This window comes from Carya illinoinensis, chromosome 6 (genome assembly GCF_018687715.1).
Source record: "Carya illinoinensis cultivar Pawnee chromosome 6, C.illinoinensisPawnee_v1, whole genome shotgun sequence".
Lineage (NCBI taxonomy): Eukaryota > Viridiplantae > Streptophyta > Magnoliopsida > Fagales > Juglandaceae > Carya > Carya illinoinensis.
The window spans coordinates 35384447-35456162 of record NC_056757.1 but is presented as its reverse complement, the minus strand read 5'-3'; the positions used below and the strand labels follow the sequence as shown (position 1 = coordinate 35456162).

At 37.2% G+C, this 71716-nt stretch overlaps 7 protein-coding genes across 9 annotated transcripts; 6 read left to right on the top strand and 1 right to left on the bottom strand.

Annotated features, from left to right (window-relative positions):
- Nucleotides 1–7710: 7710 nt before the first annotated feature.
- Nucleotides 7711–8967, bottom strand: LOC122312816 (uncharacterized mitochondrial protein AtMg00810-like). The gene has a single exon (XM_043127466.1). The coding sequence runs from the start codon at nt 8965–8967 to the stop codon at nt 7711–7713; it is 1257 nt and encodes a 418-aa protein (XP_042983400.1).
- Nucleotides 8968–22458: 13491 nt separating this feature from the next.
- LOC122312435 (L-type lectin-domain containing receptor kinase IX.1-like) lies at nt 22459–24914 on the top strand. 2 transcript variants are annotated; one of them, XM_043127042.1, is made up of 2 exons: nt 22728–23083; nt 23134–24914. In XM_043127042.1, exons 1-2 carry the CDS (start codon nt 22868–22870, stop codon nt 24778–24780), a joined length of 1863 nt encoding a protein of 620 aa, XP_042982976.1. In that variant the 5' UTR covers nt 22728–22867; the 3' UTR covers nt 24781–24914. The 2 variants fall into 2 exon arrangements, with proteins under 2 accessions (XP_042982975.1, XP_042982976.1); XM_043127041.1 differs by having other exon boundaries at nt 22459–24914.
- A 12865-nt stretch (nt 24915–37779) lies between these two features.
- On the top strand, nt 37780–40183 carry LOC122313037 (L-type lectin-domain containing receptor kinase IX.1-like). The gene has a single exon (XM_043127736.1). The coding sequence runs from the start codon at nt 37915–37917 to the stop codon at nt 40051–40053; it is 2139 nt and encodes a 712-aa protein (XP_042983670.1). The 5' UTR covers nt 37780–37914; the 3' UTR covers nt 40054–40183.
- Nucleotides 40184–48509: 8326 nt separating this feature from the next.
- Nucleotides 48510–50010, top strand: LOC122313322 (protein FLOURY 1-like). Its single transcript, XM_043128203.1, has 2 exons — nt 48510–48681; nt 48862–50010. The coding sequence occupies exon 2, from the start codon at nt 48952–48954 to the stop codon at nt 49816–49818; it is 867 nt and encodes a 288-aa protein (XP_042984137.1). The 5' UTR covers nt 48510–48681; nt 48862–48951; the 3' UTR covers nt 49819–50010.
- A 2843-nt stretch (nt 50011–52853) lies between these two features.
- On the top strand, nt 52854–61230 carry LOC122313321 (methylmalonate-semialdehyde dehydrogenase [acylating], mitochondrial). Its single transcript, XM_043128202.1, has 19 exons — nt 52854–53017; nt 53148–53251; nt 54285–54356; nt 54480–54641; nt 54901–54979; nt 55093–55247; nt 55980–56043; nt 56635–56714; nt 56984–57049; nt 57382–57432; nt 57546–57697; nt 58715–58805; nt 59008–59088; nt 59841–59918; nt 60075–60110; nt 60218–60261; nt 60340–60418; nt 60757–60847; nt 60962–61230. The coding sequence occupies exons 1-19, from the start codon at nt 52993–52995 to the stop codon at nt 61072–61074; spliced, it is 1623 nt and encodes a 540-aa protein (XP_042984136.1). The 5' UTR covers nt 52854–52992; the 3' UTR covers nt 61075–61230.
- Nucleotides 61231–62374: 1144 nt separating this feature from the next.
- LOC122312432 (dehydration-responsive element-binding protein 2C-like) lies at nt 62375–64652 on the top strand. Of its 2 annotated transcripts, none has more exons than XM_043127037.1 (2): nt 62375–62574; nt 63440–64652. In XM_043127037.1, the coding sequence occupies exons 1-2, from the start codon at nt 62543–62545 to the stop codon at nt 64341–64343; spliced, it is 936 nt and encodes a 311-aa protein (XP_042982971.1). In that variant the 5' UTR covers nt 62375–62542; the 3' UTR covers nt 64344–64652. The 2 variants fall into 2 exon arrangements, with proteins under 2 accessions (XP_042982971.1, XP_042982972.1); XM_043127038.1 differs by having other exon boundaries at nt 62380–62574; nt 63296–64652.
- A 2515-nt stretch (nt 64653–67167) lies between these two features.
- LOC122312815 (protein FAR1-RELATED SEQUENCE 5-like) lies at nt 67168–71267 on the top strand. Its single transcript, XM_043127465.1, has 5 exons — nt 67168–67279; nt 68622–68704; nt 68799–69798; nt 69907–70277; nt 70371–71267. Exons 1-5 carry the CDS (start codon nt 67168–67170, stop codon nt 71265–71267), a joined length of 2463 nt encoding a protein of 820 aa, XP_042983399.1.
- Nucleotides 71268–71716: the final 449 nt, after the last annotated feature.

The window sequence follows — 71716 nt, the reverse complement described above, 5'->3', positions numbered from 1 at the left end:
TTATGGTAAATGAACAAAAGAACTATAACGTGTATTCTGCACATTGGATGCAGAGTGAGCCTGCATATCAGGATCCTTGAATTGTCCACGATCATCATGTTCTTCATGATCTGAGCCTTGAGTAGTATGCTGTGTATGCTGCTCTAATACCCCCCGCACAAGATGGAAAATAGATGTTAACTATTCCCAACTTGGAGAGATGTGAATAAAGCAAATAAGAAGGCAAAGACTTGGCGAAAATGTCGGCCAGTTGTGAAGTGGTGAAGACATGAGCAGTTGTTATTGTGCCCTCTAAGATTTTGTCTCGGATTAAGTGACAATCTACTTCAATATATTTGGTCATCTCGTGAAATACAGGGTTGGTTGCTATCATGTACAATGCAGCTTGGTTATCACATAATAAGTGGGCAGCTTGAGGATGAGAAATAGAGGTCGGCAAACAATTGTCTTAACCAAACTAATTTAGTTGTAATGGAAGCCATAGCTCTATATTCTGCCTCAGCAGAGGACTTGGAAACCACGGTTTTCTTCTTGGATTTCCAAGAAATGAGGGACTATCCAAGAAAAATGCAGAAGCCAGTTACTAATTTTCGAGTATCAGGGCATGTGGCCCAATCTGAATCACAATATCCTTGAAGCTGAATGTCTGAAGTAGATGAAAGAAGAATTCCTTGTCCAGGTGAATTTTTAAGGTACCTTAGAACCTTATAGGCTGCAGCAAGGTGGGAACTTGAGGGGTGGTCCATGAACTAGCTAAGGACTTGGGTGGGATAGCTAATGTCAGGTCTTGTGATGGTCAAGTAAATGAGTAGACCAATGAGTTGTCTGTAGGGGGTAGGATCAGGTAATGGAGTGCCACTGGATTTACTAAGTTTGTGATTCTGGTCCATTGGAAATTTTAGTGGCTTAGAGGCAAGCATGCCCAAGTCAGCAAGGAATTCTAATGTGTATTTTCTCTGACAAAGGTTGATACCAGTAGGATTTCGAGCAGCCTCAATACCCAAAAAATATCTCAAAGTTCCCAAGTCCTTAATTCTAAAATGTTTGTTCAAAAAATTCTTGAGGGAAGAAATGGATTCAAGTTTATTACTAGCAACTACTATGTCATCAACATAAACAATTAGTGCTGTAAAAGAATTGACAGTATGACAAGTGAAAAGACTATAGTCAGATTTGGACTGAGTGAAACCAAATTGAATGATAGAGAATGAGAACTTGTCATACCACTGTCTCAAGGCCTGTTTGAGGCCATAAATGCTTCTGAGCAGTTTGCACACTTGGTCGGGCTGTCCCTTGTGATATCCAGGTGGTTTTCTCATGTATATTTCTTCTTGAAACTCTCTATTAAGGAAATCATTGTTGACATCGAATTGGTGAAGATGCCAGCCCTTAATGGAGGCTAAGGCTAAAATAGTTCTCACGGTGACAATTTTTACCACAGGGGAAAAGGTTTCATGGTAATCCACTCCTGATTGCTGAGTAAATAATTTGGCAACCAGTCTGGCTTTCTTTCTTTCAACTGTGCCATTGGAATGATATTTGGTTTTAAAGACAAATTTGTAGTCAATGGGAACTTTGCCAGGAGGTAGATAAGTAATGATCCAAGTGTGATTGAGCTCTAAAGCTTCAAGTTCAACCTCAATTGCTTTACACCAATCAGGGTCCTTAATGGCTTTGTTTAAAGGTGTGAGGGTCAATGTTTGAAGAGATGGTAGCAAAAAAAAAAAAGCTAAGGCAGGTGATAAATGAATAAAAGAACTATAACGTGTATTCTGCACATTGGATGCAGAGTGAGCCTGCATATCAGAATCCTTGAATTGTCCACGATCATCATGTTCTTCATGATCTGAGCCTTGAGTAGTATGTTGTATATGCTACTCTAATAGCATGAGCGAGCTTCTGGACTGTTGTACGTCCTAAGAGACTTAGTATACAATATACATGATGTCGATCGCCTAAAATGACTAAACTACAAGAAATGTGGCTATTTCGACGATTTAATATTTGTCCCAAAAGAAATCGCTACTAAAAGTGAGTAATTGCAACGATTTTCTTTTCGTCGAGGAGTTCCAGCGTTGGCATTCAATATTTGACCCATGCAATAATAAATTGAGTTTTCGCCGAAGAGTTCCTCAATTTCATCTCCATCTTCTCCCATTTGCTAAAACTGTAAAATACACATATTTAATCTTGCAACGCCTCCGTTTCCAGATCAAAGAAGACCCTTTTCCTCAACCCATATTTTCCCAACTCACCTCCTCCTCCTCCTCCTCTACTCTCCATTCCCGATTTCCCCTCTTCCATTTCCGATCCAAATCCAGATGCCAAGGGACTGGCGGGCCGGCTGTCCAGTGTCGAACCAGGACATTGTCAATCAACCAGGATATGTAGACTCTCTTTCATGCACTACATGTACCTCTGCATCTCTATATTTATCTCTCCCACTTCACCTTGGTTGCTTTCGAAGAATTGTGTGGAACTTCTATCAATTTTCTACTTTGCTTGAAACTTCTATCAATTTTCTGGTTTGAGTGAAACTTTGGCTTGTCCTTCTGAAATCTGTTTAGATCTCTACCTTTTATTTGGTGTTCTAAGGTGTGGGTATTACATCTCGGGAATGTTTCCCATTATTCACACAACACAATTTTGATTAGGAAATTATATTGGCAAAAACTCATATCACATCAGCATCCATCCCACTTGTAAGTGTCTGACATATGTAGAAACACACACTAATTTTCTAGAAGACTTGTTTTCTGCATTTCCCATAATCGATTGTTTTATGGAACATTAAGTTATGGTAATTAAACAAATGATTACCATTATTGTGTGTTATAGTATATAATACAATTACGTCAGTCTAAAAGACCAAATTTGCACTAAGTACTAAATCATTTATAGACATAAGAACACCAAAAAGTTATAGATGAGTTTTTACAAACAGGAAGTATAACCCCAAATGCAACATTAAAGTACTTTTGGGGAATCATTGCAAAAACACATTAGCCACAATAAATTAGCCTATTACGGCGAAATGTATAAGCTGGGAAAATTACTGGCCATTCGGCAATTTAGGTTGTTAGTCGAGAAAAGGATCCACTATTTGCATCAAATAGGTAACCTAGTGAGACGAACATTTCTACCGCAATTAACTGTTTTCAATGATGTAATATGAGATCTAAACAGCCAATAGCGGCGATTACAGATTTGCTAGTGTCAACCATAAATCTTCAGAAAAAGGTAACTAATTGTAAGGATATTTCCGCTTTGCTAATTTTGCACAAAAATAAGCAAATAATTCTAACCAACATGCGGCGATGGAAATATCAAAGATAAAGTACATTTCCAACGATTTCCTATAGTATTAGCAACGAAATGGGTCGCTTTTTCCTTGTAGTGAAATTCAGGAAGATTTTATTCATTTTTGTCAATGTAGCTAGCTAATAAATGACTAAGCATGGTCTATTAGTAGTAATTAGTATATATAATTTTAATTACATAAAATATTGTGATGAGATAAAAATACATCACGTCGTCTATATTTAGTAAACACCTAATAACTTTTCTTTTTCCTCAACAACTTATATCTATGTACGTAGAAGTCCAACTTTACCAATTTCAAGGTATTGGTGAGAATAAATAAATACCAATTTCAACGTATTGGCTAGGGCTATACATAAATAAAACTACTTGAAAAATCGCTCGAGATCAATTTGTTTTACCTCAATTCGTTTATTAAATGAGTTGTTCGTAAACATAAAATTATGATCGAATACTAGATAATACAACTCGTTAAAAATTCGGTTAGTCTTGTATAAGCTCAAATAAACTCAATTATTACGTGTTTATTATTTTTTATGGTATTATTCATATCATTATACTTTAAATATTTACAGAGATTTAGAGAAATACCACCCATATTTCTAAGATCGGTTAGCCTTGCATGCACAGCTATTGACTTTGGGCCAGTGGGGATTCATGACGTAGTACTCACGGTGTATTCCTTGAAACTTTGCCAAGAGAGAAATATATAATTTATTAATTATATAAAAATAAATTTATAAATTGACATAATTTAATACAAGACGTCAAATTATAAAATTATTTTTAATATAAAATAAATCTAATACATCATATAAAATTATATCAATTTATAAATTTATTTTTATACAACCTCTTTTTAGTAGTATAATAGTTCTCTCGGCATAATAATTTATGGCTATATTCAACGAAGTTGGTAATAAAGTCACGACGTACCAATTACCAATCAATCGACGTCGTTTGATTAAACACACTCACGAAAGTCCTGTCAGGTTAAAAGCTGTATTTCTCTTGAAAAAGATAGAGTGCTTCAGTTACCACGATCATCTACTCGAATAACACGTCATATGGGGATATGAGTCTGTGTCTCGTTTACAAACATGCATTTTATATGTATCCAAGAAGAAATTTCAGATCAAAAGATGATCTTTTAGTTAAAGTTCGACTTCAATCTATAAGAGTTTATACACAGTATGGAAAATGGTTACTGCAGTATATTATTCATGACATGTTTGTACATTATATAAGCTATACAAAGACGTAAATGAAGGAGATAATAACGCTAGGCATTAAGCTGACAGATACGTAAAGAATATTTACATTCCATACAAGATACAAGTCCTAGAATTAAGGAGATTATTTTGGATGATTTCCTTGATCCATTACACGCCCCCGCAAGATGGTGGTGCCGTCAACAACGCCAATCTTGGAACGTAAAGTGTGAAATTGAGACCGTGCGAGAGGTTTGGTGAGAGCATCTGCTAAATGATCATAAGTAGACACATGGTTAACGGTGAGGAGGCCTTTGTTCACATAATCTCGGACAAAATGTAGATCAATGGCAATGTGTTTCATGCGACTGTGATGCACGGGATTTATGCTGAGCTGCGTGGCACCAATGTTGTCACAGAAAATTTTTGGAAGAGTTGGTGGTTGAAGACCCAGCTCTTTGAAGAGCCCCATGAGCCATGCAAGCTCGGAAGTGGTGGTGGCGAGTGCACGGTATTCTGCTTCGGTGGAGGAACGAGCAACGGCACGTTGCTTTTTGGTGCACCAGGAGATAGGGTTGTTGCCGAGGAAGATTACATAGGCACTGGTTGAAGTGCGATCATCAGCATTGCGTGCCCAATCGGCATCAGCGAAGGCAGAGACTTGGAGATCGGAGTTTCGATGAAACTGCAACCCAAAATTGATTGTCCCTTTCAGATACCGCAGGAGACGTTTGAGAGCAGTCCAGTGCGTTTGAGTGGGTTTATGTATAAACTGAGCTAGCTTATTCACCGGATAAGCCACATCTGGTCTGGTAAATGAAAGGTATTGGAGAGCGCCGATTAGTTGTCGATAGATGGTACTGTCCACGGCTGGAGTGCCATCATTCAGCTGGAGTGTTTCCGAAGTGGAGAGTGGCGTCTGCACAGCTTTTGCTCCATCAAGGTGATGCTTGGTTAAGAGATCCCGAATGTATTTTTGTTGAGTAAGAAATAGACCAGTTGTTGTGGGGATGACTTCAACACCCAGAAAGTAATGAAGGGAGCCAAGATCTTTGAGTGAAAAATGTTGGCCGAGTTGATGAATAACCTGCTTATCAAACAAAGAAGAGTTGCTGGTTAAGATAAGATCATCAACGTAGATCAGTAAATATGCCTGAACCGAATCTTTGTGGTAGATAAACAGAGAGGGATCGGCTTTAGATTGAGAGAAGCCCAGTCGAGTGAGATAAGTGCTGAGGGCCGTGTACCATGCACGAGGAGCCTGTTTTAAACCATATAGAGACTGTCGAAGCTTGCAAATATGTGCTGGAAACTGAGGATCAACAAAACCAAGGGGTTGTTTCATGTAGACGTCTTCCGTGAGGGTGCCGTGGAGAAACGCATTATTAACGTCAAGTTGCCGTAGAGACCACCCTTTGGTTAAGGCTTGTGAAAGAATTGTATGGTTTTAGCCAAGGAAAACACAAGCAACCGAAGGTCCGTAATTTAAGATAATTGGGCGAGGTGCCAAATAATTTCTCAAAGGGGGATTGATGTTGTAAAATGGGAGTGGGAAGCCGATTCATAAGGTACACGGCTGTTTGAAATGCAAGATGCCAATATTTTGTGGGCATATGGGATTGAGTGAGTAGAGTCATGCCGGTTTCGACGATTTGACGATGTCTTCGTTCAGAAAGTCCATTTGATTGTGGAGTGTGAGGAGGAGTGGTAAGATGGCCGATGCCATGAGAGGTGAGATATGATCGAAGTTTAACGTATTCGCCTCCATTGTCAGTGTATAAAGTTTTTATGGGACAGCCAAATTGTTTTTCTAAAAGAGAACAAAGTTGAGGAAAAATGGCGGATACATCAGATTTGTTATGCATGGGAAACAACCAGCAATATCGTGTGAAATGGTCGATAAAAATGACATAGTAGCGATGGCCATCAGCGGAGGAAATTTGCGTGGGACCCCAAACATCAGAAAAAATATATTCAAGGGGTGAGTTGCTTGTAATAGAGGTGGTACCAAATGGAAGTTGATGACTTTTATTAGAATGACAAGAAGAACAAATGGAGACTGATCGTGAGCTAGAAACAGGTAAATGAAATTTGGAAATAATATGCGACACAATTTTATTGCTGGGATGGCCAAGCCGACTGTGCCAAATAGATCCAGTGGTACGTTCACCAACATTTGCAACAATGGAGTGAGAGGTGGGGGATGCGGAAGGAAGAGGATAGACCCCGTTTTCACATCGTCCTCGAAGAAGCAGCGCCCCCGTTGTCCGATCCTTCACAAGATAAAAAGTTGGGTGAAATTCAAGTATCACATTGTTCTGTTTTGTAAAATGATGGACAGAGACTAAATTCTTATGTATGGCAGGAACACATAAAGTATCATGCATGTTAAAGACACGATGCAGCGAGTGAAAAGTGAAGGAGCCGATGTGTGTAACCGGCAAACCTGTGCCATCGCCAATAACGACTTCATCAGTTCCATCATACTCTGAGTTGATGGTCAAGTTGGAAAAATCGGAAGTGATATGGTGAGACGCCCCAGAGTCGACAAGCCATTTGGAGGACTGAGGTTGATTGGAGCCGACACAATTTGCAGCAGCAGTTTTGGGTTGAACAGAGTGTTTGGGGCAGAAGCGAGCTGAGTGACCAACTTCACCACACAACTGACATTTTCCTTTGTATTTGGAGCGGAACCCATTGGGTTTGTGGTGTGGAGCAGGCCGAATTTTGACCAAATTTTGTTAACAAAATGATAATTAGCTAGCTATCCTACATTCAATTTGATAATCATCATCAAGCTAGCTTCTCTCGACCGCAACCATGTTTTTCCTTTTCCACACTACAAACCTCCTCCTTCCGTACTTGACAATCATAACCATTTTCATCTTCCTCGCAATCCCCTGTGCAGCTCAGTTATCATTCAACTACACCGATTTCAGTAAAACTGACGATAAATCAACTTTAAATGTTTCAGGAAATGCTACTTTCTTAGGTTTTGTAAAATTTGTAAATGAAAAACAGAGGATTTGATCAAAGTAGAACTGAATTCATTCTCATTATCAAAAATGCTTGATTGATGTATCTGTACAAATGGCTATTTATAGACTTGTGAAGGACTGTAATGACTATGCAATTCTTGATATCTGACTAACTTTACTTGGCTACCCTTGTAACTAACTTAACTAACTTTCTTTAGATAAAGCCTTTGTTTGGCTTCTCGGGACTTCAATTCTAATTCCTCTATATAATTCTGTACATTCCAACACCCCCTCTCAAGATGAGAATGGATGTTAATCATTCCCATCTTGCAAAGAAGATGATGAAAGTTAAGAGATCCGAGAGGTTTGGTTAAGATGTCTGCTAGCTGATGCTTGGAAGGAATATGGATGATCTTGATGAGGCCTTCTTGTAGTTTTTCTCGAACCAAATGGCAATCCAATTGGATATGTTTTGTTCTTTCATGATGAACAGGATTTGAGGCAATATCAGAGGCAGGTTTGCTGTCAGTGTAAAGTAGTACAGCTTGAGAATGAACTATGTTGAAGTCAGCCAAAAGATAAACCAGCCATTGAAGTTCACAAGTTGTAGAAGCTAGGGCTCTATATTCAGATTCTGCTAAGGATCTACTAACAGTAGATTGTTTCTTTGACTTCCAAGATATAAGAGAGTCACCTATGAAAACTGTAAATCCAGTGACACTTCTTCTAGTGTCTAGACAACCCCCCCAGTCACTATCTGAATAGGCCTTTAGGTGCAAGATAGATGCTGCAGATAGAAAAATGCCTTGACCTGGTGTAGCTTTTACGTATCTCAGAACCGTTTCAGCAGCTTGAAGGTGCATGGTGCTAGGATTAGACATAAACTGACTGAGTGCTTGCACTGAATAAGCCAGATCAGGTCTTGTGATTGTGAGGTAAAGTAGTCTGCCAATTAGTCTTCTGTAAGAGGCAGGATCAGATAAAGGAGGAGTAGAGTCATTTGCAGTGAGCTTTAAAGTTGATTCCATAGGAAAGGCCACGGGTTTGCAACCAGATAAGCCACTGTCTTGGAGGATATCTAGAGCATACTTTCTTTGACAGAGAGTGATGCCCTTGGCTGATCTAGCCACCTCAATACCCAAGAAATATTTCAACTTACCCAAGTCTTTGTTGGTAAAGGAATCATGTAAAAATTTCTTTACAGTAGCTATTTGCTCAAGATTATCAGAGGCAATTATAACATCATCCACATATATCAATAAGGCCATGAAACTAGTTGAAGTTTGTTTTATGAAAAGGCTTGAATCTGACTTGCCTTGAGTAAAACCAAACTGAAGTAAGGATGAAGATAGTTTAGAAAACCACTGTCTTGAGGCCTGTTTCAGACCATATAAGCTCTTTCTGAGTTTACAAACTCGAGGATCATTAGGGGCTGAAAAACCTGGTGGTAATTGCATGTACACTTCTTCATTCAATTCACCATGCAAGAAGGCATTATTTACATCAAGTTAATGTAAATGCCATTGTTTGATGGCAGCAACAGCAAGTAAGACACGCACAGTTGTCATTTTTGCAACAGGAGAGTAAGTGTCAAAAAAATATAGGCCTTCTTGTTGAGTATACCCCTTTGCTACTAATCTAGCTTTGTATCTCTCAATTGTACCATTAGCTTTAAATTTCACACGATATACCCATTTGCAACCTATTGCAGTTTTATTTGGAGGTAGAATGGCAAGATCCCAAGTTTTATTAAGTTCAAGAGCTTTTATTTCATCTGCCATAGCAGCTTGCCATTGAGGGTGTGGAATGGCTTGTTTGAAGGTTTTGGGCTCAAAGATAAAAGAAACAGCAGAGACAAAAGCTTTGTGTTTAGGAGATAATTTGGAAGTAGAAAGAAAAGAGAGAATAGAATGAGGCTTACCAGGAGAACAGCTGGGAGATACTTGAGCTGCTGAAGCAATCTTAGTCATGTTACCACAATAGTAATTCTGCAGATATGTAGGTGGATGCTTAACTCTTTCAGATCTTCTAAGAGCATTAGTCTCAGTATTAGCAGAAGTATTGGAGGAAGTATTTGAGGGAATTGATATAGAAGAAGTATTTGGGACTGTTGAGTCATAGATTTGAGGAAAATCAAGAAAAACAAAAGATGTATGGATGGTGTTTGGAATAGAAGGAAAAATTGACTCATGGAAGACCACATTTCTAGATACAAAGGTTTTGAGGGTGAGTAGATCATGAACTTTGTATCCTTTTATGTGAGGTGGGTAGCCAAGGAATATACATTTGGAAGCTCTTGGTTGAAACTTGTCTCGATTGTTTGTAATTGTGCTTGCAAAACACAAGCATCCAAAAACTTTGAGATGCTTATAATCTGGTAGTTTTTGAAATAAGAGGTAATATGGGGTCTGGTTATTGAGTATAGAGGAAGGAGTACGATTAATAAGATGTGTGGCAGTTAAGACACAATCTGTCCAGTAAGGCAAAGGTAGTTTTGACTGAAACAAAAGAGCTCTAGCTACATTCAATAGATGTTGGTGTTTTCTTTCAACCCTACCATTTTGCTGAAGTGTTTCAACACATGATAATTGATGTATAATGCCATGCTCTTGATAAAAAGTAGGCATATTAAACTCTTGACCATTATCTGTTCTAAGAGTTTGAATGTTTGTGTTGAATTGAGTATGAACATAGGTAATATAGCTATTGAGTAGAAACCGAGTGTCTGTTTTTGCTTTCATAAGAAACAACCAAGTAAACCTTGTGTAATCATCTATGATGGTTAGAAAGTATTTATAACCAGAATATGATGTAGTGGAGAAGGGACCCCAAATATCACAATGAACTAATTGAAAAGCTTTATTGGAATAACTGTTTGATACAGGAAATGATAGCTTCTTTTGTCTAGCTAAGGGGCAAATCTCACAGACATGATTGTGAGCAGCTTTTATAGAAGAATCAAATGAACTAATGATTTGCATTCTTGCAGATGGAATGTGTCCAAATCGAAAATGCCATACATCAGAATTGGTATTACAAGTTTCAGCTAAAGAAGTAGAAGAAATAACAGAATTAGGCATTGTATTGTTTGTTTCAGCAGTGAAGTTTTGTAGATGGTATAGACCAGATTTCTCTTCAGCAAGCCCAATCATCTTCCATTTGCTGAGATCCTGCAGAATACATTTGAATTGAAGAAAGAACAATCCAATTGAATTATCTTTAGTCAATCTTGAAGCTGAAATAAGATTGATATTGAAAGCAGGAACATAAAGGGCATTATGCAGAATTATGTTGGGTGAAAATTTCACATTTCCAGTAAAGATAATAGGAACAGATTGACCATTAGATAAATGAACTGTGGAAGGTGTACTGGGAATAGTAATGGAATCAAAAAGATGAGGGGAGCAGATCATATGATCTGTTGCCCCAGTATCAAGAATCCAAGTGGAATGATTCTTTGATGATGAAACTGTGTTACAAGAGAAAAAATTACCTGAGGTAGAGGCAACATTAGTTGTTGCAGTAGGATTAATATTTGAGTTTGATAGGCTATTGGCAAGTGTAAGTAAATTTTGAATTTACTCTTGAGAAAAAATCATGTTGGAAATACAAGAAACATTGTTAGCAATGGGCAATCTTGGAACAGCACCTCCAGATGATGTAAGAAAAGATCTTTTGCCTCGTGGACCCTTCCATCCAGGTGGATAACCAATTAGCTGAAAACATTTGTCTGCAAAGTGGCCAGAATAGCCACAATGAGAGCATATCACATCTGTTTTTCCTTTTGGCTTTGTGAATCTAACTCCATTTGTTGAAGCTTGTCTTGATGATTGTGCAGCAATCATAGCATGGGAGTCAAGATTGATGCCAACTGCATTAGTCAATGATCTTTGGCTTTCTTCTTGAAGCAACAAAGAAAAAACCTTGCTCATGGAAGGTAATGGGGATTGAAGCAATAATTGACTTCTCATGGCTGAGTAAGAATCATGTAAGCCAACTAAGAACTTCATTACATAATCAGATTGTTGACGGTCAGTGAGATTCTTTAAAATGTTACATGAACATCTAACCAGATTTCCACACTTGCATGATGGAATAGGTCGAAAGCTTATATACTCATCCCATAAAGCCTTGAATTCACTGAAATATTCAGTAACAGATTTTGAGCCTTGAGAAATGGAACTGAGAGACTTTTCTAAAGTGAAAACTCTTGGACCATCACTTCTAAGATATCGGGTTTTGAGTTCTTCCCATATATCAAATGCACTTGTGAAGTAGAGGAGACTACCACGAAGCTCTTTGGCAATTGAGTTCATCAACCAGGATAACACCAGATTATTAGCTCTCAGCCAAGCCACTTGAAGGCTAGGATTATCAGGATTAGGTTGAGCCAAGCTTCCATCAATGAAGGCTATCTTGTTCTTCACAGTGAGAGCAATGGAAATAGCTCTACTCCATGCAATGTAGTTCTCACCCGAGAAGATTTTACAGACAAGAAGAGCGCCAGGATTGTCAGATGGATGCAGATAATAGTGACTCGATGAATCATCAGAAGGATTTGTCACAGTAGGAGAAGAATTTGCCATAGAAGCAGAGGAATTTTCCATAGAAGAAAGCAAGAAAAGATCAAGAAAAGATCAAGAAGAGCAGCGGAAAACTCTTTATTTTCTGGCTCTGATACCATGTAAAATTTGTAAATGAAAAACAGAGGATTTGATCAAAGTAGAACTGAATTCATTCTCATTATCAAAAATGCTTGATTGATGTATCTGTACAAATGGCTATTTATAGACTTGTGAAGGACTGTAATGACTATGCAATTCTTGATATCTGACTAACTTTACTTGGCTACCCTTGTAACTAACTTAACTAACTTTCTTTAGATAAAGCCTTTTGTTAGGCTTCTCGGGACTTCAATTCTAATTCCTCTATATAATTCTGTACATTCCAACAGGTTTAGTCTTTCGGCTCACACCAAATGCAATGGATAACTGAGGTCGAGCCACGTATTCACAACTGATGCATCTTTGGGATAAAGAGTCAGGAAAACTCGCCGACTTCAACACCAACTTCTCCTTTATCATCTATTCGGAAGGCAGAGACAGCTATTCAGATGGACTCACTTTCTTCCTCGCAAGCCCCGATCTTCCTCCACCTTCTCCAACAGATGGCGTTGGCATTGGCCTTGCGAGCCGTGAACAAGTGAGAGGCCCGAATTTCTTGGCTGCATATAAATTCGTTGCAGTGGAGTTTGATACTTATCGGAATAGAAGATGGGATCCGGTTGAGCCCGTTCGTGAACATGTTGGTATCAATGTCAACAATCTAACATCTCATAACTCAACACCATGGTATAGTGTCATTAAAGAGAACGGAACATATAGTGCTAGTATTAGCTATCGTTCTAGCACGCAGAATTTGAATGTCGCCTTCACTGGATTCAATAATGTCAATGGCACCATGCCAGTTCAACAACACCTTTCTGCTATAGTTGGTTTGGAAGATCAGTTACCAGAATGGGTTGAATTTGGCTTCTCTTCCTCAATAGGATTAGCGACCGAGTTGCATGTTCTTCGATCGTGGTCCTTCGAATCGATGCCACCTTTTTTCATTCGGGAATCACGAGAACCTAACAAGAATGGAGATGACAGCAAGAGAAGAGGACGGTACCCTAATTTTTATTAAAAACTCTCACTAATAGCGGAGGAAAATCATAATTACTATCAGATACCTTGGGATGCAAATAAACTTGAAAAACCAAAACCCAGGTGTCAAAAAAGAAACTTTCAAATACAAGAAAGACCAAGAAAAGTATAACAAGCCAACCCAAGGCAAACAAGAAACCTGCAAGAAAAATCCAAGCACATAAGGATAATAAAATAATTAAACCAAATAAATCAACTTACCAAGCATAACATTACGAGACCCACAAAGAAGGAAGGCCAATTTTGTCCATGCAAAGAAGGCCTCTTAAAGTACTTCGCAACACAGACCAATCTGAGTTCAAACCCTCAGCTTCATGCTTGGCAACTTGGCAAGAAAATCAACCACAATATTTTCTTCACGAAAAACATAATTCACAGTATATTCCATGCAATTAAAATAATCATGTAATTCATTCCAGAAATATTCTAAATACCAAATATCGCATTGACCCTTTGAGATCCTATTAACATTATTAATAAAAAGATTTGGACCATTGAAGTGATTTCAACATTATTAAAGATGATTCAGAACGTTGAGGTGCTCATCCCAGTCCTTTTGCAACGATGGAAGATTTCAACCAGTGTATTCAAAGGGCAAAATATGACTTGATGTAATGGCAAAGGAGGTTTGGCCCGCAACTTTTTCGTTTTATTGACTCTAATTTTCTTAATTATTTTTCTAATATTTTTACCTGGTACTGGCGCCTACAACATCGGATCATTCTCCTTTGGTTATTCAAATGGGTGAGGATCCTTTTCTGTATGGTCCTAGTCCTTTTCATTTTTAGTTTATGTGGACTAACCATATGGATTTTTATCGTCTTGTGGAGGGAGTGTGGAAGTAAGTGGATGTTGGTTCTGGGCTCATTAAGTTATCCTTTAAATTGAAAAGGGTTAAGGTGGCTTTAAGAGAGTGGAATAAGAGTGTCTTTGATAAGATGAATGTTATCATCAAAGATTGAGAGAATCGTATTGATAGTCTTCAAAACCGTCTCCAAGTCTCTTTTAATGCTGAGGATGATAATGACCACTTGGCCCCAAAGTTGGAATTATTAACCTGGATGGGTAGAGGGGATACTAGGCTATCTCAAATGGCTAAGAAAAGCTGAAAGATGGGGATCAAAACTCTAAATTCTATTATGCTTATATGAATGCCAAGCATCATAAGAGGGTTAAGGAGATGTGCTTAACTAATGGTACTATTTTACATACTCCTTCTGATATTCATGGCAGCTATTGATTATTTTCAACAATTTTTAGGTCAAAGTACTTCTCATGTTTTGCCGAATTTAAGTGGATCAATCATGTTATCAATGATGGGGAGAATTTGGCGCTTGGTAGAGCACCTTCCCTTGAGGAAGTTAAGGATGCTCTTTTTAGTATCCTCATTGATAGCAGTCTTGGGCCGGATGATTTTGGATCAAGCTTCTTTAGAGTTTGTTGGGATTTTGTTAAATATGATATTGTTGAAGCCATTGCTGAATTTTTTTCATAATCGCTTGCTTCCTAGATTTTACACTACTTATTCTATTGTTTTAATTCCTAAGATGGATAAACTTTCTAGTTTTGACAAATTCAAGCCTATTAGCCTTTGCTCGGTGGTTTATAAGATTTGTACTAAGATTATAGTGGGCCAGATGACTAGTTTGCTTCCTAAAATGATTTCTCAAGAATAGGGGGCATTTATCCCAAGTCGTATTATTTTTTAGAATATTAGTTTAACTCAGGAGATGGTTCACTCTATTAATAGGAATTCTAATTGGGGCAATGTCTTGGTTAAGCTTGACATGTTTAAAGTTTATGATAGAGTGGATTAGAATTTTCTTCCTCATGTTTTGGCTAATTTTGGGTTCTCTTCTCATGTTTGTGATCTGATTAAATCGTGTATTTCCTCACCTTGGTACGCCATCATGATGAATGGTACTTCTTTGGGGTTCTTCAGAGGGGAGAGGGGTTTAAGGTAAGGTGACCCCATCTCTCCCTATTTATTCATTATTATACAAGAGGTGCTCTTTCTCTCGTCTTCTTAAGCATTACTTTGAGATTAAAAAATTGGTCATTTCACTCAAACTAGAGGTATCCCTTTTATTTCTCATCTTTTGTATGCTCACGATATTGTTATTTTCGCTAATGGTGCTAAGAGGTCTATGAGAGATTTGATGGAGGTTTTGAATAGTTATCAGGATTGGACGAGTCAAGTTCTTAATAAAGATAAAAGTACTCTTTTTTTTCTAAAAGAATTCCTCTTTCCAGAAAAATTTACCTCCAGATCCTCCCAAAGAGCTTTTCTTTCTAGTTGACTATACTTCACATACACAATGGATAGAAGGAAGACATGCCCATTATCCTCAACTTTCACAATAACAAACTAGTTAGAACCTGCCATTCATTGAACTGAAATAGCCAAATTCCATAACAACCAAATTTTTCCACCTTGCCCCTCATTAGTGACAAAAAACTCATAACTAAACCGACTCAAATAATTCGAAATTTTATCCTCCAATAAAAAAGACTTAGCCAAAGCTATAATATTTAGTCTATACTTTTTTTTATAATATTTATCAACCTCAACTGAGAGGTGCCAACTCCCCTAATATTCCAAAAAATAACAGGACTAATCATGGATTAAGTTTGGAAAGATGAATTATCGTTCGAATAGAGCTCCTTGTCTGAATTTTATCAACTGGATTGCTAGGACCTTTTGAATCAGTACAATAATCCTTGTGCATATCGTCCTTTAATTTATCTCTCTCAATTTCATGGTTAGATTGAGAAACATATGGAAATTCCTCATCTCCTTCAATTTCTGCAATCATTAGCCGCACCCCTCGAACAGGCAGGTTGGGCCCATCCACAACACTGTCCTTCCAATAACCAAAAGCCCTGAGCCAATATCACAAGCCCTCTCAATCTCAAGCTCAATTTCTGCAAACTGGTGCCTAGTGGGTGCCATTGTCTCACTCGGTTGTTCCATTTGATCCACGAGCAATACCTGCAGGTAAGGCTATGCAAATGTCCGATTATTCTGATTATGTCCAATCTCCACTCCTTTTCGACTTCGACAAAGTCCAAGTGTTTGAAAATCAGAGTTAGAATTGGAATAGTTTCGAAAATATTTTCAAAGTTTGGAGTCAGAGTCGGAGTTCAAAGTCACTCTGAATTCCAAACTCTGATAGATATACTTAATATATTTAATATTACAATATATATAAAGGATGTTTCATTGGCCTAATGGTCATTACCATTTTAATAAAACTCCATTACTGGAGTTCGAGGCCCCCCCAACCCAAGTGAACAAATGGTTTTTGAGAATAAAATCAATACAAAGTAAAACCATTATTGGAGTTGGAGAAGTCCTATGAACAAATGTTCTCTAGACTAAAATTAATAAAATATTAAAAAGTAAAACCATTAGTGGAGTAGTCCCCCACGTGACCTTTGAAAGTGAAAAGGCAGTGGTTCTATACAACACTACACCTAGAGGGGGGGTGAATAGGTGTAATCCAATTTTTATGGCCTTTTGAAAATTAGACAAACAAGCAGTTAATAAATGAATCAAATAACACAAATAATCAACACATGATTTTGATCATGGAGTGGAAACTCATTTGAAGAACATCTTCAAAATCTAAAACCACTCTGGGTGTAAGACACCACCTCAAATCCACTATAGAAATTTTAGTCTGTTACAACCAATTTAGAGACACTCACAAAACTTTTGTAGTAGCTAAACTTGGCTTGCAACACCATGAGTGACCCACTCGATCTCTACACGCATGTAGTGTCAGAACTCCGACCTTCCTATAATTTCAGACGAGAACCTCTCGATCTCTGCATCAACAGCAACTCCAGACTCTTCCGGCCAACAAAAATGTCCACTTCAATGGACTCAAGTAAGAGTTGATTTTGAGTGTGTTGTGATGGAGAAGTGTTTATCCAAGAGAGAATCAACCAAATGGGGGAGAGGTTGCTCTAAGAAGTTCTTGGAGGCCCTTAGGGTTTTTGCACTGATTCTCCACATTTAGAACAGAAGTTAAGCTATTCTATTTATAGTTCCCATCAAATAAGGCGCTTCAAAACCCTACATAGTAAGAGATCTGGAATATTGGCTCGAGCGAAGTGTCGAGCGAAGGTCGAGCGCCACAATCTGCCTGAGTTCGCTCGAGCTCAGCGTTGAACGAGTGTCGAGCGACACACTCTGCCTGGGTTCGCTCGAGCTCAGTGTCGAGCGAGGGTAGAGCGGTTGACTCTGCCTGAGTTCACTCGAACTATATGTCAAGCGAGGGTTGAGCGGTCCAATCTGCCCAAGTTCGCTCGAGCGCCCTGTTAAGCGAGGATCGAGCGAAGTCACGTGTTTTGACCAATAACAGGCACACTTCAAGCCTTTCCGCAACAACACTTGTTACAACATTATTTTACACAGGTTTTCACAAGAATATGCCAATACGCTCATTTTTCCCTCAACAATCTCCCCCTTTGGCATTTCTGTGACAAAACCTCTAACCTATACATATGACTTAATCCTAGCACACCCAACTAGATCCATATTCTTGAACATGTTGAAATATTTCTGCACAGGCTTAGAAAACGGTTAAACATACCCATTCACATATGCACAAAAATGTGTTTGCAATTCTCAAATCATAATTCATGTATAGTCATGTCAAGTATAGGTTTTAGAAAAGAAATATTTCATTAAGCAACAAATCAGAGATTGAGTTCAAGAAACATTAGTCAAACAACAGTAGCTAACATAAGATATAAATCAACAGACATAACCAAAAGCTGATGTTCCCCCAAAAAGAATGTGTTAGTAACACTCCCCCTGAGTTAGTAAAAGTAACACTGCACACTCCCCCTGAGTTAATACTGTACTAGTCCCCCTCAATAATATCTCTCCCTTTTTGTCACAAGAGGCCAAGGGTCTCAATCATCACCATCGGCATCCTCATCATCCTCATTAAACTGCCTTTCAATGTCGTTGAAGCGTTGGGTCACAAGCTGTTGCAGATTATCAACTTTAACATTGAGGCTATCGAATCGGGCGTCAAGGCGGGCTAGATACTCAAGAACCTGCTGAAGACTAGGCTCCGACGAACCGGGTGCCGAAGTGGATGGCTGAGAGCTGGATGGGGTCGAGGTAGACGACTGAGAACTAGATGATCGAGAGCTTGAAGGCTGAGAGGGGGGAGCGGGAAGGTGCTCAACATGGAGAGGGTGTGGAGTTGTGTGAGCACGACTGAGCTGGGCCGTCCTACGACCAATAGGAGCCTTAAGTGCAATTCTAGGCTCCTGAGGAAGGAAAGCAACAGACTGGTAGAGGGCCAGTCGAGTGATTAGATATGGTAAGGGCAAACCAGTCCATGTTTTGGAGGACCGATACGCCTCAATAATAACCCGACATAGAAGACTTCCTAGATCAATGGAAACACCATTGATCAAGGCATACAGCAGAGTGGCACGGTCAAGACACACATCACTACTATGACTAGTAGGATCTAAATTCGTAAGAACAATCCTACTGAGAATGAGGTGATCAGGTGTAAAACGAGCAGTTGAAATAGGGGTCGTCCCTTCCCAACTACTAGACCGACCACAAAGACAACTAGCAATGACTTGTGGACTGGGAGGAGATGTCTGTGAGTAGGAAAACTCGGGATAGGACACACGAGGAGCATTTAGCAGAGTCGCTATCATGCCCGGAGTTACTCGGAAAACAACATTCCGGAGACTGACTTCAAACGAGTCATCAACAGACACGTCATGAATGTTGGAGTAAAACTCCCTAACCAACTCCACAGAAGGAGTGGGATGACCAGTGGTCAATGCCTGCCACTGGCGATACTCAAATATGCGAGGAATGATAGTCTTGGTTAGCTCACCTAAAGCCACTTCACACTCAACTATGGGAGTACGATGCGAGAAGTTCTGAGAATACAACTCCTGGGCTCGGGGACTATGGAAGTGGGCTTGAGCGGGTGCAGGAGAGTTTTGGCGAGGACGAACACATCGAGACATGGTTTCGGCTGTAGATAGAGTCAGTGACGTTAGACAAGGCTAAGGCAATGTAAAGACGTGATGAATGCATACCAATCATGCTGACACAATAATGCCAACCGACAATGTAAGACTTGGTGCATGCCCTATGTCACTCTTCATTTTTCAAATCAATAATAAATGTCTAGTCCAAAGTGTCCCATATGCATTCCAATGCCAACTCATGTGCATGACCAACATGCATGCTAATGCCAACCCATGTGCATGACTCATATGCAATGACAACCCACATGCATGACCCATATGCAATGACAACCCACATGCATGACCCATGTGCATGCCAATGCCAACCCATTTGCAAGCAATGCCACTTTTTGAACAAATGCTCCCTAGACCCATGATCAATTCTCTCTCTTATTTCTCTGTCTTTGTGCAACGCTCATTCTTTGGAAGCTTTTTGCGAACAAATGTTCCCCAGACCCACGATCAATTCTCTCTCTCATTTCTTTGTCTTTGTACAGCGCTCATTCTCTCTATTTTTCTTAATTCTAAATCTTGCAAACTATAAGGCCTCTCAAATTCTCAATCTCTCCCTGTCTCCCGAGAGCAGGAGCCATATCCGACAAGGAGCACTACTTCGAGTCAAAGCCCCAACCTTGCAAAGTTTTCTTTTCTTTGTTCTAACATTTTGATTGTCTCTCTCCCTCCACCTCTCATAGTGATCGTGATTACTTAGAATTAAATTATGGAACTTTACAAAATTGGAACTCCAAACCCCGACCTTCAACTAGAGTCAAACTTCGACCTCCGTTCGGAGTTGGAGTCGGAGCTAAATTTTGCCTCCAACTCCGTCGGAGTTGAAGTTGAGGCCTACTTGTAGGCCAAAATCATTATCACGCATGCCCAAATTCCGACACCACATACTTGTTAATGGAAAAATTAAAAAAAAAAAGATTTAAAAAAAATTATGTATAGTTTATGGCGTTGAAATGATGAGTAAAACTTTTCATTTATATGTATATTCTTTAGATTAATAAAGTATGTGTTTATTAGGAAAAGAATAAAAGAATCAAGCTGGCAAGGCTATTCAATTTAAATAAAAGTGCAAGTTACTTGGATTATAATTAAAACAAATTAAATAACATCCCCACTGTTGATAATATTGTTTTTTTAACATTTTCTTTGTTTATATTAAACCGCGCGTGTTAGTTATTTTTTCAAGTAATTTAATAATAATCATTCAAATAATTTTATTTTATTTAGATAACCTTTCTATTCTAATTTTTAAAATTAGATCATTAGATTTCTACTTTTCGAAATTAAAAAATTTATTTGCAAAATATAAGATGCCTTTAATATTATGTTTGATAGAAATGTAATTTCGAATGATTTGTGAATAATAATAAAAGATAGTAAAAAAAATAGGGTAAAGTGACCTGGAAACAAGTTATGGGATTTTAATAAAATCAGTCACTTTTTAAAAATTAAAAATAAATAAATAAAAAGAAAGAAAGAAGAAGAAGAAAGAAAGAAAGAAAGAAATTAAGCTGGCTGATGAATGGGTTAGTTGCAGCCACCCTCATGACCCAAGAACTGCCCAGAAGAGTGGGATTCATTCAGAAACCACGTGTCACCTACAAAAGATTCAATCATAACCTCATAAGCTAATAGTCTCAAAATTCTTAGTACTAAAATTAATACATACTTCAACTATTTTAATTGGTGTAAATAAAGTAGGCTTAAATATTGACTTTACTCTTGCTAGATTTGATTTAGAGAAAAAATATTTATAATTTTAGAACGTACAAGTTCTACATATTTTTTAAAAAAAGAATGAGATTTACAATTAAAAAAAAAAAGAAACTACGTAGAATATCAATTTAATCACTTCTTTTTAAAATAATTAGTCATGTGTGAGATTTGCATACTTTAAACTGTATATACATTATTATTATTTTATTTAATTTGATCTCCATATGCGTGTGTACGTTTCTGTGGAATATGAATCCCAGGAATTAAAAGAGCTGTTAGGATTGTTAGGTACGTAATAAATTTTATGTCTCACAGACTAATTACTTGTATATGAACCCGCTGTCGTAGTGTTCTAATTCAACTTTGTAAGGACCTGATAATTGGTCGACAAGTGAACACGCATGCATGGGAGATTAATTGTCAAAGATAGATTCATGTCATCTTTCCGCCTATTTTGAAAAATAAGTACTTCAACCCAAGGGAAGAAAGAAGAAGTTAACGTGGCATGGACTCTTTCGGGGAGCTTCTTGTATTATCCGATCGAGAAAAGTTTTTTCTTCCAAATTGGTTAGAAATTTCTTGATCATCCTTTTATTCATTCCTCTACTATAATAACTTAATTAATAATTAATACAGTAAAACTTATATATTTGGATTTGTTTGAAAACACAATTATTCTTATATATTTTTAGATTACTTTATTATAATTTACAAACTATTCATTACTATTTACAAATTATTCATTATTATTTTATCAATTTTAAGTTATTGGTGAGGACAAATAAATACCAATTTTAATATATTGGCTAAGGCTATAAATAAATAAAACTATTTGAAAAATCGCTTGAGATCAATTTGTTTTACTTCGATTCATTTATTAAATGAGCTGTTCGTAAACATAAAACTATGATCGAATACTAAATAATACAATTAGTTTAAAATTCGTCTTGTATAAGCTCTCAAATAAAATCAAATATTACGTGTTTATTATTTTTTATGGTATTATTTATATAATTATACTTTAAATATTTATAGAGATTTAGAGAAATACCACCCATATTTCTAAGATCGGTTAGCCTTGCATGCACAGCTATCGACTTTGGGCCAGTGGGGATTCATGACGTAGTACACACGGTGTATTCCATAAAACTTTGGCAGGAGAGAAATATATAATTTATTGATTATATAAAAATAAATTTATAAACTAACATACTTTAATAAATAACGTCAAGTTGTAAAATACATTTGTCATTATTTGATATGATAGTTCTCCCTTTAGTAATATAATAGTTCTCTGTCACTTCTCTTGGCATAATAATTCATGGCTATATTCAACAAAGTTGGTAATAAAGTCACGATGTACCGATTACCAGTCAATCCACGTCGTTTGATTAAACACTCACGAAAGTTCTGTCAGGTTAAAAGCTGTATTTCTCTTGAAAAAGACACGGTGCTTCTCAGTTACCACGATCATCTACTCGAATAACATGTCATATGGGGATATGAGTCACTTTCTCGTTGACAAACATTCGTTTTATATGTATCCAAGAAGAAATTTCCGATCAAAAGATGATCTTTTAGTCAAAAGTTCGACGTCAATCGATCGACAGAGAAAATTTGACCAAATTTCGCTAACAAAATGATAGTTAGCTAGCTAGCCTACATGCAATTTGATGATCATCATTAAGCTAGCTTCTCTCGACCGCAACCATGTTTTTCCTTTTTCACACAACAAACCTCCTTCCGTACTTGATGATCATAACCATTTTCATCTTCCTCGCAATCCCCTGTGCAGCTCAGTTATCATTCAACTACACCGATTTCAGTAAAACTGACAATAGATCAACTTTAAATGTTTCAGGAAACGCTACTTTCTTGGGTTTAGTCATTCAGCTCACGCCAAATGCAGTGGATAACTGGGGTCGAGCCACGTATTCACAACCGATGCATCTTTGGGATAAAGAGTCAGGAAAACTCGCCGACTTCAACACCAGCTTCTCTTTTATCATCTATTCGGAAGGCAGAGACAGCTATTCAGATGGGCTCACTTTCTTCCTCGCAAGCCCCGATCTTCCTCCACCTTCTCCAACAGATGGCGTTGGCATTGGCCTTGCGAGCCGTGAACAAGTGAGAGACCCGAATTTCTTGGCTGCATATAAATTCGTTGCAGTGGAGTTTGATACTTATCGGAATAGAAGATGGGATCCGGTTGAGCCCGTTCGTGAACATGTTGGTATCAATGTCAACAATCTAACATCCCAGAACTCAACACCATGGTATAGTGTCATTAAAGAGAACAGAACATATAGTGCTAGTATTAGCTATCGTTCTAGCACGCAGAATTTGAGTGTCACCTTCACTGGATTCAACGGTGTCAATGGCACCGTGCCAGTTCAACAGCACCTTTCATCTATAGTTGCTTTTGAAGATCAGTTACCAGAATGGGTTGAATTTGGCTTCTCTTCCTCAACAGGATTTTCGACCGAGTTGCATGTTCTTTGTTCGTGGTCCTTCGAATCGACGCCACCTTTTTTCATTCGGAAATCTGCAGAACCTAACAAGAATGGAGACGACGGCAAGAAAAAATTGGTGGTGGGGCTGAGCGTCGGTGCATTTGTTTTAATTGGTTGTGTAGGATTGGTTTGGCTTATAAATAGGAAGAAGCGAGATAGAGGGGAAGAAGAGAATTTAGGCTTTGAGTTTTCCATGGACGACGAATTTGAACAAGGTACTGGGCCAAAGAAGTTTTCCTACAAAGAACTTGTTGGTGCCACTAATGATTTTGCAGAGGAAAATAAGCTTGGAGAAGGAGGGTTCGGTGGGGTTTATAAAGGATTTTTAAGAGACTTGAATTCCTATGTTGCTGTGAAAAGGGTGTCACGGGGATCCAAACAGGGGATAAAGGAATATGCGTCCGAGGTGAAGATCATTAGTCGACTGAGACATAGGAATTTGGTGCAACTAATTGGTTGGTGCCATGAGCAGAAAGATCTCCTACTCATTTACGAATATATGTCAAATGGTAGCTTAGATTCGCATCTTTTCAAACGCAAGAGCTTGTTAACATGGGCAACGCGGTACAACGTTTCTCGAGGCTTGGCGTCTGCATTGCTGTACTTGCACGAAGAATGGGAACAATGCGTTTTGCACAGGGACATTAAGGCAAGCAACATCATGTTAGATTCAAGTTTCAATGCGAAGCTCGGAGATTTCGGCTTAGCTAGGCTGGTGGAGCATGCAAAAGGAGCACAAACCACGAAATTGGCCGGGACCATGGGCTATATGGCACCAGAATGTTTTATCTCGGGCAGGGCTAGCAAGGAGTCTGATATATACAGTTTTGGGATTGTGGCTCTGGAGATAGCCTGTGGACGAAAACAAATTGAAACCAAAGCCACAGAAGAAGCAATTATGTTGGTAGAGTGGGTTTGGGAGCTTTATGGAAAGGGAAAGCTTCTTGATGCATCCGACCCCAGATTACATGGAGATTTTGATCGGCAGGAAATGGAACGTTTGATGATTGTTGGGCTTTGGTGTGCTCATCCAGATCACGCTCTCAGACCTTCAATTAGGAAAGCCATTCATGTGCTTGATTTTGAAGCTTCACTTCCCATTCTGGCACCTAAGATGCCAGTGCCAACCTATCTTGATCCTCCAGTTGGGCCATCATCTGCATCTTCTGCTACCGCTTCTGACCAAGTCCAGCTCTCTGAGTCTACGAGCCATAGTATTCACACAGGGTCCTCACAATTCAATACATCTTCTACAGCATCATCTTCAGCAACCATACTTTTATACTCGCACTCTGACAATTAACACCATGTAAGATAATACAGGGTCGAGCACAGACACTTGATGTGCATGATATACTGATTTTTCAGTTTTTAATGTATTAGCAATTGCTGTAATCTCTTATCCTTTCCAGTGAATATATAGTTTATATTTTGTCAGTTGTCATATAGCCTTTCTGGTGGGTCTGTAGCTCAAACATTTACGGAAAGACATTATCATACCTAGACAAAGTCCTCTGCCTAACCTGACAGAGACCGTGACAATCAACCTTCTTGTGTTTGTTTTGGCAAGAAACAAAAGCGAATCTTCACAAGATAAAAAAAATAATAATAATCATAACAGTTCTTTGTTCAACAAAATTAAAAGTATGGCAAAATATTTCTCCCCTGAAATATAAACATGCATTGCATGGTGTAGGAGACCTAACAGTCAGCTCCATTTTATGTTGACTGCTTGGTTTTTTGGAGCAACATCTGCCCCATGAAGATTGTCTGCTGTGACTTTCCTATTTGAAAGACTTAAATACTTTGTGGAGCAAAATTCGGGACCACGGCTTCATTTTTCATGTGGTTTGAAGTATATTCATTTTTTAAAAAATATGCAGCTTTAAGATTTGCAAGATCTTCACATTTTCTTTAAAAAAAGTGATAAGTCGAAGATCTATATGAAAAAAATTATATTTTTAATAGTAAATTCCACTTTAATAAATATGCACACTCAATCCAATAATTGTATTTCATATTAATTCAATATTAATAGAGCTAAATTTTTTGATGATTCAGAAAACATCTCAACTCATCTTATTTAATCATTATAATTTTCTTAAACTCTCAAATAAAATATATATACAATAAATAATTTAATTTTTTTAAATTTTAAAATAAAAATAATATTTTATTTAATTTTTATGTCATCTCAACAAAAATAACATTCTAACATACTTTCACTAGCTTTGGGTTCAATGATGTGATCAAATACTTTTAGTAGTCATGTCTGCTGGACTACTCGTTGAAATGAGACAAGAAATGTCTTAGGTGGAAACAAGAGTTAGGTTTGGACACCGGAAATGAACTATAATGAAATGATTTGAATTAATACGTTTATTAGATTTTGAGAGAAAAGAGAAAATAAAAATATTAAAAATTTATTTGAATATTATTTTTTAATAATACTTTTATTTTGAAACTTGAAAATGTCGTTAAGTTATATTAATTTTTATGTTTTGTTTTGAAGTTGGTAAAAATTGTATTAGTTTATGTGTAGTTTGAATAATGATTAAATGAAAATTTTGAAAATTTGAAATTGAAAAATATTTTGTGTTTGAGTGATTTTTGTGCATGAATGAAATTATGAGAAGTTTTGATGATTTGGATAATTATGTGTGCCATTTGATCTATTGCCAAACAAGCCTTTATGGTAGGATTGGATAGTAAATTGAAATGAAAGTTAAAAGTTAAATAAAATATTTTTAGATTATTAAAAATTTAATATTATTATTGTTTTGAGATTAAAAAATGTTGACTTGTCTATTGTATTTTGTGTGAGAAATTAAGAAAATTATAGTGATGAGATAAAAAAATTGTGTGGAAATTGTCTATTCATCCATTACTGGTTCTTCCCAAACTGAAGATTTGATCTTACAACTATTGTCACTACACCCCGGAGAGATGCTGCCTCCTTCCATGTCATATAGCCACCAACCATCCCACTTTGCTTGCAGAGACGGCCCCACATAAATTCTCCCCCACAAATAATGTTTGATCTCCTACATCTTAAATATCCATGAGAGTCTGAGAAGATTGTGCCAAAATACCTCATGTTAGAAAAATACACAATGATATAATAAAAATTACAATTAAATTAAAATTAAAACAAAGTCAATTTAGATTGAGGAACATAAATCTTATTTTTTTTAAAGAGATTCAAGTCCTTTACGGTATACGAAATCTTAAATTAACTAATACAACAGAACTCTTCTTGACTTGACCCTTCTAGGATATATCAGCCAAACTAATTGTCGTATAACCTGAACTAACTCTATACAAATAGTTGAATCTAAAACTCCACTGAAAGAACACCTCTCTATTGTGAGGAGAATCTCTAAAAAAATAAACACACTATTTCTTCCTCTTTTTCTCAAAAGAAAAATACTACTTCTCTATTCTAGAATAGCACTCGCCAATAATAACACTCACTGGACGCCAACCTCCATTTTTAAATTTAAAAAGAAGAGTCGTAGACGTTATACACATGCAGATATGAAAACTCTGGCAATCAAAAAAATAGACACCAAATTAATATAGAAAATAAAACGGCTTCCAGGATTAATACATTAGCCGATAAGCAATAAATTAAGTGACAATATTGAAGAGAAAGAAATCAAACTGCTTGGTTTAAAAACAGACAATAAAGAGGTAACACTTCAGCAATTTAAAAGATTATTTAGCAACTGAAACACAAGCCCAATTAATGATTAAAAAAAAAAAACGATCAACTCCACCATAATCAAACACACTTTAATGACCATTCTCAATTTCAAATGCCACCATAACACAAAAAACGTTGCCACCTTAATATAGAAATAAATAAATTAAAAAAAAAAAACGTTATAACAAGTTCTTTTAAAAATACCAACACCTCAACATCATCTACAACCTGAACCAACTTTTTAGATATCAGAAAAATCAGTAAAATGATCTCCCCGTCTGACTCGAGCAAATATTCTCTAAAATGCCTCGATGAAACAGTAGGGACTTCCCTTTTAGTAACCAAAGCAGTGATTTGGAGAAGAGAATCAACGACTTCTTATCACTGCTGTTGTGAAAAACGATGACAATAAATTTAAAAAGAATATGGAACGAGAAAACAATCACACATGACACAAGATTTACGTGATTCGGCAAATTGTCTACGTCCACGGGAGTTGCAGGGAATTTTATTATTGAGAAATATCACACTACAATGATGGATCAATCATTGTACGGCCATATGATATAATAATCATATATATAGTCAAACGGCGGAAAAAACCCTAGAGTTGTGTAAAATGCATGTTCGCTCGAGCGGCGTGTCGAGCGCGCGTCGAGCGAACTTCCTTCCCGCATCCGCTCAAGCTCACTGTCGAACTGACATTGAGCGTTCAACTCTGCCTGACTTCACTCGAGCGGCCAGTGCCTCCGCTCGAGCGGTGTGGACCAAACTCCACAGTACTCAACAATTCTCCCACTTGGAAACTGGTACACTCGCTGTATCGCCGTCTTCCTCAAACATGATATCCTCCACCTCTGCAACTCACTGCTCCTGTCTTTATGCTAAAAGACCAACTGAAGTTGTGCACAACTTCAGTTTCTCAAGTGTAACACCCTTTGTCAACATATCAGCAGGGGTCTTGCTACCACAAATCTTCTCAAGTAACAACTGTCCATCATCTAACAATGATCGTATGAAGTGATACCTGATCTGAATGTGCTTGGTCCTGGAATGAAATACTGGATTCTTAACAAAGAATATGGCACTCTGACTATCACTGTAGAGAGTGCCTTTCTGATTCTTTTTACCCAATTCCTCCAAGAAGCCCTGTAGCCATATCATCTCCTTTGCAGCTTCTGACACTGCAATATACTCAGCTTCTGTAGTGGACAAAGAAACTGTTTTCTGTAGATTAGAACCCCATGACACTGCAGTACCACCAAGTGTATAAACAAAACCTGTGGTACTCTTTCTACTGTCAATATCTCCAGCTAGATCAGTATCAACATAGCCCTGCACCTCCAAGCTCTCTCCAGAGAAACACAAACAGGTTTCTGAGGAGCCCTTTAGGTACCTCAAAATCCATTTCACTGCTTCCCAATGTTGCTTTTCTGGGTTACTCATGTATCTACTCACAACTCCCACTGCATGGGCAATATCCGGTCTTGTGCAAACCATAGCATACATAAGTGAACCAATAGCTGAGGCATAAGGAACCTTACTCATGTAATCTCGTTCCTCCTCTGACTCAGGTGACTGATTCTTGCTGAGTCTGAAGTGACTGCCCAAGGGTGTGCCAACTGGTTTGGCCTTGTCCATATTGAACCTGCTGAGTACCTTTTTCACATACTCAGCCTGTGAGAGTCTCAACGTACCTCTGACTCTATCTCTGACAATTCTCATGCCAAGGATTTGCTTTGCAACTCCCAAATCCTTCATTGCAAAGTGCTCTGACATCTGCTTCTTCAAATTATTGATCTCATCAATACTAGCCCCTGCAATAAGCATGTCATCCACATACAACAGCAGAATAATATAAGAATTGTCAAAGTGCCTGACATAGCAACAGTGGTCTGCCTGACATCTAATGTACCCTGCACTGTGCATGAAGTTATCAAATTTCTTGTACCACTGTCTAGGAGCTTGCTTCAGGCCATACAAGCTCTTCTTCAGTCTGCAAATTGAACCTTCCTTTCCCTATACCACAAACCCCTCAGGCTGGTGCATGTAGATGTCTTCTTCAAGGTCTTCATGAAGAAAAGCTATCTTCACATCTAACTGCTCAAGAAATAAATCTTCAGTAGAAACCATAGTCAGTACCATTCTGATGGTTGTGATCTTCACCACAGGAGAAAAGATCTCAGAGTAATGAATATCCTGCTTCTGCTGAAAGCCTTTTACAACAAGTCTGGCCTTGTACCTCTTACTGCCATCATGCTCAGTTTTCACCCGGTACACCCACTTGTTGTGTAATGCCTTCTTCCCTTATGGAAGTTCTGTCAACTCCCATGTTTGATTCCCTAACAGAGAATCCATCTCATCTTTCATGGCCAGTTCCCACTTGCTAGAATTTTCATCTTGCAAAGTTTCTTCGTAACTCTGCAGTTCTCCACTATCTGTCAACAGAATGTAATTCAAAGTAGGTGAGAAACGTTGTGGAGGACGTATAGTCCTAACTGACCTGCGAACTGCAACTGTAGGAGTGGACGGTTCTGAAACTGCTTGCAGAATAATAGGAATGGGTGCACTGGACCCACTCTCCCCGTCACTCACATCTCTACACTGCACTGTGACCTCTGGTAGGTCATCCAATCTTACAAACTCGGACTCTTGAGGAGCTACTACAGAAGCTGTACTAGACTTATCCTTGTACATAATTTTCTCATTGAAAATCACATTCCTGCTTCTTATGATTTTTCGACCCTGATCATCCCAGAAACGATAGTCAAATGCCTCGTCTCCATAGCCAATGAAATAGCATTTCTTTGACTTAGCCTCAAGTTTACTACGAGTATCAGAATCAATAAGCACATAAGAAAGACAACCGAAAGTTTTAAGATGAGAAAATTTGACCTCTTTCCCGCTCCAAACCTCCTCAGGCAGTCCACAATCCAGTAGAACTGATGGCCCTCTGTTTATCAAGTAAACGGCAGTACTAACTGCATCTGCTCAGAAAGTGGGTGGTAGTCCAGCTTGCAATCTCATGCTTCTAGCACGCTCAATAATGATTCTGTTCATACGCTCAGCAACTCCATTTTGCTGTGGTGTCCCAGGAATGGTCTTCTCCATTCTGATACCCAGAGCTGCACAATACTCCTTGAACCCACCATTGACATACTCACCACCATTGTCAGACCTCAAACATTTCAGTTTCAAACCTGTCTCTATCTCAACCATGGCTTTCCAAATTTTGAACACATTAAATACATCAGATTTATGCTTCAAAAAATAAACTCATACCTTCCTACTATGGTCATCAATGAACGTGACATAGTAGCGAGAACCTCCAAGAGATGCCACTGGGAAGGACCCCACACATCTGTGTGCACAAGATCCAGTCTTCCTGTCGTAGGCGTCCTGCCATTTTTCAAGAAGCTGACCTTCTTTTATTTCCCCATAACACAACTCTCACACATACTGAGATCAACTGACTTCAATTCTGGTAGCTTGCCTCTAGACAGAAGTTCTTTCATACCCTTCTGACTCATATGGCCAAGCCTGCAATGCCACAAATCTGTTGTGCTCTCTGCAACGGTAGTAGCAATAGTGTCAATTAAACCAATAGTCATATATAGTGTACCAGTTTTCTTACCCCGAGCCAGTACCAATGCCCCTTTTATGACCTTCCAGTTGCTATAACACCACTAAATGACCACACTCATCGAGCTGCCCAACAGAAATGAGGTTCTTCTTCAACTTAGGAATGTGTCTGACCTTTTGTAAGATCCATTTGTTCTTGTCAGGGAGTGCAATATCAATGTCTCACATCCCCACTACGTTCAAAGCCTCTCCATCAGCCAAATACACCTTCCCAAAATCACCTGCAACATAGTTCCGCATTAGCTCCCGGTGTGAAGATGTATGAAAGGAAGCCCCTGAATCCAGTATCCAGTCATCAACTGGACTATGAACTGCAAGCAATAGTGCATCTTGTACTTCTTCAGTTACCACATTAGCACTATCATTTTCGGTCTTCTTAGGATTTTTGCAGTTCTTCTTTATGTGGCCAGCTTTGCCACAATTCCAGCAAGTTGCTTGTTGACCAAGCCTTGACTTGCTCTCGCCCCTATACTTTGATTCCGCCTCTTCCTCTGTTTAAGTTCTTGTCTTGTGATCTCCCTCGAGAATCAACATTTAGAGCTGAACTCAAACCCGAGGTCTCGCCTGAATCTTTCCTGCGCACCTCCTCAGCCAAAATCAAATCACGAATATCATCATATTTCAATTTAGATTTACTAGTAGAATTACTGACAGTCATTCTCATGGCTTCCCAACTATTTGGCAGTGAAGCCAATAGAATCAGTGCACGTATCTCATCATCAAATTCAATTTCAACAAACGACAATTGATTTGTGATAGTATTAAAATCATTCAGATGTTGTGCAACAAACGTACCATCTGCCATCTTCAAATTGAATAACTTTTTCATCAAATGTACCTTGTTATTCGCTGACGACTTTTCATACATACCTGACAAAGCCGCCATAAGATCCGCAGTCGTCTTCTCCTTGATGACATTGTGTGCAACTGATCTCGACAGGGTTAATCGAATAACCCCCAGAACCTATCGATCCAACAGGTTCCAATTAGCATCATCCATCTTTTCCGGTTTTCCCAATAGTGGAAGATGAAGTTTCTTCCCATAGAGGGAGTCCTCTATCTGCATCCTCCAGTATCCAAAATCCGTGCCATCAAACTTCTCGATCCCCGATGCCTTCAATTCATCTCCAGCCATCGTTTTTTCTCAGACCCGAACCTGGCTCTGATACCAATTGTTGTGAAAAACGATGACAATAAATTGAAAAAGAATATGGATCGAGAAAACAATCACACACGACACAAGATTTACGTGGTTCGGCAAATTGCCTACGTCCACAGGAGCTGCAGAGGATTTTATTATTGAGGAATATCACACTACAATGATGGATCAATCACTGTACGTCCACAATGTTTCTACAGTACGGCCACATGATATAATAATCATATATATAGTCAAACGGCGGAAAAAACCTTAGAGTTGTGTAAAATGCATGTTCGCTCGAGCGGCGTGTTGAGCACGCATCGAGCGAACTTCCTTCCCGCATCCGCTCGAGCTCACTGTCGAGCTGACATCGAGTGTTCAACTCTGCCTGACTTCACTCGAGCGGCCAGTGCCTCCGCTCGTCCGCTCGAGCGGTGTGGACCAGACTCAACAGTACTCAACAACTGCAAGTGTTCCCTGCAAACTCAAAGCATAGAACTTGCCTCTTATAAACCCCATGGCATTTGCAACTTGCATGTAATGCTGTTGTGATTCGTTTGAAGCTGTTTGTGGATCGATAAGGCCGGTGCAGTCTTGTTTTATCCAGTCGAGCTCTATTCCTTTCATTCCTCTAGTTATGAGCCTAGCTATGGAACACGAAAGCTGGATGACTAGTGCCCGTTAAAACCAACAGTACATACCACGCAATCATTGTTACAAGCTGGATCTCAAGGCGACGATGATCAGGTGGTTAGGGCGGCGAAACTAACCCGAATTGTTGCATCCCATGGTGGGAGACAATACGTTGATATCTTAATAGGCTTTGCTGGATGCAAGAGAAAGTAGGCTGAAAGCGTTTATCCTTTAGCCAACATTACACAATTACGTAAGTATTATAATCTATTTTAATTAAATATATTAGAATATTTACGATGATATTAATTTTTTATCTTATATGTAGGATAAAATGGTTATCATACGTGCTGAATATGCGTCAGTTTAAAATTCCTCAACAAATGATGTTGACCTTTTTACACAAATTTTGGGTCAACATTCAGGATATTTGAGGAGTTTAGGTCGTTGTATAAAGCCTTCCGCCTCTTCCTCTTTGTCCGGATTTGCCTCTACAACCTCTATAGCATTAAAGAATGTGAATTCTAAGATCAAAGAATTGACTGCAATGCAGCATGAGTTAGAGGCTCAATCGGCGAAACAAAGAGACATGGAGATGCGCATAAAACAACATGAAGAACAATTAGAAGAGGAGAGAGACGCAATTCCAAATACAGCAGCTTATGCAATAGTTCAGGCCTCCAAACAACTAATTTACATTATTCGTAAAGATTTTGAAATTTATTTCTGTATGAAAAATACTAGTGTTGTTTTATTTTTATTTTTATTTTCTAGGCAAGATTAATATATTAATAGAGAAACTAAACAATACATGAGCATGAGTAGAGTATTAATTATACAATACAAAATTATACAATGGAAGGAGGGTCTTTTCCACTATAGAAGTTGAGCATACTGGGTGGAATCCAGTTTTGGGATATGCTTCCATATGATAGATTGGAAGCGGCCCATTGCGCAAGGTTGTGCATGCACCGATTCTAGGAATGGTGAATTTTCTACACCCTCCATTCTTCAAAATGTCTGAGTAAGTACTTGATGTCTCTAATGGTAGGTTGCATGATCCAGTCTGTTGTCTTTGTTGAGATGGATATTGCTTGTATGACTTGCTTTGAGTCTCCCTCTATGATAATTTTTGGAATCTTTCTTTTGACTGCCTCTTGTATTAGCATCAGAGCTGCCATTACTTCTCCTACATTTGGGCTTGTGCTTTTGATGAAGTCTGTTTGTATGAAGATAACTTCCCCTTGGTTGTTTCTACATAATGAAGCAATTGAACTCCCATTTGATCTTACTTCCATTACTTTTGTGAGTATTGAATAATTTGTAATGTATTCTTTTAATTATTATGAATGTTAATTGGTTTTTTGTTATATGGTTTAAATAAAATATCCACCATTCAAACAACCAACAAACCGTTAGAACGGAAGTATTAAATCATTCAAAAATTGATAGAGTATATATAATCCATTTTATTTTCTTATCGTTCGAATATTACTTGATGCCGTTGTTGTACCATTCAATCAATTCATGAAGCGTTTGAACGCTTTCTCATGGCAATTTATTCGAACATATTGGACGTTTAAACGGTAAATTTGAACCATTCGAACAAGATTCTGGAATGAAATTCAATCGTGGCAAAAAAATAAATAAATAAGACCATTCCAACATGTTCGAATGGTTTTCTTTAAATCGTCTCAAAAGATACTTTTTAGGACGAAATTATGATTTTCATTCTAAAATATCTTTTAAGACACTGTTGTTGAAACGATCTTGAGACGATTTTTTTTGTCTAAAGATATATTTTGAGATGAAATCACTATCTTTTGGGATAAAAAAATCGTCCTAAAAGACTTAGTGTTTCTGTTGTAATGACTCCTAATAAGGCTGTAGTTTGATAGAAATGTGATTTTAGATGATCTATAAATAATAATAAAATATAGTCAAAGATAAAGAGGGTAAAGTGACCTGACAACCACCCTCATGACCCAAGATCAACCCACAAGAGTGGGATTTATTCGGAAATCACGTGTCACTCACAAAAGATTCAATCATAACCTCATAAGCTAATAGTCTCAAAATTCTTAGTACCAAATGTACATACTTCACCTATTTTCATTGGTGTAAATAAAGTAGGCTTAAATATTGACTTCGCTACCCAGTAATTGATTTTGAAAAAAATGATATTTACAATTTTAAAAAGTATAAAATATTTTACGTAATCTAGAATCTTCATAATTTCTTTTTTTTTTTAATTGTAAATTTTACTTTTTTTTAAAATGATCAGTCATGTGTGGGATTTATACACTTTAAAATTGTATATATATTATTATTATTATTTTATTTAATTTGATCTCCATATGCGTGTGTACGTTTCTGTGGAATATGAATCCCAGGAATTAAAAGAGTTGTTAGAATTGTTAGGTACATAATAAATTTTGTGTCTCACAGACTAATTACTTGTATATGAACCCGCTGTCGTACTGTTCTCATTAAACTTTGGAAGGACCTGATAATTGGCCGACAAGTGAACACGCATGCATGGGAAATTAATTGTCAAAGATAGACTTTCAGCTTTCCACCTATTTTGAAAAAGAAGTTCAACCCAGTTACCCAAGGAAGAAAGAAATTAACGTGGCATGGATTCTTTCGGGTAACTTCTTGTATTATCCGATCGAGAAATGTTTTTCTCCCAAATTGGTTAGAAATTTCTTGATCATCCTTTTATTCATTCCTCTACTTCCTCAAAAAGGCCACAGGGGCTCGATAATATATAATTTAATTAATAATTAATACATTCAAACTCTACTGATAATCCACTCCGGCAGTGTTTATCAGAAAGGTCTGTTTGTTTAAAAACACAACTATTTTTTCCGATTACTTTATTACGATTCATAAACTATTTATTATTATTTATAAATCATCTGAGATATTCTTAATATTTAAGCGGACGCGGGTGTGTTTGCGTGTTGAGGTATCCTCAACACTTCTCAACTCTTCTCACTAATATTCATTACTTTATTATTACTTTTCACTTATTTTTACTACTATTTCTTACTTTTTACCTATTTTTTATTACTATTCATTACTTTATTATTACTTTTCACTTATTTTTTATTATTATTCATAACTCTCATCAACACTTCCTTTAACACCCAAATCCATAAACCACCCTCGATGCATGCATCTTTCTAGTATCCTGATCTTGATGGTTTTCTGGTTGCTAGGTACGTACAGGCCCAGCTTCTCGTTGCATGTTTGCGCATGTTACTCACTTTTTGCTGCTTGTTCGATCGTGTGTACGCTACATTACTACGTACCCGTTGTAGATTTACATTTCTCTTCTGTTTGGAGCCCAGCTCTCATCTCCACTGCTTGGCGCTGCATGTGCGAGCTAATTCTGGACTGTTGTACGTCCCATGAGACATAGTATACGTACAGTAATATACATGTCGATCGCCTAAAATGACCAAATTCAGGAAGATTTTACTCTTTTTTTTTTTTTAATGTAGCTAGCTAATAAATAACTAAGCATGGGTTATTAGTAGTTATTAGTATATATAATTTTAATTACATAAAATATTGTGATGAGATAAAAATATATCACGTCGTTTATATTTTGTAAACACCTAATAACTTTTTTTTTTTCCCTCAACAACTTATATATATCTATGTACGTTGAAGTCCATCACTTTACCAATTTCAAGGTACTGGTGAGAACAAATAAATACCAATTTTAATGTATTGGCTAGGGCTATAAATAAATAAAACTACGTGAAAAATCGCTCGAGATTAGTTTGTTTTATCTCGATTCGTTTTTAAAATGAGTTGTTCATAAACATAAAATTATGATCAAATACTAAATAATACAACTCATTTAAAATTAATTCGGTTTGTCTTGTATAAGCTTGTATAAACTCAAATATTTACGTGTTTATTATTTTTTATGGTATTATTTATATATTTATATTTTAAATATTTATAGAGATTTAGAGAAATACCACCCATATTTCAAAGATCGGTTACCCTTACAAAAAAATAAAAAAGGAGGACGACACTTCCTAATCTTTATTAACTCTCATTTATGGAGGAGAAAAATTACTTTCAATAAAAAGAAAAATTAAAGAATCGCCCAACAAATAAACCCATGACAACGGCTTACAACACTTTAACTACTGCGAAAGAAAGTCAAACCCAACTTATCTAACTTATACAAACCTCTTAACTGATCTTGTGGAAATTGACCAACCTCTCGAAACAACTTATTCTCACCCAATGCACCACATTTTGCCTCAGCAATGTTATTACCCTCTTGAAAACAATGAAGAATAGAGAAATTCATCGCATCTAAAAAAATTAACAACTTATCCCAAAAATCTGAAAAATACCAAATTATACACCTTTTAGCTAAATCCAAGAAACCACCACCAAGAAATCACATACAAACTTAAACTATTTTATATTATCTCATCTTATTTCATTATTATAATTTTTTTAAATTTTCAAATAAAATATAATAAACAATTTAACTTTTTCAAATTTTAAAATAAAATTTATTATTAAAAAATTATATTATAATAATATTTTATTTAACTTTTAATAAAATATCTCATCTTATATTATCTGAACCGTGTAACCAAATGAGAATATCAACCGAATCTGAGAATATCAACCGAATCATATCCAAGTTGCTTACAGGAATCAAACCTTTAAGAACTGCACGTAACTCAGCTTCGGTTAGCCTTGCATGCACAGCTATTGACTTAATATGGGCCAGTGGGGATTCATGACGTATAGAAAACACGGTGTATTCCTTAAAACTTTGGCAAGAGGGAAATATATATTTAGTTGACTATATAAAAATAAATCTATAAATGGATTAAATTTGATATGATACTTTAAATTATAATAGATCTATAAAGTATAAGGTAAAATCACTTCATGAATTTGTAATTCAACGAAGTTAATCATTCATCGCTATATTCAACAAAGTTGGTAATAAATTAAGCCACGACGTATCGATTACCAGCCAATCGATGTACGTCGTTTGATTAAGCAATAACGAAAGCTGTGTCAGTTGAAAAGTTGTGTTTCTCTTGAAAAAGAAGCTGCTTACCACGATCATCTACTCGAATGGCATGTCATATGGGGATATGAGTTTCTTTCTCGTTTACTAACATGCGTTTTATATGTATCCAAGAAGAAATTTCAGATCAAAGATGATCTTTTAGCCAAACTTCGACTTCAATCGAGAGAGAAATTTTTACCAAATTTTGTTAACAAAATGATAATTAGCTAGCTAGCCTACATGCAATTTGATGATCATCAAGAAGCTTCTCTCGACCGCAACCATGCTTTTCCTTTTCCACACAACAAACCTCCTTCCATACTTGATTATCATAACCATTTTCATCTTCCTCGCAATCCCCTGTGCAGCTCAGTTATCATTCAACTACACCGATTTCAGTAAAACTGACAATAGATCAACTTTAAATGTTTCAGGAAACGCTACTTTCTTAGGTTTAGTCATTCAGCTCACGCCAGATGCAGTGGATAACTGGGGTCGAGCCACGTATTCACAACCGATGCATCTTTGGGATAAAGAGTCAGGAAAACACGCCGACTTCAACACCAGCTTCTCCTTTATTATCTATGCGGAAGGCAGAGACAGCTATTCAGATGGGCTCACTTTCTTCCTCGCAAGCACCGATCTTCCTCCACCTTCTCCAACAGATGGCGCTGGCATTGGCCTTGCGAGCCGTGAACAAGTGGAAGACCCGAATTTCTTGGCTGCATATAAATTCGTTGCAGTGGAGTTTGATACTCGTCGAAATAGAGGATGGGACCCGGTTGAGCCTGTTCTTGAACATGTTGGTATCAATGTCAACAATCTAACTTCTCAGAACTCTACGCCATGGTATAGTGTCATTAAAGAGAATAGAACATATAGTGCTAGTATTAGCTATCGTTCTAGTACGCAGAATTTGAGTGTCACCTTCACTGGATTCAACAATGTCAATGGCACCGTGCCAGTTCAACAGCACCTTTCTTCTATAGTTGGTTTGGAAGATCAGTTACCAGAATGGGTTCAATTTGGCTTCTCTTCCTCAACAGGATTAGTTTCCGAGTTGCATGTTCTTTGTTCGTGGTCCTTCGAATCGACGCCACCATTTTTCATTCGGAAATCAGCAGAACCTAACAAGAATCGAGACGGCAGCAAGAAAAAATTGGTGGTGGGGCTGAGCGTCGGTGCATTTGTTTTAATTGGTTGTGTAGGATTGGTTTGGCTTATAAATAGGAAGAATCGAGCTAGAGGGGGGGAAGAGGATTTAGGCTTTGAGTTTTCCATGGACGATGAATTTGAACTAGGTACTGGGCCGAGGAAATTTTCCAACAAAGAACTTGTTCGTGCGACTAATGATTTTGCAAAGGAAAATAAGCTTGGAGAAGGAGGGTTCGGTGGGGTTTATAAAGGATTTTTAAGAGATTTGAATTCCTATGTTGCTGTGAAAAGGGTGTCAAGGGGATCCAAACAGGGGATAAAGGAATATGCGTCCGAGTTGAAGATCATTAGTCGACTGAGACATAGGAATTTGGTGCAACTAATTGGTTGGTGCCACGAGAAGAAAGATCTCCTACTCATTTACGAATTTATGTCAAATGGTAGCTTAGATTCGCATCTTTTCAAACGCAAGAGCTTGTTAACATGGGCAACGCGGTACAACATTTCTCGAGGCTTGGCGTCTGCATTGCTGTACTTGCACGAAGAATGGGAACAATGCGTTTTGCACAGGGACATTAAGGCAAGCAACATCATGTTAGATTCAAGTTTCAATGCGAAGCTCGGAGATTTTGGCTTAGCTAGGCTGGTGGAGCATGCAAAAGGAGCACAAACCACGGCAGTGGCCGGGACCATGGGCTATATGGCACCAGAATGTTTTATCTCGGGCAGGGCTAGCAAGGAGTCAGATATATACAGTTTTGGGATTGTGGCTCTGGAGATAGCCTGTGGACGAAAACTAATTGAAACCAAGTCCACAGAAGAAGCAATTATGTTGGTAGAGTGGGTTTGGGGGCTTTATGGAAAGGGAAAGCTTCTCGATTCAGCCGACCCCAGATTATGTGGAGATTTTGATCGGCAGGAAATGGAACGTTTGATGATTGTTGGGCTTTGGTGTGCTCATCCAGATCACACTCTCAGACCTTCAATTAGGAAAGCCATTCAGGTGCTTGATTTTGAAGCTTCACTTCCCATTCTAGCACCAAAGATGCCAGTGCCAACCTATCTTGATCCTCCAGTTGGACCATCATCTGCATCTTCTGCTACCGCTTCTGACCAAGTCCTGCTCTCTGAGTCTACGAGCCATAGTATTTACAGAGTTTCCTCACAATTCAATACATCGTCCGCGGCATCTTCTTCATCTGCCATACTTTTATACTCGCACTCTGACAATTAACCCCATGTACAATAATATAGGGTCGAGCACAGACACTTGATGATGTGCATGATATACTTATTTTTTAGTCTTTAATGTATTAGTAATTGCTGCAATTTGTTATCCTTTCAAGTTAATATATAGTTTATATTTTGTCAGTTGTCATATAGACTCTCTGGTGAGTCTGTAGTTCAAACATTAAAGAAAAAGCATTATCAAACCCTGACAAAGTCCTCTGCCTAACCTGACAGAGACCGTGACAATCAAACTGCTTCTTGAGTTTGTTCTGGCAAGAAACAAAAGCGAACTTCACAAGAAAATAATAATAATAACTGTTCTTTATTTAAAACTGGAGAGATGCTGTCACTCCACCCCGGAGAGATGCTGCCTCTTTCCATGTCATAATGCCACCAAGCATCAATTGCTTTATTGGTGACATGAAAACATAGACAATTTCTCTGGCATCACACCTTGTTTGCAGAGATGGACACACACAAATTCTCCCCCACAAATAATGTTTGATCACCTAGGCTCTGCATCTGAATCCATGAGAGTCTTAGAAGATTGAGCCGAAATACCTCAACATCATTTACAACCTGAACCAACTTTTTAGATATGAGAAAAATCAGTAAAATCTCCCCTTCTGACTCGAGGAAATATTCTCTAAAATGCCTCGATGAAACAGTAGGGACTTCCCTTCTTGTACCCAAAGCGTTGATTTGGAGACGATCGAGAATCAACGACTTCTATCACTGCAAGTGTTCCCTGCAGACTCAAAGCATAGAACTTACCTCTAAACCCAAGCTGGATCTGAAGGCGACGACGAGGTGGTTAGAGCGGCGCAACTAAATCGAATTGTTGCATCCTATGGTGGGATACAATACGTTGATATCTTAGTAGGCTTTGCTGGATCCCAGAGAATGTAGGCTGAAGGCATTTCTCGTTTAGCCAACGGAACATTACACCATTAGAGCACCCGAGATATGATTCCCATTGATGCAGGGGCGATATCCTCTGTTGTGCCTTAAGCTATCCTGAAAATAAACACAAAATAGATAGAGACAATATTTAAGTGGTTCGGCAATTTGCCTACGTCCACTGAGCGGAAACACTATATTCAAAACAACTCTATCTCAAATGGCACACTACACACACTCTCTTGCTTCTCTCTCTCAATGGGATGAATTTCCCTTCATATGACCTCTCCTATTTATAGGAGAAGCTCAACCCTTCTCCCTCCACATATGTGCTGGAATGCACAAGCTAGACACTCAATTAAAGCACTTAGTGAGGAATATCATCATGTGAATTGGACACCACCAACACATGGGCACACATAGTGGATGGCACACATGGGGTGGGTGGATGGCACACATGGGGTGGTCCCTCAACAATCACCCCCTCCACCCAAGTGTGCCACATTAGGATACTGCATTTTGTATCCTTCCAATGATTTCATCCCTTTATCGAAATGTTCGCTTGCCATGAGAGATCTCCGCTACCAAATGCGCCCTAAGGCGCCAATGCACCCGTGGGTGCTCAGCAGTATGAGATATTAATCAAGTCCAAACAGTGTTGGAACTTGATCCCGGTGACGACCTTTGTCAACATATCTGCTGGATTATCTTCAGTGCCAATCTTCTGAAGTAGAATGTCCCCTTCTTCCAATATCTCACGTACGAAGTGGAAACGGACATCTATATGCTTTGTTCGAGAGTGATATACTTGATTCTTGGATAGATGAATTGCACTCTGACTGTCACAGTAAACGGTAACCTCTTGCTGCTTAAAGCCCAAGTCTGTTACCAATCCCTGTAACCAAATGGCTTCTTTCACGGCTTCTGTTACAGCCATGTATTCAGCCTCAGTTGATGATAGTGCAATTGTCGACTGCAAAGTTGATCGCCAACTAACTGGTCCTCCAGCCATAGTGAACACATATCCAGTTGTCGATCGGCGTTTGTCAAGATCACCTGCATAGTCTGAGTCAACATACCCAGTTACTAGACTATCTTCACTCTTCTCGAACTTCAAACCAATATCTACGGTTCCTAAAATGTACCGTAGAATCCACTTAGCCGCATGCCAATGAGTCTTTCCAGGATTATGCATATAGCGGCTAATTAAGCTAACGGCCTGGGAGATATCAGGTCGTGTACACACCATGGCATACATTAAGCTTCCTACAACACTTGCATATGGGACATTTCTCATGTAGTCCCGCTCTTCATCAGTTTTAGGAGACTGCAATGCACTGAGCTTGAAATATGGGGTCATTGGAGTACTCACCGGCTTCGTCTTTGAGTCGATGTTAAAGCGTTGCAGTATTCTCTTCAGATACTGCTTCTGAGTAAGGTGAACTATACCTTTCACCCTATCTCTGCTGATCTCCATCCCCAGTATTCTTCGAGCTTCTCCCAGATCTTTCATGTCAAACTCACGACTTAACTGAGTTTTTAAGCGATCTATCTCCCCCTTGCTTTTACATGCAATTAACATATCATCTACATATAAAAGCAAATAAATGAAAGATCCATCTGCAAGTTTTCTGAAATATACACAATGATCGTATTGGCAACGAGTGTATTTCAGATCCATCATAAAGCGGTCAAACCGCTTATACCATTGCCGAGGTGACTGCTTCAAGCCATAGAGAGACTTCTTCAGACTGCATACCCAGTTTTCTTTGCCAGCTTCTTTGAATCCTTCTGGTTGAGACAGATAAATCTCCTCTTCCAGATCACCATGCAAGAAAGCTGTCTTTACATCAAGCTGTGCTAACTCCAGATCATATTGTGCAACCAAAGCTAGCAATATCCGAATGGATGAATGCTTCACAACAGGAGAGAATACTTCACTGTAGTCAATTCCCTCTGTCTGAGCGTAGCCCTTGGCTACCAACCTAGCTTTGTATCGCACTCCATTCTTAGCAGCTTGATCATCTTTCTGATTGAAGATCCACTTACAGCCAATTGTCTTCTTTCCTTTTGGAAGCGGCACAAGCTCCCAAGTCTGGTTCTGGTGAAGAGACTGCATCTCTTCATCCATTGCCTTTGTCCATTCAACTTGTTCACTGGACTGTATGGCTTCTCTGTAAGTGGTTGGGATCTCACCCCCTTCAGCTGGTAATGCATATGTCACATAGTCTGCATAACGTGACGGTACACGTTTCTCTCTTCTCGGTCTGTTGGCTGCTATTGATTCAGGTTGTATTGGAGGTACTGTGACTGGACTATCAACCTCATCTGGTCCGTGCTCTCCATTTGTTTCTCCTGAATCCTTTCGAGTGGAAAACTCCACCTTTTGCGAATCACCAGGTGTTTCGCTATCATGGCTGCATTCACTGGAATCTCTATGCTTATGTGACTTAAGCATCTCAGATTCGTTGAAGGTAACATCTCTACTGATAATCACCTTTTTAGACTCTATGCACCAGAGTCTATACCCTTTTACACCAGTACTAAAGCCCAAGAATTTTGCTTTCTTGGCTCTAGGATCAAGCTTACTCTCTTTGGTGTGATAGTAAGCAGGACATCCGAAAACGTGTAAAGAGTTATAATCAGTAGCATGTGTACCTCTCCACATTTCAGTGGGTGTCTTCCCGTCATTGGCAGATGCGGGTAGTCGGTTGATGAGGTGGCAAGCATATGTCACAGCTTCAGCCCAAAATTGTTTACTGAATCCAGCATCCAGCAACATACATCGCACTTTCTCTAATAAAGTACGATTCATTCTTTCTGCCACACCATTCTGCTGCGATGTACCTCGTACTGTGAAGTGTCTTACAATTCCCTCTCTCCGGCATTCTTCCATGAAGGGATCTGAAGTGTATTCACCTCCATTATCAGATCTGAGCCGCTTGATCTTTCTGCCGGTCTGAGTCTCAACCATTTTCTTCCAATCAAGGAAGATTTTCAGCACTTCATCCTTATTCTTCATCGTATACACCCACACACGACGAGAATAATCATCCACAAAAGTCACAAACCAATGTTTACCTCCCAAAGATGCACTTTGGGTAGGTCCCCAAACATCGGAGTGCACATAGTCAAGTATTCCCTGTGTATTGTGTACTGCGGTTCTAAACTTGATCCGCCTCTGCTTCCCCAATACACAATGCTCACAGAAAGACAGTTTACCAGTCTTGGCACCTTTGAGTAAGCCTTGCTTCACCAGTGTTTGCAAAGCTTTTTCTCCTGCGTGTCCCATACGCATATGCCACAGACTGGAGGTGTCATCATCAGTCTCATCTAGCTTCTCACCGCCTGTGGAAGCTCTTCCAGCAACAGTACTTCCTTGCAAGAAGTACAAGTTTCCTCGCCTCAAACCCTTCATAGCCACCTGAACTCCCATTAATACTTTGAGAGTTCCGTCTTCAATGGTGATTCTGAATCCCTTTGAATCCAGAGCTCCCAGTGAGATGAGATTCTTCCGCAAATCCGGAATGTACCGAACTTCTGTCAGAGTCTTGACGCTACCATCGTGCAGCTTTAGCCGAATGCTACCTATTCCCTGAGTCTTACAGGCACTGTCATTGCCCATAAGTACTGTTCCACCTTCACTCTTTTTGAAGTCAGTAAACCAGTCCCGATTGGGACACATGTGATAGGTACATCCGGAATCCATAATCCATTCATCGGAATGACAAATGGATGATGAACTTATCAAGGAAAAATCTGAATCATCATCTCTGTCCACGACATTGGCTGTGGTGGGTTGATTCTGCTGTTGTCCCTTCAGCTTGGGACAATCCTTCTTCCAGTGTCCTTTGTTGTGACAAAAGGAACACTCGTCTTTGGCGAGCTTTCTTCCGACTGATGAACCACGTGATGTGGCTCGGGTTTTCGATTGAAAACCTTTCTTCTTTCCGGGATACCTTGACTGTGGTCTCCCCCTTGCTGTTAGTGCTTCACTTGATGTATCTTGTTGTACCTGTTTATCTTTTCTCCGGTACTCATTGCTAATTAAAGAGCTAGATACATCTTCAAAACTAATCTTTTCCTTCCCATACAATAGAGTAGTAATCAAATGCTCATATGTATCAGGCAAGGAATTTAGCAAAAGTAAAGCTTTATCTTCATCTTCGATTTTAACATCTAAATTTAACAAATCAGCAAGAATTTGGTTGTAACTATTCAGATGTTCAGTCATTGAAATACCTTCACGAAATTGGAATCTGAAGAGCTTCTTCTTCAAGTGCAAACGGCTCTCAATGCTCTTCTTCATGAACTTATCCTCCAATTTCTGCCAAAGTACCCTAGCATCTGTCTCTCTCGTGACAAAATACTTTTGTTCTTTGGTAAGGCATAACCGGATTGTACTACAAGCTTGAGTATTAAGCTTCTTCCAACCCTGATCAGTCATATCGTCTGGCTTTCCTTCCAACGCAATATCCAACTCTTGTTGGATCAAAACGTCCATGACTTCACACTGCCACATGCCGAAGTTGCTTGTTCCATCGAACTTCTCAACTTCAAACTTGGCATTTGACACGGTGGACCGACGTCCAGAGCTACTGGCATTTTCAGAGCCCCTATCTCTTCCAGATCTTTCCATTTGAATTTAGAAACTTTAGACACAAAATTTCAAAATTCTAACCGTACAGATGAGTCCGGAATGATCCAAATAGTTGGAAAGCACTATTTGATCGTTGAAATCGGACTCCGGATGGCTTAGATCAAGCCCAAAATGGATCTTAAAAACGGACGGTTCTGATCTGTCTGGCGCGTGGGATACAGCAGATGCACGCGCCGATCTTCTAAGGGCGCGTGTGGGCTCCTCCGATGTTCGTTTTCGATGCCGTTTGCGGCAACGGATCCGTCTTGACGAGAGGAACGTTGTGGTGTGATCAAAAGTTGATTCCGATCAACTGCAATTTTCTGGGTAGCACGAACCGAAGCTCTGATGAATTTTTACGGTAGAAATGAATAGTACCTCACTAAGTCAGTTCCCAGGAAAGATTGGAGGGTCACAATGGACACGCTTAAAATTTCCAATCTCCTAGACAGAACCTCCTTAGACTGTACGTATCCACACTACCACAAAAATCCACCCCACAAAAAAAGAGCCTAATTGGCTCTGATACCAATTGTTGTGCCTTAAGCTACCCTGAAAATAAACACAAAATAGATAGAGACAATATTTAAGTGGTTCGGCAATTTGCCTACGTCCACTGAACGGAAACACTATATTCAAAACAACTCTATCTCAAATGGCACACTACACACACTCTCTTGCTTCTCTCTCTCAATGGGATGAATTTCCCTTCATATGACCTCTCCTATTTATAGGAGAAACTCAACCCTTCTCCCTCCACATATGTGCTGGAATGCACAAGCTAGACACTCAATTAAAGCACTTAGTGAGGAATATCATCATGTGAATTGGACACCACCAACACATGGGCACACATAGTGGATGGCACACATGGGGTGGGTGGATGGCACACATGGGGTGGTCCCTCAACATCCTCAACCAAGACGCAGGCTTGTCCCGACGCCATTCGGGAACTGAATGGTGACGGACGTAATTATTAGGGTTATCTTCATGATTGCATTATTGTTGATCATCATGACTGTTTCTATCTTTGTGTCGGAGAGTTGAAGTCATGGCAGCTTTGTATCTGGGTTGAATTTTCTAGTTGCCGCCCTCCAGGACTTGGTCACTCTGCCAAAGTAGATGCTTTGCTCTAGAGCTGACTGCCTTGGCATCCATGCTCGCACGGAAGGCATCAAGTACTAGTAGTAGCTTGTAAATTACGGTTGTAATATGGATGCATGCTTGCCTCTCTGCTAAGTTAGTACATATTAAACTAGCTACGTTAGTGGTTTACTTACGATGATCTTGACAGAATTTTTGGGTGCGGATTTTCTAGGTCAAAGATTAGTGTTCTCTTTGATCCATTACTCCTTGAGAAAAGGCTATATAATCAAGACGAGTGGTATTGTACAATTTGTGCCAACTGCTCCCACTGCATCGTGGATCAAACAATCCTCTTGAACAGTGCACATTCAAGAGATATTAAAGCCTAATTAAGCCAACACAATCTTTTTATCTAAACTCGAATTTGTCTTTGAAAAAATGATGGCAATGCCACTTTCCAACACAATGTGTTGATCCTAATTTAATTTGCCACGACAAAGGGATCGAATTATTACCCTTTTTGGGTGTGTAAGATTCAGTCTAAAAATCATTCCTTTTCTCGTGATTTTCTATTGCACAGAATTTCTTGCCCTTTAAAACCACCCCCACCCCCCATCTACCGTCTCATCCACGATTCACAACTTGTGCAGACACAAAGGGACAATCTCCTTCCATATTTAGACTTGCACATTATATTCTTGTTTTACGTGTATAACATAGGCTGAATCATGTGTGTAACATAGGGCTGAATAAGAACCAATCAAATTGATTAAAAAGGATTAGAATCGAGTAAAATCAATGGAGAATCAATCGATGAGCAGTTTAGAAATGAACAATGTTATATTAGAAGAAATGCTTGGAATCCTGATAATGGGTTCTGAGCACGTATTTCTTCCAGTACATTTTTTTTTTTTTTTACTTTATGATTAAATAAGTGTTTTTTTATTAATGTTGTAAATTTTATTTTTTTAAACATTTAAAATTATTTTTCTAAATTTGGATCCTAAGTCGGTGGCTGTAGAGCCATCCAGTAGTGTTTGTTTCCCTCTATCGGGAGAATGTATGAAATCAATCCCGTCTCCCAAACCGTTAATTAAAAACAAAAAAAACAAAAATCAAATTTCAATTTTAACACTATTGATTTTGTTATAAGGAGGAAAAAAAACCGATACCAGTATTGACTGTGTAATAACTTGTTTGGTTTTATTGGTTATAATTTGGTTGATATTAATTAGCAGTAATATTCTCACTTCTCATATCTCTTTTCTTTTAATCCCGTTGAGAAAAAGGGAAAAGTAAACAATTATTATTATTTGTCTGCTCACGATCTTAATAAGATTTAACGGCTACGATCATGCCTGTGACGGCTTCTATTTAAAGCGGCCTGTAGCTTTAAATTACCTTAAGGATAAGGAATTTTTCGATGCCACGGGATGAAAACTTGTCATTACCCCGTGAATCCGTGACCTTAGATACGCCAAGGGTAATGTAACAGTACTCGCTATCTTTCACTAAATAACGAAACTGCCACTCTCGCACAAGAGGAGATAATCACGTAGCCGGCTCAACCGGTATCCGTCTGTATACAAGGGATACTATCTTCTGGGACTCTCTCTCCATTCTCCCTAAGGCCTGCATCTCTGAGTTGTACCTTTCGGATAAATCTACCATCCTTACCACGAATGGTACAATCAAATCTTTGAGAGATCACGGTTCTCTTGTAAATGACATGACACGATTCTAAAGAGTGTATTATGAACATCAATGCAGAGGATCAAAACTCCAATTCTCAATAAGTATCTGCTGCTATTAAATTGGCTGCATTCTGATGGCACCATTCTGAATATAACCGATTCGGCATCCTGATAATTCCCCGCATGACTCTTCCTTTCCCCAATTAAAATTACCCCACGCTCTCTCTCCCACACTAACATAAACACCCTAATGCATTCTCTCGCAAGTGGTTGCTCTATCGGAATGTTTTTTCGATGAATGCCATTATAGAATGTGAGTGATACTGCGACTCTTTCGTAATCTCCTTATTACATTAGGGAAGCAAGAAAATTATGTAGGATTATCCCCTTTCATTTCATTTCCTGTTCAAAAATATTTCTTTTTCAGAAAGTTCTCCTTTTTTCAGTTCTTGATTTCAATATTATAAGTTTGAGCCATTTAACCCTCATGCAGATTCTGGGGCGTTTTCGTTTATTAGTTGTTATTTGCGCTGTTCTTGATTTGCACGAGAGATTTTTGAAGAGCTTTCTTGGGTTTGTGGTCATGGACTGCGCTTCATGTATGAAGTTTCTGACACAGGGTGGAGGCTTTGGATGTGGATTTTTGGTTTTTGAGTGTTTCTCACAGGTTGTCCATTTTTTGGGGTTGTTTTTTATGTTCGGTTTGGGTTTAAAGGTTTTGCAACTTGGTTGTCATGGAAAGGGTCTGGTGCAATTTTTGTGTGAATATAGAGGGAAATCGAGTGGTCTAAAAAATGGGTTTTGTTTGAAAAATAGTGTTGCTAACTTATGTGATTCAAAGGCCATGCCTTGCGAGTGTGACTCGTTGAAATTCTTGGAGAATTCGGAGTCACTCATTAGGGATGATTTGCTCGTAAGCAGAGAGGTATTGGATTCAGACGACGATGTTAAAGCAAAGGATGTTTTGGAAGAGGATGATGAGGAAAAAGATTCTTATGCTGAGGATGAAGAATTTGATGTAATGGCATTAAGAAAATTGGTGAAGATAGAAAGACAGCGAGCAGATGCTGCTTATGCAGAGCTTGAGAAGGAAAGAATGGCTGCTGCATCGGCAGCTGAGGAGACAATGACCATGATTTTGCGCCTTCAAAGTGAGAAGAGCTCCACAGAGATGCAAGCCAATCAATACCGCAGGTTGGCCGAGCAGAAGCAGCAATATGACCTCGAAGTAATGCAATCCTTGCAATGGATTGTTATGCAACACGAGTCCTGTAGGAGTCTGTTGGAAGATCAATTGAGATTGTGCAGGCAAAAGCTGAAGCTTCATACAAAGGGAGATGAATTGGATGGACTTGAAGGGATTGATGCAAGTATGATTTTTCTGAATTCCCCTGCAGAAGATGGTCTTGATGATGGGCTAATTGGCTCTCTTGACATGGATTCTCCTTGATGTTGCAAGTTACGGACTAATACATGGATGTAGCTTTGTTCCAAACTATTTTATTTTAGTTTATGAATGTACATGTAGATGTCATTGATTTTAAATTTTTGAGTTGGAGATCGGAATTTCATTCAGCTGAGATCTGTTTCTCCCTTCTTTTCAGAGTACTAAAATGAAAATTGTCTAGCTTTATATCTGTCATATTGGTTGTTTTGTGATGGAAGATTTATACCAAGAAGTTGGGTGAAAGTGGATTGGTATGTAATGCACTTCTTCCTTCTCAGTCTTTCATTTTCTGGGGTGGATAATGGATATTCTGTAGCCATGGATGAGTCAGGTATAATAGGCGCCTAAGGATATCTTACTCTTACCTGTATTTATCATCCTAAAACACACTGACTAGATCCAAACTCCTAATTCTTCAACTACAAATTCAACATGCAGGATTTAAAATTTATATTACAGATATAAGTGAATAAATACAAGCATTCATGGCTATATTCAATTGGCATCACGACAGTGAATGAAAATAAATAAATAAGAATAATGGATTAAAATTGGTTGAAATTTGAGCAAACTCGGCTATTTTTACAATTTTACCCCTTCAAGGATGCCCATAAACCCGTTAGATTTATTGGAGAATTAAAATTCTTTAAAATGTGATTATCATTATTTAATTTTTTTTGTTTTTTATGTTTATGAGGTTGCCTTGTGTTAAATTGTAGACAATAACGTGAAGAAACTCTCGATTTCTCATTTTTAAATCTCAAACAATTTATTGAATTAAAATTCTTTAGAGTTTTTATCTAAATTTAGTATATTAGGATTTTTAAAATTCTTATTTAAAATGAAAAATAAATAAATCATATAATATTTATTATTATTTATTGTCTCAATAAATTTGTTAAATTTTAAATAAATAATACAATATTTGCCTGGTTTATTTATTTTTCTATCTGGCTCTATTATGCTGGAATTTGAACAAGAATGCGAATCTCTACGTCAATTTCGGTATTTACTATTTAGTAAGGTGTCAAATCGTGTTAACGGGTCGTATCGTATCAAAATATGTATATTATAATATATAGGTTAACCTTAACCTGACCGTTAAGTCTATCGTTTTAAAATCTCAAAGCCTAACACAACCTATTAAAATAACGGATTGTGTCATGTCAATCTGTTTTGACCCATTAGCAAATATTACGAAATAAGTTAACACGACACAATACGACCTGTTTCAAAATGTTTATGTAAATAGGTTGAATAGTTCTGAAATTAACACGTTTGACTTGATTAAATTTAGTATAATTTTATATAAATATTAAAATCACAATATCTATAAAAATTATAAAACTAACTACAAGTCCAAAATTACAATCCAAATAATAAAAATATCGAAATTAAAATTCTAATAATTTTACTTTTAAGTACAATGATATAATTGTAACTTTAACTTTTTTAACGTGTTATAATAAGTTATAACGGGTCAATACCATTATCAACTCTTTAAGAAATCGTATCTTAACGAATTAACCCGTTTTAACCTGAATCTGTTAATATTAAATCCTACGAGTATTGAAAATGGATTCTTTATCTTCATATGTAAAATTATATCTTTTGAAGATTGATTTTGAATATGAAGAAAAATTCTTACTTTGAATTATGTATTTTTTGATCAACTAATAATAAAATAATAAAGAGAGAGAAGAGAGAAGAGAAAAAAGAAAAGAGAGAAAAAGAGAGAAAAGAGAAAGTTAGGAGGAGAGAGAAAAAACAATAAAATATAGTTTGAATAAGGAAAAGGAAGTCTTCATCTTTGAATAAGAACTATACATAGTTATTTATAATTATAAATATGAATAAACCAATGCAGACCATTTTAAGGGTATATTCTTCAAATTCAAAGATGAAGATGAAGATAAATAATCCATTGCCAATGCTCTAATCCGCTATTATCGTGTCGGTCTTGTAACTTACTAGCACCCCTACTATTTAGAGCCTTTAGAGCATTGGTAGTGGGCTCAACAGAGTTAAATTATAGCAAAAGAATAGCTAAAATGTGAAATAAACCTCTACAATGGGCTCAATAAATATACAGTAAATTTGGTCATCAACCCTTTGGCTAGCCAAATTTATTGAGACAAAGACACTAGCTAAATAATATTTTTGGAGTAAAATATTACTTCCCCTACTGCCCATTGTCTCCTACGTAGTCGAAAATTTCTACCCTTCCCCTTTCATCTCCTTCACCTGAGCAAAACCCACTAGAGCAACAGATTGTCTCCCAACTCTCTCCCAGATTTTTGGTTTTTGGTGGCCGGAACTCTATCTCGGATTGCCTCCTAACTCCAGCGTCTGCAGCACCGAACGGACGCGACTTCGTGAGAATAAAAGGACCACCTGTAAGCCGCCGAATCCCAGGCCATCCATTGAACTGATTCTCTTATGTTTTTTTTTTTATATGCGATTTCTAGTGAAGGGCAACACCAAACGGGACTTCTGGTTTTGGTACCATACGAGATTCATCGCACCGGACGGATTCCCAGCTGCAGCACCGAATGAACCTCTGTCTCCGTGAGAATTTCATTGAGCACCCATAAATCCCAGGCCATTGTGCTCCTCTGTTTTTTTTTTTTTTAATGCATTTTTTGGAATCTACGGATGGACCGGATGGGATTTTTCTTCTTTGATGTTTGAACTCCATTTTTTTTTTTTTTTTTGAGAATTCTCAATGGTTGATTGAATTTCTAGAATTTGATTTTGGTGTATTGATTTGATAAAATTCTGATGAATCACTCCAACAATTATCTTTGCTATAGAAGTTGAGAATTTCTTGTGATGTATTATGATGAAACCGAATTTAATAGAATAGTGAAATATTTTAATAAAATAATAAAAAATTTATTGAACTTTTTATTTAATATTATAAAAAGTAACTAGTTAAAATTTATAAAAATAAAAATTTTATTTAAATTTTAATTAAAGGTTATTGACTACACTATCCGTGCTCTTACTCGTCATTGGACCTGAATACGAATCTGATGGGATATATTCCGCAATCGGCTTGTCCCGTACAATATACAACCACGCCTCCACTGAGAACTGTGGAATAAAATAGTCGGGTGCTGAGTCACAGCGTTTTAAGTTCATCTTCAATCGTCATCGTGTTCAGCAAAACCAAAAATGTTTCAGCTTTCGATCCGACGAGGTTAGTTCGATTGCATCAAATCAATTTCAATACCAACTTGATTCTGTTTTTTTTTTTTTTTTTTTTTTTTTAATTTTTGTTTTTTTCGATAGAATTTGGTTTTGACTGAGTGTGTGGTTTTGTGTTGCAGTGAGGAGTTCGAACTTGAAGGCCTTGAAGTCTCAGATCTTCGCTTTGAGTAACCATCATTTCTCTACGGCCACCGAGCCCTCCGCCAAGCATTCTCAGCCTCCGGTAGTCTTTAACGCTCTTTTTTTTTTTTTTTTGGGTGTATGTGTAGTTCATACGATGTTATGTGCTAGGGATATGTAAAAACATGAACGAAAATGGATTCGAAATTGTGAATCTGAGATGTAAACTTCATTCAGATGCGCTATATGGGATGATTTTGGCGTTTTCAGGATTATACTGTTCTTTTTATTTGTCTAGTGAAAAGATAAGGTTATCAATTGTAAATGAAACCGAAAAGAGTTCAAGCGAGATTAGATTGTATCATGTTGCGCAGGTTATTAGAGCACTCTCACCGGATTATCTATATCCAAAATAAACTGTATTTTATATCTGTTAGACAGAAAATTCACTTGCAATGGATTAACCAATAGCAAATTTTGTAGCTTTTAGCTAGAGAATATCAAATTTGATATCTACTGTTTACAGACCAAATACTTATTTTATAATTTTTTTTATAACACTCTCTTCTCTCCATCTACATCCACAAACTTCTATCAGTTTTTTTAAATTAAATAGTAAAATATGATCAAATAAATTAATTTAATAATTAAAAAAATTAAATATTTTTTAAGTTATTAATTACTCATTACTATATAATAAATAAATGGATAATCCAATGTGGAGATTTGATGTGAATAGCTAAAGTTACATTCATCTAATATTATTTTATTCTTATATAATAAAAAAATAGCTATTCCAATGTGGAGACTTATGTAAAAGGAATAGCCAAAATCCAAATTCATTTTATATTCATCAAAATTGTCCTTTACATATGCATAATCCATAATCCATTAAAAACTCAATATTGATATTTATTTTGCAACAATAAATTTGGAATTGTTCTATTAATGATAGTGAAGTCAGGGTATTAGAGTGGTTGTATTTTTTTTGCTCTATTATGTTTTAAATACTTCATGTTCCTTTCTTTGTATTATTTTTTTTTTTCTGTACTACTAAACTCAGCCTGTCAAGATTGATGCTTATGAAAGCTGATATATGTTACTTTCTTGTTTCGTTGTATTGGTTTTTTCATCAGAGGGTTCCAAATCTTATTGGCGGTGCTTTTGTTGATTCAAAGTCACCAGCTTCCATCGATGTCATAAACCCTGTGAGCATAAGATGCATCACCTGCCTACTTTTATGTACTAATTAACTTATAACTAATTAACTTATAAGGGCAATTTTTTAATTTCATGGGGTCATCTTGGTTTATAATAAATATGGGGAATAGGCAACACAAGAAGTTGTTTCCCAAGTTCCACTGACCACAAATGAAGAGTTCAAAGCTGCAGTATCTGCGGCAAAGCATGCGTTTCCATCATGGCGTAACACCCCAGTCACTACCCGCCAACGTATCATGTTCAAGCTTCAAGAGCTTATTCAAAGAGACATGGTAAGTATGTTGGCACTATTACTGCCAGAGAATGCTATGCTATATTGTACCCTTCTAGAAGATAGTATTGCCCCCTTCTAGAAGACAGTCTTGATGAAGTGTCCCTACCAGCAGTTCCTTTCCAGAATTTTCTTCTGTTATATTGTTAATATTTCTCCTATATATATGAAATGCAATAGATAAGGGCTGTACGGTGAAATCAGCTTGTCCTTTTGTACACCTTCTGTTTTTCCATTATGATTGCTTGTTATTACCTCAGGATAAGCTTGCATTGAATGTTACAACTGAGCAAGGAAAGACATTAAAGGATGCTCATGGAGATGTGTTCCGTGGGCTAGGTTAGTGTGTTTTTCTGTTCTTTATTCTGTAAGGAGATTTTGTAGTCTTATATTGGTTATGCTCTCATTTAAGGACAGTGGACTCCTTTGTTGATTTTGTTTTCCTCTTGTAGAGGTGGTTGAACATGCTTGTGGAATGGGAACTCTGCAAATGGGGGAATATGTTTCGAATGTATCAAATGGAATTGATACTTACAGCATTAGAGAGCCACTTGGTGTATGTGCTGGGATTTGTCCCTTCAACTTTCCAGCAATGATTCCCTTATGGGTGAGCTTGCCATATGTTTTGATCCGCGATATTTGCTTGCCAGACTGGTTCATTCCATTTTCCTCTTCAGTTACTGCTCATAAGGAGCGAGAAATTCTATTAACAGAGTTGCGGTTAAGACAGAGAAAACTGTTCTCACTCTTTTATCTCTCTCGTGAATGATATTTTTTCAACCAAGGGAAAAAGATAAAGAAAATATGCACAAATCAAAAAACAAACACATGCAGCCTAGCTACAAATTGAAGCCAAAATATAGCAGAAAGAAAAGTAAACCAATAGAAAAGACTAATTGTTTTCAGAAATGATGAAAAGGATATGCCAATCACTGCAAAGTTCATGTTTAGATGTCTTTGATTTTTCTGCATTGACCAAGCTTGACTCAACATCTGAAATGGAATGCAATAGGGCACCCCACTTCTCGTCTGTCAACTTACTGATTGCCAATTTTAACACATTTCCAATATTCAATCTCTCTGTGACCCAAGCATAGTTTCAGGATTTCAACATAGTCTCCTGATGAAAGCTCAGTCAAAAATAGGTGCTCCACTTCTATTTAGTTTGCAAAAAGTAAACAATACGCCACATGCCTTACGATGTTATTTGTCATCAAGCATAAAATATTAGTCAATTTTTTTTTTCTTTTGAGTCTTCATAGTTTATTATGGTACTTAAATATTTGCTTTTTTCCCATTGCAAAAATAATTAAGTGTTTGATTTATAATGATCTCGCAGATGTTCCCAGTTGCAGTTACATGTGGGAATACCTTTGTACTAAAGCCATCTGAAAAAGATCCAGGTGATTCTTATATACTTACATCAAACAAGAAAAATCATTTTCCACAATAATGCACGTTGATGACCACCAAACTGTCCTTTCCAACATGCTAGGAGACCCACCACGCGAGACTTATGACTTTATCTTCTTTAGTTGAAGAGCATCTGTAATTTCTCAGGCCTTTTTTGATCAAGTGAAATCAGGTTTCCAAAACTGATGGCAAAATTATTTCATTGCTGAATCTTATAGCAAGCTAGAGTTATTTTGCCAGTGAATCTCCTCTTTATTATAGAGATGAATGTGTTCAGAAGGATCAGTAAAAGGACCAGTTTCGTTGACTAATTGATCATGTCCACCCTTTGTCCTTAGGTCTTTCCACAGGGTTAGTCATGACTCGTTAATCTATCACTTCTATCAGCTTCCCTTACTTTGACTCAATTAATCATCTCATTTATTCATTGCACATATGAGTTTATAGTTTAGTTGGCGTGATTTTTAAATGAAGTTTCCTTTCCAGATAAATAAGGTTCTATTTCTTCATGTTATTATCCAAGGAAAGGCAATTGGTTCTTATGCTTCTATTTGAAAGTAATGTGTATTTTTCTTTTCCAGGGGCTTCTGTAATGCTCGCAGAGTTGGCAATGGAAGCTGGTTTGCCTAAGGGTGTCTTAAATATTGTTCATGGCACCAATGTACTCTCTCTCTCTCTCTCTCTCTCAATGTATGCTCTTTAGTTCAGCACTATTTTACTAGCTGTCGGTTCACCATACATGTCCCATGCCATTGCACTCAAGGACTCATGTGGATCCTTCATTGATCTCTCTTTTTGTAAATGAAGATAAGATTTAATGTGTTTTTAATGTATTTACTCTCTCCCTCATGTTGTGTTTTGGTGCCTTTACGTCATTAATTTGTATCTCTTAAAAATCGGTTTTCATAGTTTGCTCAAATTTTGTGGCAGGATATTGTTAATGCTATTTGTGATGACGACGACATCAGAGCTGTATCATTTGTTGGCTCTAATACTGTAAGTTATCTCATAGCATTCATTTCATGAATCCAATTACGTGGCATTTTCGTTCCATATTCTGCACCTTATTTTTCACATTCCATTGGAACTTAGTGACCATCTATAATGTGATTAAATGAAATGAAAATTCATTAACCATCTATAATACATGATTAGATGTATTAATAAAATTTGCTCTTACATGATTAGTGTACTCGGGCGATGCCTCTTATATCAATAAAATTTTACTTTTACCTACTAAAAAAAAAAAATAGAAAAAAAATACAAGATTAGATGTATGTTAGATCATCAGTCATATTCTTATATGATTTTTCATTTTTATATCAAAGGCTGGAATGCACATATATGCAAGAGCATCGGCTAAAGGGAAGCGTGTTCAGGTAAGTGTCACTTCTCCTCCAGTAAAAAAATATACAATTCCTTTAATGAGCAATGTGGTTTCTTTTATAACCATGCAATTGTTGAAGTTGAAATGAACTTGCCTCATCTGCAGTCTAACATGGGGGCAAAAAATCATGCAATTGTTATGCCTGATGCAAATGTGGATGCTACTCTAAATGCTATAGTTGCTGCTGGTTTTGGTGCTGCTGGACAAAGGTGCATGGCACTCAGCACTGTTGTTTTTGTTGGAGGCTTAAAGTCATGGTATTCTCCTTTGTTTCCCTGATCATATATTTGTGTCTTTTATATTAGTCTATCTTTTACAATCCTACTTTTGATGTTGGAGGGTCAATGTCATGTTTATTATACTGAATATAAGTATGTGCATGCTGTACGTACAAGTAGTTGCAATTTTTCATTACTCCCACATCCATTACTTAGTCAACGGTTCGACTTTTATCATGAAATAATCCTTGGTCAGTATGGTGAGATTTTTTATCTCATCCTTTATTCTGCCATGTTACCCATTCTAATTTTGGATTCCTTAAGTTCCTTTTTGCATTCTTCCATTTAACCCATTCCTACTCTGAGATAAGTCTATTATCTTTGTTACAATCCAGCTCCATGTTTCCTTTCTCTAATCAAGTGAAGATTTCTTCTAGAATGTTCCAAACATTCCTTGCCACAACATTTCCTTGTCTTGAAGTAAATTAAGTCTAATAAAGGAGTCCTTACCATTATAAACTTATCCTGGAATCATCTGCCCTGAAGCAACGAATATTCGTAATATCTACTTGAAACAGAGGGTCTGTACAAAATGATCCATGTTAAAGATAATAGGGGACTCAATTTCTGATGCATGTGACATCGATGTTCTCTATGCTAGATTGAATATATGTTAGATTTTGATATATGTATATCTTTCACAAACATCTGAATCCGAAAGGAGATAAGGAATGAGTGAGTTGTGAAAGCTCCCACTTCAATTGCCTTGTTACTTTCCCCATCTTTTTCTATAGATGAGGATAATTGGATTTGCTAGCATGTTAGGAAAGTAGAGGAAGAATGAAAAATTAACCAAAGGAGCTCTCAAATGAACTATAATGGCATATCACTACTTCTTGAACTTGTCTATCAGTATGTGACATATTTTGCCCTTTCCAGGTAGCAGGTGGTTTTAGGACTCTGGTATATTTACTTGAGATTTTTATTTATTAATAATTCACCTGAGAATCTTTTATAGTTAACCAGGAAAAAATGATCTGTTTTAACCTTTTTCAGGGAGAATAAACTAATGGAATGTGCCAAAGCTCTTAAAGTAAATGCTGGAACAGAGCCTGAAGTAGATCTTGGTCCTGTAATTAGCAAACAGGTTAGGACTATTTCCAAAGTTTTTGCCCACCACAGAAGAACAATCTTGGCAACAAGTGAAGTTTTTAACTGTTTATATTTTCCATGATCTGTTTTTGCGTCTTAGCTGTATGACTAGATACTTATTGGCACTTTTCATTCATAATTGAATTCAGTTCTCAGTAGTTTTTTGACTCTATTACCTTAAATTTTACAATTTGCAGGCTAAGGAACGAATACACAGATTAATTCAAAGTGGTGTTGAAAATGGTGCCAGGCTGCTCCTTGATGGGAGAAATATAGTGGTACTATTTTCTTTAACATTCCACTGGCTGTAACTAGTATTGGACCTTTCATAGTATACTATTAATTGCTTATGTTGTGTCTTGAATGGTGGATGATGTGATGTCTTATGCAAGAAGCATACCATATGTACTTTGCAACATTGCAGAAAATTGTAAGAAGAATGACTGGCATTGAGTGAATGAGAGACGCAGTTTGATACATTAATTATGATCTGGTAGAGATTGAAGGCAGTGTTATGCATAGGAATCACTTCATTACTGTAAAAATAGTTGGTAGGAACACAAGCTGAACATCTTAAGTATGACTTTTGTTGAAGCCCATATTAATGTCATGTACAGTTCTGGCTGCTTTGAAAGTCGTAGCCCCCATTAATGCTTTGCACAGTTTTTACTGGTTTACATCAATATTCAAATGAACTAACCTCTGAGCATCCATGAATTTCGTTTAGCCTGGATGGAAGTTTAAGGGACTCTAAGAACGTAGGCATGAATTTTATCTCACATCCATTCGAGGAAAGTTTAAGCATTAGAGTTGCGTGGATAATATATTACATATTGCATGCTCTTAAAACTAATTCCTCCTATAAGCTTAAAAGTGTCGATGATTTTTCATTTGAATTTTTTTAAAAAAAAATTATGCATTTCTTCTCTAGAGTGATTAACTGGTGCGTAATGGGGTTGAAGTCTCCCCATTTTTTTAATTTCATTCGTTCATAGACTCTACTAATCAATATATTTATGATTGGCAATAGGTCCCTGGATATGAACATGGGAATTTTATTGGTCCCACCATCTTAACAGATGTCACAGCCAACATGGAGTGCTACAATGTATCTTTTCGTTTTCCTTTCTTTTTACTTGTTCCCTTTCATTTTGTAAAATTATTCCCATGTATTGTCGTAAAGAACCATGTCCAATGGACAAAAAGAGTTGAACCTCTGACTTCAGAATAAAGATGATGATTATCCTTTATCTTTGCATTGCAGGAGGAAATTTTTGGCCCAGTTCTTCTTTGCATGGAGGTGTGTAGATTAATCCCTTGTTTTTAGATGGTCAGTTATTCCATAATAAGTTGCTTAATATGGAGATACGTTAATGTACTTTTCTTTCGTGTCACTCACAAAATCAGGCTGACAGCTTTGAAGAGGCCATAAAGATTGTTAATAGAAACAAGTACTTTCTTGAATCTGCTTCTCTTGTTGTGTAGATTATGTTACTCCCTCTCTCTCTCACTTAATACTTTGGGAACAGATATGGTAACGGGGCTTCTATATTCACTACATCTGGTGTAGCTGCAAGGAAATTTCAGACTGAAATTGAAGCTGGCCAAGTAAGACTTGTTTTCTGAGTGTCCTGGAGTTTATTTTGCAAGGCAGAGTAATAGGACTGGTAGAGGTCAATTTAAAATACCGACTGAATGGCTATATTTTTAACTGCATGGACAACTTATCCTGCTACCCTTTTCACCAAATTATTGTTAAATACAATGGCCTGAGTAACTAGTGGAACTTGGCAATTTGCTAACATATTAAATTGCATGGTTTGAAGGAAATACCGGGCCACAGTTTTCCAATTCTCAAATTACAGTTTTGCCCCCTGCGTTGAGTGAATAGGTAGGTCAACAATCATGAATCAACTGTAACTTTTTTTTTCCCTGATTTTACTCAGGTTGGCATCAATGTTCCTATCCCAGTTCCTTTGCCCTTCTTCTCATTCACCGGCTCCAAGGCATCTTTTGCAGGCGATCTAAACTTCTATGGTAAATTATATTCCTCTCCATCTTTTATCAGGCTTTGTTCTTTCTTTTTTTTCCATTTCACTATAGTTGCTACTTGAATTTGGTTAATTGAAGATTCTACTTCGACTCTTGCAGGCAAGGCTGGAGTTAATTTCTACACTCAAATCAAAACAGTCACTCAGCAATGGAAGGATTTACCAGGTGGCAGTGGAGTGAACCTGGCAATGCCGACTTCTCAGAAGTCATAGTGTGTAAAAGATGTGTAATAATATTTGTTAATAGCTATTCTACTTTCCTCCAACAACAAATCAGTATCTGAGTTCCTCATCGTTCTCTGCTTGGAGTTTCCTTGTACATTTTCCCTTTGTTCAGTCATTGAATAAAATAACAGTGATAACCGCACAGTAATTCTGGTTTGGGACATTGTGGGGTGAAGGGTGCACAATTTAGGTGAGACTTTGATGTGGGAGTAGGATGTATGAGTGCTTAATAACAGTGGGTTGGGGACTAGAGTGTACATTGCATTTTAAGCCAATGTTAGATCGAACGGTCTTTTTTTTTTCTTTTTTTTAAAAAAAAAAAAAAAGTCCGTGGCTTCTTCACTGAGAAAGACTTGGTCTCCACCTAAATATTGCATATAAAAAGTTTATAAATTGATATAATTAAGAAAGTTTATTAGTAAAATCTTATTTTTATTTTATTTTTTCTTAATGATTAAGATTTACGGATATTTAAAAATGCTTAAAAGAAAAAGAAAAAGAAAACAAAAAGATATTTGCATTGATGTGCATATTTGGATTTTGGGGTGCACCTCAGCATTGACAGTAATGAAATACGTTAAATTTAGGGATTGTTTGGAAATAGAGTTGATTTTATTTTATTTCATTTAAATTTTTTTTTAAATAGTATTCAAATACAGATATTTTTTAATTTTAAATATACAATATTTTTATCTGATTATTAAAAAAATATATAAAATAATTCAAAATTTTCAAATTTTAAAACAAAAACTATATTAAAATAAGATTATAATTTATAATATTTTTATTTAACTTTCTTTATTTTTTAAAAGTTAATAAAATATTTTAATTTAAATCATTTTATTACTAATTACAAATTATTTTATTATTATTTATAGAATTTTCACGTCATCTTATTTTCTAAACATTCTTTTATTTCATAATATAAAAAAATGTACAATCTCATATTAAAAAAATCATTATGGCTTACCAAACTATCATTTTGAAATTACAAACAAAATATTACCAATACTAATGTCAATATTAACATCATTATTATTTTGAGGAGTTCGATGAAATTGATAAGAACAACAGGAAAAAAAAAAAAAAAAAGTGAGTTTTATTATTTTTATTATTATTTAAAAAAAAAATACTTCGGAGCCAAGAAACGATAACGTTTGGACTTCTTTCTGGTAGGTTCGAGTGACACGCGACACAAGAGACGACGCGGCTAGAGCGCGCCACGTCATAAATATCACCAGAAATATCTGCTTGAGAAGGAGAAGGCTATAAATATCCCTCTGCGGTAGCCCATATCGAATACCTGATTAACGATTTCCTTCCTAAGCTCGATCTCTCTGGATACTCTCAGAAACCACACACCAGCGCAAGAAAAGCGAAAAGCTCTAGCTTCTTCTGAAACCCTGCTTTTTCAACTTTTCACTGGAGGAACGATAGACTACGATCACCATCTTCGATGGGCATGTCTTCGGAGACTACTATTACGAGGTTGGTGTATTTAACATTTCCTTTTCGTCTCTTTTGGTTTATCTTCTTATTCTTTTCCCTCGATTGGGGATTCTTCATTTTTGTATCTTGGTTATTTTTGGGGGGAAGGTTGGGCAAAAGGTTTTTCGATTATGTGAGGCTGTTTGGTTAATACAGCGTTGCATTAAAATCGTAGAAGTACAGAGTTTAGGAAAATGTTTCTGCCTTGCCAAAATCGTGTTCGAGGCTGTTGTATAATATTGCCATATGTGGAGTTTAATTGAATAATTTCAGCTCAGCGAAACCATGGTGTAGCGTGATTTATTAGTATTATTAGTTACAGGGATTGACTAGGAGTTTATGAAGTACAAATAAACAAGATAGCTGGAACTGAGAGTGACAGGGTCTGAGGAATATCCTTGATCAATATCAATTAAGTGATGAGTAGAAACGAAGATAGTTACATTAGCCATTGAATCCTTATCCTCAAGATTGATTTAGTTGTTTGATGAGAGAGCATCTCTTACCGGGGGGGGGGGGGGGGGGGGGAAATAGTCTCAAAAACTTGGAGCCAAAGGAGAATCTCGATTTCATGTAAATTGGCCTACTGTTTGTTGACAGTGAGAGCTGTTTGTCCGGATATGATCTAATTTGGATTTTAAGCAATCTTTTCAGTAATTGCATTTTCCTTGTTGAATTTCCGGGTTTTTCTTTTCATTGGAGTTTTGCTTTCAATGTGCAGATTCCTAAAATCTCAAATGCAGAATAACATCTTTGTTGCTTGATTGTTGCTCTGTGCTGTGACGTACCATTGCGTAGATTCTGTGAATAGAATATTTCAAATAAAAGTTGCTGATATGGCTTATTTCTCGTTGAATTCTTCCAGGAAGAGGAAGTCGCGGAGTGAACAAGGAGGTTTGTCCGTGGCTGAGACACTTGCCAAGTGGAAAGAGAAGAACGCCCAGCTTGACTCCCGCAATGATAAATCCATTCGTAAAGCTCCTGCCATTGGGTCAAAGAAGGGATGCATGAAAGGAAAGGGAGGGCCAGAGAACTCAGTATGTAATTACAGAGGTGTTAGGCAGAGGACATGGGGTAAGTGGGTTGCAGAAATTCGGCAGCCAAACAAGGGACAAAGGCTTTGGCTTGGTACTTTTTCAAGTGCGGTTGAAGCTGCATGCGCTTATGATGAAGCTGCAAGGACAATGTACGGTTCTTGTGCCCGCCTCAATTTTCCTGATTGTTCTTCAGCCACCACTTCACCTGGCGTTTGTTCGGTAGCAACTCAGTCAGGACTTGATTCTACAATTACAGGAAATTCTGAGGTCCCTGTAGTCGAGGATATAGATGTGAAGCCTGTTTCCTCCAATTTGCATGGGGAAGTTGAATCGAGAATTTCTACTCGGCATGCTGCAGTAACTGCCATTCCAAATAGAACTACACTGGCGAAAGCAAATGATGAGCTCTGTGACACCCAAAAGGAATCTACTGGCATTACAAGCTGTTGTGGTGATGACGGACTGAATTACTCTATGAAACCAGAAGGAAAGGATGAGCACCGTGGCACCAAACAGGAAGCTTACTGTTATGGGGATCCTGGGCAGGATTATTCTATGGATGAGATGTGTGATTTGGATGAACTTTTGGGGCTCTTAGACAATAGTCCAGCTTTCATCAACATTGAAGCGATACTGGGTTTGGATTGTGATGCTGGCCAACTAGGGTTCCCAACAGCAACCTGCGAAAGCAGTCAAAGTGCGAAGCTGGCAGATCTGTCATACCAGTTGTAGAATTTAGATGCCAAGTTGCTAGGGAGTCTGTATTATGTGTAGAAAACTCCCAAGAGTTGTCTGAATACTTGAAATCAGATAAGGCAGGGTCGTCGGGTTTTCAGATTTTGAAGGAGATAAAGATTTGTTTGATATGCAAGACTTGTATTCTTTAATATTGCTAACTAGACTTGTATTCTTTAATATTGCTAACTATGCTGATTCTCTAAGGGTTTTAGATTGGGGAATTTAGGCTTTTCTTTTAACAGTTGTAACTTCTTTCACTTGTGAAAACACACAATCAAATAGAAGGACAAAGTTTTGGTTGTATGTTTGTTTTGCCTACTGATCTGATCGGTAGTGATCTACTATATTTTCGGTGATGTTTATCTTTCTTCTACACTTGAGACCTTCCATTTATATATTTTGTGTGAGCATCGCGATTCAAATGATGATGGCATATAGTGTAGTACAACATGATGCTGCATCTATAGGGCATAGCAAAGGGTGAAGCCATACCCATTACTTTGGGAATCAATGCTTTCCAATTTTCATACATCATGATATATTAGATGCATCGACAGATGAGATCTTGTTTTCAGCTACTGGGGCTAGCCAGCAGTGCAAGTAATGAATGACATGAAAATATTATGAAAGCTCTATATAGATATGTCTCTATGCCTTGGGGGGGGGGGGGGGGGGGGGGGGCACTGTCCCTCAAATTCTGACCTTCCTAAGTTATTTTTTCGCGAGATTTGTGGGATTGAAAGAATTAGGAGGCTTTCTTTGTGTTTGTTCTCCGACATCTCACTTTGTTTTTTGCTCGACAACATTTGTACCATAACTACCTTTCTTCTTCCTTTTATGCTGTTTTCACGCGCACACCTTGCACTGCTTAAGCTTCCCGGAGTCGAAATTAAGCAATATATATTTTGATATACAGTTTAAATGAGATTAGATATTTTAAATAATAATAAAATGTTTAAAATGAGATGAGATAAAATAATTTATAAAAAAAATATGTGTTTAGATAGTGAAATGAGATAAGATAATTTTTAATTTTTAAGATTTAAAAAATGTGTAAATCTCACTACTTAATAGGGTAATTGAATTGTTCACTGTTTATTGTTTATTACTATTTACTGAAGTGGATGTTTTTAAAATTTAAAGATAAAATATAATTTATTTGAATAAAGAAAATTACTGTACAGTACAGATGAGATGAAAACCGTGTATTCAAGCCCGGCTTAAAACACCCCCTTCCTCTTTTTAGCTTATAGAAGTCATTGGAATACTAATTAAATAAATAAAAACTCTATATGCAATCATTATTTTGTTTACTCTTTATAAATCTATATAGATATTGACGGTAACTATCTCAAAATATTTTATATAATTAGGATAGAAATAACAAATAATATCGTATTTAGTGTTAATTAGTTATAGATAAGTGTTATCTCTACCACAATTAAAAATATTTTTTGTGAGAAAAAAAAATAAAAATCATATACCAATTAAATAAGATGCAATTAATACTCAAAAAAAAAATTCAGATCTTAGCTTTAGAATTAAGTAAAAATATTATAACTTTCTTAAATTCTCACACAAAATAAAATAAATAATTTTAACTTTTTTAAATTTTAAAATAAAAATAATATTAAAAATATATATTCTAACAATATTTTATTTAAATTTTAAATTTTATATTAATTAATCTCATCTAATCTATAAAACAAATAATGTCCAAGAGAAGATGGTGGCTGTATACGTGTATGGAATTAGGGATGTTAAAAAAAAATCGATGAACTGGTAAATTTGATCGGACCGGATTAAATTGATGGGATTGGTTCGGTCTTGAGTTTGGTTAGGTTCTATACCAATTTTATTTTTTTTAAATTAGTCCAAATTGGTCAAGTTCTAATTTTTCTTTTTTTAAAACTAAACCGGACCGGTTCATATATATATAATTTTTTAAATTTTTTATTGTATATAATTTTTATATATATTATATAATTATATATAAAATAATTTTATATTATATGATAAATTACTAATTAATATAATATTAAATTTTAAAATCTTATATTATTTTATTTATTGTATTAATAGTTAACTAATATTATATAGTGCATATTGATAGTTATACTAATATTATATCACAATGGTATAATATATCACTATATTATATACTATAATATATCACTATAGTTTATAATATATATTATAATATACTATAATTTATTATCACTAAAGTATTATATACTATAATATAATATAATATATTATATAATATAGTATATAATATATTAAAATTGAAAAATCGAACAAAACCGGACTAGAATATCGGTTTAAAAGAATACCCGGTGTATAATCAATTTTGAAAAATATAAAAGTGATACGTCTATTCGATCTTAAATTTTATCCAAAACAAAATCAAAAAGGACGGATTAGACCCTATATGGAATCCGTTTGCTAAGGGGTACACGTGACTGTACACCCCTTTCAAATGTAAATTAGGGATACGTGCGACATTATAATATCAATAGTTCTAGGTACAGTCGGGACATACAGTCGCCGCGTAATCGTGCAGTAATTAAAGCCACGTCAGCCGGATTTAAAAAAAAAAAAAAAAAAAAAAAAAAAAAAAAAAAAAAAGACGAAAATAGAAAGAGAAATGGGGGGAACGCCATTTCAGGTCTACGTTATTCCCGCTCGTGGTTGTCGTCGCTGCTCCTCGCCGTTAGAGCTGATCCTGGCCGTCGAGTGGAAGGAAAATGTGCATTGACGTCGTACTAGGCTGAACCGAACGGAGAACTGCTTCTCAAAAGCCGTCAGCTTCCATTGTATGCTGAGAACTCAACAAGTAAAGTGGAAGGGTGGAAGGACGCCGGAATCTTTGTCGGAGGTGAAGAGGGTCTTCGTTAAAGGCTGGGCCAACCTGGTGGAGCTGTTATTCGGTGAGTTGTTGCACATTGAGGCGAAGAAACTGTAACGAACAGATCTGCTGCTCTTCCTCTGTCTGCGTTGGGTAAATACTTACTCATTTGCTTTGCTTTGACGTGGGTGTGTGTTGAAGAGTTCAGTTATATAATGCATTGGTTTCAGATGAGTTTGTTGGTAGATCTGTTGAAGTGATACAGCTATAGATGACCCGTTAACAAAATAATCGAAGCTTGATTTGTTCCTCTGCTTTAATCTATCCTTTACATGGTTATTAGTTGAAGACTATAAAAGCAGGCATCTATGACCTGTGAAATTAAAGGAAAATGTGTTCATGCGGGTTATTGTAACCAGGAAAAAAAATCAGCTTTAACAAATCACAGATACTATAAAACCAGCCATATATGACCTGTTAAAGGAAAGGAAAATGTGTGTAGGATGTGTGTAGGATTATTGTAAAAAAAAAAAAAAAAAACACAAGCTTTAATGGTACAAAGATCTGATGAAAGGTTGTAAGAAAAAAAAAAACAGCTTTAGAAATATTGTAAAAAAAAATAAAAACACAGCTTTAGAATTATTGTAACAAAAAAAAAAAAACACAGCTTTGGAAATATTGTAACAAAAAAGAACCAAGCTTTAAGGGTACAAAGATGAGATGAGATATTGTAACAAAAAAAAAAACACAGCTTTAATCTATGAGAACAATTTAGCATGACATACCAAATTACTAGCTTTGTAAGTTGCATTTCTTAGCAGTCTAAAAACAGGTGGTTGTTGTGCAACTTATGTGTGAAGATAAGAGCTTGAAAGTCGATATGCAAGTGTATAGAAGTATCCCTACATAGTTTTTTTTACATCTAGCAAAGCTGAGATATATGTTAATAAATCTTGGTAAAGTTGCGAAACTGATTTTTCATGAAATAATCATTGATGTACTACTCCATTTGAATCCACGTAATTATTAATGGACTTCCTTCCTACACCCCATAAGATAGCAAAACCCACCTAAATATGAACATGTTAATTTCTCATTATTAAATAGGTTATATATGATGCAATTTAATGACTAGATATATACATAAATTATTTGTTTAATGATTGTGGACAATCTACAAATCTATAATCGAAGTGAAACAAGGCCATGATGATTTAATTATATACATGCTGGGAGCTAACCCAATTTGGTGCATTTCTAAAGCTGCAATGGCTACAATTCTAAAACAGAACCACTTGCTTCGATTAGTAGCTTAGAAGCATTTTTACCTTCCTCGAATTTTTCCATGTTAACTTCTTAATGACTAAGTTAGACTTTTTTGAATTATTTTCTGTATCATCTATACTCACTGTGTGCATATATAGGTGGTCTTGGGATTGTCATCATGGGAATCGGGGAAGAACACTCCCTTCCATTAACACCATCTACCTCAAATACACCAACCCCGGTATGTTATATTGTTTAAAAAACACAATATTTGAGTTCTTAAATATTTTATCAATGAGCTTGTATGCTAAATATCATTGTTGTTTTTATTTTAGGACATACCAATAACTTGTTCGAGCTTTGCAAATTACATGCCTGGTTATTATGGAGCAGTGCCTAGATGGTCACCGACTTTTTTGCCATATCCAGATGGCAACCAATATCCATTTCAATATAGGATGAGACCTCCCTTACCTGTCATCAATACCTGTTCCGCTACAAGCACAACAGTTGATAAAGATAAAGAGGATGGAGTAAATTGTGTAGAAACTGAATCTCCATGTACCTCCTCTAGAATTGTGGAAACGAGTAAAGAGGATAGACGAGATTCTATGGAAACCGATGACAAAAGTGCTGGGACACCTCAGATAATGCAAATAGATGGTGATGATTTAATTGAGGAGCCAAAGTCGGGTATGCAGTTTAATTCTTTTGAAGAATTAATTGAGTATTATAAAGAATATGCTAAGAAATGTGGATTTGGAGTGATGACACAAAGGAGTGAGAGGGGAGAGGATGGTAGTGTCAGATATGTCACCCTTGGTTGTGTCCGTGGTGGGAAAGCTCGGAATAGGACGTTAAATGTCGCCAAACCCCGTCCGACAGGAAAGACGGATTGTAAGGCAAAGATAAATGCCTTAAAAGTAGAGGGAAAGTTGCAGTTGACAACTGTTCAAAATGGCCATAATCACGGCCTCAGTCCGCAGAAATCCCGATTCTTTCGATGTAACCGAGAGGTGAGTGACTCCGTAAAAAGAGTCCTAGATACAAATGACTTGGCTGGCATTCGAATGAACAAGAGCTTTGGATCTCTTGTTGTTGGCGCTGGTGGATTCGAGAACCTCCCATTTTTAGAGAAAGATTGTCGCAATTATATTGACAAAGCACGGCATCTACGACTTGGGAAAGGTGGTGCCGGAGCACTTCGAGAGTACTTTTGTAGAATGCAGTACAAGAACGACGGGTTTTTTGCTTTGATGGATTTAGATGATGACGGGAGATTGAAGAATGTATTCTGGGCAGACCCACGTAGTAGGGCAGCTTATCAGTATTTTGGTGATGTGGTAACATTCGACACCACATACCTGACGAATAGATATGGGATGCCCTTTGCACCCTTTGTTGGTGTAAATCACCATGGGCAATCAATTCTTCTGGGGGCAGGGTTGATTTCTAGCGAGGATACGGAGACCTTTATATGGTTATTTGAGACTTGGTTGCAATGTATGAATGGTATAGCTCCAAAAGCTATTATCATAGATCAAGACAGGGCAATGAAAAATGCAATTGCTACTGTCTTTCCAGAAACACGACATAGATTTTGCCTATGGCATATTCTGAAAAAAGTTCCCGAGAAGCTTGGGTCTCATAGTGCCTACAAAACAGGCCTGAAAAATCAGTTGATGAAATGTGTATATGACACGCAAAGTATTGAAGAGTTTGAGAGTTGTTGGAACGGGTTCATTAACACTTTCAACTTGCATGAGAACTCCTGGTTGCAAAGTTTATATGCTGAGCGTGGCCATTGGGTGCCGGTTTTTCTAAGAGAATTCTTTTGGGCTGGAATGAGTACAACCCAGCGAAGCGAGAGCATGAATGCATTTTTTGACGGTTATGTGCATGCGAAGACCAACTTGAAGGAGTTTGTTGACCAGTTTGACAATGCATTGAAAAAGAAAATTGAGAATGAAAATAACTCAGACTTCCACTCATTTAATGTCAGTATTCCCTGCATATCTAGATCTCCAATTGAAAAAAAATTCCAAGAGCTGTACACCAATGCGAAGTTTAGGGAAGTTCAACAGCAAGTCATGGGTGTGCTCGATATGGATCCATCAATACTTAAAAGGGATGGTGGAATTAAAACTTATCTGGTCGATGATGAGGTTCATGTTGAAGAGTTCAGTAAGTGCGTTACATATTCTGTGGAATTTAATGAGGAAGATTGTGATGCAAAGTGTTCGTGCGGGTTATTTCAGATGAGGGGGATACTGTGTAGGCATATTCTGGCTATATTCAAATATAATCAGATAAAATCATTGCCGGCGAAGTACATTTTAGATCGATGGAGAAAAGATATCAAACGGAGATACACTTTAATCCGCAGTAGCTATGACGTAGGGGATCACCATCCAGATGCTAACAGATATTCCCGTCTGTTGAATATCTGTTATCAGATGATAACTTATGCAGCGGGTTCCAATGAGCACACTGAGGATGCAGAGGGAAAGTTATATGGGATGATTGACTTATATCGTCATAATCAACAAGCACCATCTATGACGCGAACAGGTTCCAATGTGGATTGTCCGCAAGTGGAGCCAACTACAGTTGATAGTTCAAAGGTGGTGCTGAGTCTACTAGTTGTGAGAGGGAAGGGCAGGCCCCCATCTCTGAGGAGAGCTTCTACGATGGAGAAACGGGTGCTGAAGGTTAAAGCGAAGAAACAAAAACCACCTGTAAAGGCACATGTAAAAGGGAAACGTAAACAGGTGCGCTATAATGGAAAACCTCTTTATGCTTAATAATAGTTTTTGGTACTTACGTCGGGTTTATTTTTTTCCATTATAAAATATTAATACATACACATTTTGTAACTTACGTGATTATTAGGGAGACGGGGGAGATGCACCAATCCGAGAGACATGCAGGAATTTATTTGGCCCATCACATATCGATAACCCCATTGTTGGAAACTTGCATGAAGAAGTATATTCCCGTATTTTTCCTTTAAAAGAAAAGTTGTATATTCCCATCTTGTTATATGCTGAATTGCTATATACTCATTTGAGAAGCTACTTATGGGGTTATTTTTTGTGATTTATCACCAGACTGTTCTAGACAGCTCAACTGTTGCCATTAGTGGAATGCAGCTACGAGAAGCATTCATGGGGACTCAAGAAAGTGTAAAAAAATATAATGCATTTTTATTTAATTTAGCTTTTAACTTAACTTGAAAATTGAGAAACTTATG

What these genes read in the sequence shown, in the direction of transcription:
- LOC122312432 (XM_043127037.1), top strand. Translation starts at nt 62,543, where the DNA reads ATGGGCATGTCTTCGGAGACTACTATTACGAG. An exon ending in TCGGAGACTACTATTACGAG is followed by an intron (nt 62,575 to 63,439) that starts GTTGGTGTATTT and finishes GAATTCTTCCAG; the next exon opens with GAAGAGGAAGTCGCGGAGTG.
- LOC122313322 (XM_043128203.1), top strand. Translation starts at nt 48,952, where the DNA reads ATGGACTGCGCTTCATGTATGAAGTTTCTGACACAGGGTGGAGGCTTT.
- LOC122312816 (XM_043127466.1), bottom strand. Translation starts at nt 8,967, where the DNA reads ATGCAATTACCACCAGGTTTTTCAGCCCCTAATGATCCTCGAGTTTGT.
- LOC122313037 (XM_043127736.1), top strand. Translation starts at nt 37,915, where the DNA reads ATGATCATCAAGAAGCTTCTCTCGACCGCAACCATGCTTTTCCTTTTC.
- LOC122312815 (XM_043127465.1), top strand. Translation starts at nt 67,168, where the DNA reads ATGCTGAGAACTCAACAAGTAAAGTGGAAGGGTGGAAGGACGCCGGAA. An exon ending in CCTGGTGGAGCTGTTATTCG is followed by an intron (nt 67,280 to 68,621) that starts GTGAGTTGTTGC and finishes GTGCATATATAG; the next exon opens with GTGGTCTTGGGATTGTCATC. An exon ending in CCTCAAATACACCAACCCCG is followed by an intron (nt 68,705 to 68,798) that starts GTATGTTATATT and finishes TTTTTATTTTAG; the next exon opens with GACATACCAATAACTTGTTC.
- LOC122313321 (XM_043128202.1), top strand. Translation starts at nt 52,993, where the DNA reads ATGTTTCAGCTTTCGATCCGACGAG. An exon ending in CTAAAGGGAAGCGTGTTCAG is followed by an intron (nt 57,433 to 57,545) that starts GTAAGTGTCACT and finishes CCTCATCTGCAG; the next exon opens with TCTAACATGGGGGCAAAAAA. An exon ending in CAGTTCTTCTTTGCATGGAG is followed by an intron (nt 60,111 to 60,217) that starts GTGTGTAGATTA and finishes TCACAAAATCAG; the next exon opens with GCTGACAGCTTTGAAGAGGC.
- LOC122312435 (XM_043127041.1), top strand. Translation starts at nt 22,675, where the DNA reads ATGTTTTTCCTTTTTCACACAACAAACCTCCTTCCGTACTTGATGATC.